The following is a 65,710-nucleotide window of genomic DNA, read 5'->3' on the forward strand; positions in this document are numbered from 1 at the left end:
TGCACTTAACAGAACTGATGACTCAGATGTCATGAGACGTCAGCACAAGCTCATAAAGAAACATGATAGGAAAACAGAATCGGTTTAGTAGCAATACACTGCTAATACCTACATAAAAATCACACCCGTGTGAAGTGAGGGGCGCTAATATATTAAAGTCTAAGGGCCGATTCATACTCCTATTTTACTGCTGTTTCGGCGCTGTAGTGCCGAAATGATTTCGGCTCGTCAGAAATTTTCAGTAGCCCCGAAGAGCCGACTTTAGGACGGTACCCGCCCAACACGAAACTCAAATGACGTCACATTGTAGGCTCTACAGAGCCGAACCGACTTTTATTCGGAGTATGAATCGGCCCTTACTCATGTTGATTAGGTGATGTAAAACAAACGGTGCCAACACAAAACATTAAATGCCATTAATTTCCTTAAAAACGTATATTTTTCATTTCCTGACAAATGAACATTTTAGAGTTATGAAGTTTCCTCCGGACAGCTAGCGTCCCTCAATGTATACATGCACAACCACATTACTTTCTTTGCACCCCCTGGTGGGCAGCATCTGGATTCCAAGCATAGTAGCTGACAGTATCAGATAATGTATGCAAACCCAAAACAGACAAGCTTATGTCTCCATTTATTTATTAATTCTTTAGAATAACTTTCCTTTTATGTACAAAAATCAAATTGTTATAAAGTTCGTTTTTGAAATCAGTGGGGGCACTTGTCAAGCAGTGTGAAGCAACTGAGCATCTTACAGTAGACTAGTTTAAAATAACGAAGCATTATTCCTTATAATTATACAGTAAACAAGAACACAACGACGCCGGCCAGTCCACGCAGTTATTTCAGTACAGCAGGGGTTTGTTTTGACCAGAGTTTTCATTCATTCGGAAAAAGAAAGAGTATAGAAGGTAAGTTCTCTGAATCATATAAGACAAACAGGTAAAACATAATTTACATGCAACTTTGAATAGCCTATGTATGTAATGTGTGTACATTCAATAATGTACGTCATCCATCCCACTGAATGGATTTATATAAAATATAATCACATTATGATGGGGTTTTTCTTCCAGAAATGTTTCAAACTACTGCACTTCACTGTCGTGATTTTGTCTGATGTAAACCTATAGTAAACAAAATGTTTGGAGGCTATACCGTCATACCGTTTCAAACTACCCTGAATGGTCCTATAGCCATGGAACAAAGCACTGGGTGGCATGATATACAACCAAAAAAAATAAGAACCTAAAAAGAACATTTTACAGCACTTGTCTAGTAGGGAAAACAATGATGCCACTGATTGAATACCATGAGGGGACAATAATAGTCATTGGCACCAGAGTGGGACGTCTGGTGGCATGATATCTAAACTCACCATAAATACAAAAATAATATACCAGCATCAACCTGACCATTTCAACTTGGAGTGCAGGGGCCGAGGCATGGCTATACGATGCAGTACTGAACATTATCCCAACCAATTTACAATGCATTCACTGTGTACTAAGTGAACAACCGACAGGTTTTACATCATACATAAAGAGGGGGGGGCTCGTCCTACGTCATACCTAATAATAAACAACACTTTCAGTAACATAGATGAGAAGATGACTGGTGGGTGTGAACAGGTGTGAACAGGCAAGGCTCTTTTCCATGTTCGCCTATGAAGGGTTGATCCAGAACATTCCATAAACTGAAACTTTGCAGAAGGCCTCAACTTCTGTGACTTTGTGTTTGTTTGTTTACGTGTCGGTTTACGTTTTCATCATTATAATCAGGACCACCCTTGAAGGGGCGGGTTTCGGCAAAGAAATACAAAATTTAAGTATTAAAAAAAGATAGCTGATCTACAATCTTGTAGATGTGTTTTTACCCGCCAAAAAAACCAAATATACGGTTCTGGATTCTGGGTCATCCCAGAACTCAGGGTTAGTACTCCACCACCTCCTGACTGAGAAAGGGCCCAAATTAGGGTCTGAGAGCCTTAATCTGAACCGAGACGTGGCCTTAAGGAAGCAAACGCAGAAGCTGTGTAATAATACATATCACGGCACGGCTCACTCAGGTCAAAACATAAAAAAGGGTAATCAGTCAAATGACAGAAGGAAAATACCTGGATGCTTTGTGGAGCGGGACAGAGAGAGAGAGACAGACATTGACTGACAGCAAGTTAGAAAAATGATAGAGATGTGTCCAGTGTAGGAGGGCCAGGTTAAGGCTGGTCAGAACAGGGGGAGGAGAGGAGATAGACGAGTCATCAGTTTGAAGGGTCGTACAGTACTACAGGCGTCCGGGGAGATTGTTGAGACGAGAGCGCAACTCCTTCCTGACCTGGGTGACCCTCGTCAGCTTGCGTTTGTATTCCTGGAACAGCAACAGAAAACAATCGTCAACACCCAAATATAAAGTGATTGATATGATTGTGTGTTCCATTTTCCCCATGCAGGGTGAATATGACATCGCTTATAGAGAGCCTATAGGTGGTTTATTGAGCCAAACCTTTTATTGTATTTCTTTCTATAAGTCTGATAGGTTTCTGTTTTAATGTGCCTTTCCTTAAAAAAAAAAAAGAAAAGAACAAAACAGTTGATTAGGCTGTCATGTTACTCTTCAACCAAAGGTTTGTCGAACATTAAGCCCTCAATGGAAATTATACTCAACACTCTCCATTAAACATAACCAGCTATATCTTTTTCACTCCCAAGATCCAAGACTTTAGTTTCATTACATTTTAGAATAAGCTTTCTTCCAGTTAAATGGGAAATGGGAAAATGTGGGATGTCAACCAGTTCACACACAGATTTGAATATTTCGAGAGAAGGGTGAGGAGTAAATGAAAGAAGCCTTGGAATGTTAAACCACTTACTCCCTAATATCACATAGCCAGACAATCAGAGATCTGTCACAATCTAAAATCATTGACTTGGTTGAGCTTGAACTCTGAACTTAACCAGCGCTAACAAGCCTGCTTTTAAAACCAACCCCGATACCATCCCACATGAAGGAACGCTCCAAAATATTTGCATCGATTGTGATTTTTATTTGTATTTATTTATTTTTCCGTCTGAATTGTTTCCACCCAGTTTTAATCAGATGTAACAGTAGGCAGGGATCTCTTGGTGTCTGTCTATGCCAAAACCCCAGTCTCTATTCGGAGGCAAACGTTCCGCAAAAATAGCAGATCGACAAGCTCACAATGCATTGCAATGCTTGTAGATCGCCAGTTTAAGCAGAGATTTAGTGTGGTGTAGAGAAAAAGGAAGCAGACCAAGTATAAATAATGTGGCAAGAGTGTATGCATGTGACTTGGATTTATCCCCCCCCCCCCCCCCCCCTCCAACAATCAGAGCGAAAGCTCAAAAGTTCCCTGGCACACAATGTGCATTATTTTCTGCCTGGCAGTGACTTTGAGACACAGCAGTCTATTGCCAATCTCAAGTGTTTTCCTTGCCCTATACATCACCATCAACGTGTATGAATGACAAATAGCTGGAATGTACCAGCTGGTACATCGTAACAATATAAACTTCCACCCAGTCCAAGGGACCTTTCATAGATAAAAGCATGAATGGAGGATGTACTGTGTGAAAGCTATAGAACTAGTCATTAGAAGTCACACCATCAACTTTAACTAAAGTCCCATAATGTAGAAGTTATAGGTTGGAACTAGCAATAAGTAGCCCTCTAGGTAAGAAATGACACACTTAGAAGTCGTGCCATGATGAGGCATGCACATGATGCAACCAATCACCGTTTTCCTCCCTTTGGCAAAACCGTCGACTAAACCTGAGCTCAGTTTAAGATTCACACGTAGTGCTGGGACTGCACCAGAGGCATGGTTTAAGTGTATGCAGCATGTTTGGAAGGCAAACTGAAATGTACAAAATGCAAGCGTCAGAAGCAGCTGACACGCTGCCGAAGCAAAATAACAGCACTCAGAAAATCTTTTTTTTTATTTTTTTTATTTCCCATTTTCTTTTATTACAAGAAACTTGATGAAGTTGATGATACAAAAGAGGCAATTCCTTTAATCCTGCTCACGGCCCTGTGGATAAAGGCTGGACAGTTACACACTCAAAGACAGGTAAACACAAACAACGCTAAATTAACTTAAGTAGTTTAAATTAAAGGCTGAGGGGAATGCACTTACCATCCTGAATGTACTGCATTCTACCGACTAATAAATATATAGAATTAGACAGAATGACCTTTAATGGAACTTGTCAGAACAAAGTGGGGGAAACCTTTAATAATAACCATTATTGTCCCCATCATGCAGGCAGAAACCTTGTATGTCCGAAATAAAAAAGAGAATGTGTGTTTCAATGGATCCAATGTAGTTATCATTTATTCATAAGTTCTTGTTAATACTTTATTGGTTTAATATGTCATTATAGGCGTCACACCTATTGCTACTTAATGCAACATTATCACATGACCATGTATTAAATAGTTTATCATTAGTCTATGAATTAAAAAAAAAAAAAACATGGAGATACAAGGTTTGTGCCCATACGGTTTATTCTTTTAATCTACAGTCTGGCTCACTGCTAACATAACCATCCTGTTGAAATGTAAAGTATCTTCAACTACATGATAAAGAAAGCTCATTCCAACAAAAGCGGAGAGAGTCACAAGCGCAAGGACAGAATAAAGCCAGAGTTACACTCCGTTGCACATCGTACAGTGCGCTGAAAACAGCCGATATACAAGATCACAGCGTAACGCAGTGCGACGCGTTGTGCACTTGTAGATCAATTGTCGGTGTGCAACACCAGTATAAATCTGGCATATGTTACCGAATGGTGCTAGAGAAGTAAAGCTGACAAACGTACATAGATAAAAAACACATTAACGGCCACTGTGTTAATGAGGTTAAAAAGCAAGAGGGTGAGATATATAGATAAAAAAGGAGAGGTGTGGTATTTACGCACTTCTAGTTTCTGCTCGTTCTGGGCCAGGCCGTCCTTCTGGCTGTGCAGGAAGAGCGTCAGCGTGCGCGTGAGCTGCCGCCGGTCGTCGATCTCGGCCGCCAGGCGGCCGCTGTAGTCGGCCAGCATCATGCAGGCCTCCTCCACCAACCGGGACAGACGCTCCCCCGACTCTTTATCTGACACACAGCACGCACGCACACACACACGCACACGCACACACACACACAATAAAGCAAAAATAAGATCTCAAGACTGAAAATGTAATGTTGTTTTAGGCATACAAGCTGAAGAAATCATGACAATTTCTGAGAGAGACCATTCAAGTTTCAAGATGCTTCCAAACTTATTATATTGCTAGTTATTTAAGATGACTAATGAACAAATATAGCCAAACTACAAACTCACAACACTACAAGCGATACACACACACACACACACACACACACACACACACACAGACACACACACCATTTGTTGTAGAAAACCAGTGGTCTACTTCAAATTGAAAGAGTATTGACACATGAGATTTTAACGACTCTCTCCATGGCCCAGCCAACAGTGGTGTCAAAATGATCCCCTTTTAAAAAAACTGTACTCGTCACGAGAGCACCGGTGTCGTAGTGTCATACCGGTGATGCGGTGCAGCAGTGAGGCGTCCTGCACCTCGGCAGGCAGTGAGGAGATGCGCTGACGCAGCGCCGAGTCTCCAGAGGCCGCGTTCTCCAGCTCCTGCAGCGCCCGGATCAACTCTCCTGTCTGGGAGAGGACGGGGAGGGAGGGAGGAGGCGGAGAAAATGAGGTGGAGGAGAGAGAGAGACAGAGAGAGAGAGAGAGTAGATGTGTGGGTTAGTTACACAGTTGGTTAGTTCCACAGTTGGTGGAACTAATCGTTTCTTTTTAAAGATATTTTTTGGGGCTTTTTGCCTTTATTGATAGCTTAACCGCAGTTGATAAGTAACAGGAAAGGGGGAGAGAGCTGGGGAGGGAAGACACGCAGCAAAGGTTGTCGGGATCAGGACTCGAACCTGCGACACACTGTCAGGCCAGCCTTGGTTCCTGGACCACTGGGCCGGCCCAGACCCGGAACGTAATCGGAAAAGGAAAAAAAACAAATAGTCTCGTGTAGCCAGACAACTATTCCACAATATCTGAATGCTATATAGTCTGGAACTACACCAATCAAGAGTAAGGAAGCGGCCATTTCCGTTCACGAAAATATCTTTAGACCTTATATTTTTTATTGCCATTTCTGATAAGCAGCAAGCTATATATGCTTAGATGATTTCTATTTATATTAGGATAATGGGGACTGGGGAGGAGGCTCCACTTTGGCTTTATATTTTACTCATGATAGAAGCACTTGAAACACAGAGAACAGAAGCATTTGAAAATTGCGAGAGGCAACAGTCTGGCAACAAGAGTTGCCAACAGCCTTCTATCAGTGGCACCATGTGTGGGTTGGCTGGTTCTGGTCATCACCTGTGGCGGCTCCGCTGGGGAGCTCTGGGTCGCAAAGTCCTCGTCGTCAACATGGATCTCTTCATAGGACCGCTTCTTCGCCTTCTTCTCTCCGCCTGCAACGTACGACAAGACCACCACAGATAAATACACTGGTTCCCAAACAAACTGGGGGTCCCCAAATTATTTTCGGTGGTCCCCAGATGATTAGATTAATGTGCATTGTGTTCTCACTCAACAGTAAACAAACCAACATACAGTATAAGTGTATACAAGGTATCTGCACATTTGTCACTTTAGATATGTGCAGATACCTTGTATACACAGGTATCTGCACATTTCTAAAGTGACAATTTAAGGACTTGTAAGACCTTTTTAATACCTCTACAAAGAAAAATAAACTAATAAGACCATTAACTAATTATCAACTATACTGTGGTCAAACATTGGCCAAATATTACTTAAAAGGCAAAGCTTCTTCACAACAGCAAATATGATTATTGTCAAACTAGGGGGTTTTCATGATTCCGAATCCATTCCAAGCATTAGTTTTACACGAAAAACACTCGCCACTTGCACAAATGTGCCCAAATGGGCTGACCTCATCACATTTGTGATGACGCCTTTTAGCCCAAGGAGTGTTTTTCGTGCAAAACCAATGCTTGGAATGGATTCAGAATCATGAAAAACCTAGTTTGACATGTAACATGCTACTTAAAGCATGATGAAATTTAGAAAATGGTGCCTTATAGGTGGTCTATGGTGTGATATATAAAACTTTTTGTCGTAATGTTTCCGGCAGAGCAGGCCTCTTATTCTGTGGGCCCTAATGACCAAAGAAAAAGTACGGCATGACATCACAGGTCCTCTCAAGTTTTGGGCCTGTGGCTCCCCGGCTAATAACCAATATAGAACTGACCAAAACATGGACCAAAAAATAGAAACAACATGGCGGAAGAAGCTGTGATTCAAAACGTGCATTGTTCTTTTGAGGCGTACCTAGGACTTGTGACAGTTGGTCCAGCAGGTTGTTCTCGTACACGGCTCTCTCCTGCCAGATTGACAGAACCCGACCCAACGACTTCTTACAGCCATCCTCGCCATCTCTACACAACACAGTAAACACACAGCTGTCAGGATGCTGATTCTACAGTCACATGGAATAAAGATTCTACAGTCACATGAAATAAAGATTCTACAGTCAGGTGGAATAAAGCTAAATAAAACCTCATGAACTGAAAGTGTGATGCATTATCATTATCATGTTGCTGCTGTTCCACACACACAAATCACACTGAGGCTTTAACCTTTGCTTTTATGACATTAATGTTCATGAAAGATGCTTCTAAACATGTATGTTCTATTGCTAGTTTGACCACTTCAAATACTCTTTGTTCATAAAACAAATAAGCCAAAAATAGCCTCACAAGACAACGCGCAGTGTTGTGAGCTTGTACATCTGCTATTTTCATTTTGCTTCCATAGAAGACTGAAGAGCACATCTTCTATGGAATCCTAATGCCTGACATCAGTCGTGGCGACTGAGAACTTTAACCCATGCAGCCAAAACACTACAACACAGTAAACAGTACTAAATGCTTTGATGAATTGAACATGGTGGACCCTCTTGTAAACAAGTGTAATGCTTAATTGGGTCGTCCACACAGTTAACAGTCTTTGTATTGAGTTTGTGCCTGAAATGTACTGTAATTCTGCAAACTGTTAATTAATATTTAAATCAATCAAACGCACAGCTGACCAGGATGATGATAGTACAGTCAAAACACTATTGGAAAAGATATTTGGTGGCTTAGTAATAACTTAACGGCACTGCTGCAAGTGATATTCTTTGGTTAAAACAAAAGGCTTTTTTTTTTATATGAAAGCTCTATTATATTGATAGTAATCATTCCTAGACTCTATAGCAATGATTACCATCAGTATATAGCTTGAAAATGTATCAAGATAGTGTTTGTTCAGTAATAGGGGTCTCCCCATCTCTCCTATATCTTTAGTAAACAGAACATTCTTTTCCATAAGCTTTGTCCAATTTTGTCTGCTCATTTAATTGTTTCATCACTTCCAAATTCACATTTCACTTTATAAGTACGTTCCATTTACTAAAGAGCTGGAGAGATACGGGGACATCCCTGTTACAAAACAAACATTCTGTAGTAATGATTGCTATCGGCATACACAGACATTTCACCCACTTACTACACCTTTAAAGGAGAATTCCATGCTAGAAGGCTTTCTTACCTTTCTTTGTAGTTGTTACGTCCCCACCAATCCAGGTGTTTTTTTGTGCAAAAGCTCCTTATTGGCTATTTTCCCTACCCTAAGCCCTAAATGAATTGCATTGAATGGGAATTGAATGGGGCTATGGGGTGTTGTGCTAATTCGCTTATTTGCATCGAAATACAAAGTACAAAAAATAAATCGATGGAAATAAGCGAATTAGCACAACACCCCATAGCCCCATTCAATTCCTATTCAATTCAATGCAATTCATTTAGGGCTTAGGGTAGGGGAAATAGCCAATAAGGAGCTTTTGCACAAAATAACACGTAACAACTAGAAATAACGTAAGAAAGCCTTCTAGTATGGAATTCTCCTTTAACTGACATAATTGTGACACCAACTGTGTCATCTGTCACCACCAATGTCCACCATCACTATTATACTGCATTACAGGTATATATTGTACATGGATGGGTTAGTCTCACGTGGATAGACAGAAATTCAGACTTCAGAAAAAAGAAAACACCAGAGCAAAAAAAGACTTGATCAAACATCTACTTTTCTTAAACTAATATGATAATATCTTTGTTCCGTCTTATTTTCGCACTGGAAAAATAACAATCTGAAATATCGTCCCATATGGGTAGAATGTGCATCAGGGACAGTGTTGTGACCTGGAGACGTGTTTGAAGGCGTCTACGATGACCGGGGCAAAGTCCTGGGTGAACTCTGGTCCTTTCCTCTTGCTGTTCTGAATGACGTCATTGGCCAAGTAGAGGAAGGTTAGCTTCCGGGACACCAGAGCTGCACAAGAGAAGAGAGAGAAAACACAATGTAATTGCTCCCTGATGGGATATAGATGTTGGCACACATGACGACTAATGGAGTAGCGACCAGGAACAATTTGTAGATACAAGCAGCAAGTGTAAACAAACAGATTTAGAGCATCACGGAGCAATAATATTAGGCCCCATTCCCATGACAACCAAGGTCCCCAGACCCCCCAGTTGTGGTGGTAATGAAACAGTAAGAGATACAGTATGTGGCTGTGCACTGAAGTAGAATACTAGTTATGTGACAGTAATAGTTTTTTCAGTAATTTTCCATGAATGCCAAATTCATCAACACATATTTTTCAATTTGCCTTTTGCAGTGGGGACAAGACATGTCATCCTGATATTTAACAGACACAACAAGATGGTGGCATTTCCTCATCAGTCTCTATGCACGTTTTTCACTGGACCAGACCAAAAAGCCAATTATCATGCAAATGTTGCCAGTTTATATCCAATTCATGCTATGCTACAGTCAGACTGGTGAATAATCAATAATGATCCATAAATTAAACTGATGTATTCACATCATTCTTTAATCAACAGGAGAAACACTAGCAGCCCAAAAACATGCTGCAAATATTGCAGATCTACAACAGGTCGCAATTGGCCATAAGAAATGTGGTGTAGACAGAATAGTACAGTTGTGAATCAGGGCTGTTTTACTAAGACTAGAGGGTTTAAGTGTGGAGTGAGCAATCAGTCACAATTATCAAGCCTCCCAGGGTTGCTGAGATACACTCTTCACCACGGTAACAAACACACTAATTACAGAAGGCCATTTGAAGACCTGCTCATCTCTACCCATTCAAGATTTAGGGGCAGATTTTCCATTCAGATTTGTGCTACTAGACTAGAATGTTGTAGCCATTCACAACAGGTTGAGCAATTAACTATACGTTTCAAGACATAATGCCTGCCATTTCAGGAGCGTTCACAGCAAACACTGAAATTAAGGAAGCAAGAATTTCCTCAAATATGCCATTACCAGGGAATCCTCTGGGGGCTGCTATAAACACCACATGCTTGTTACAGTTGACAGAAATGACTCAAAATACAGCAGCCACTTGGGGTATCATTAGTGTGCCAAGTTATAATATGGCAGCCAGAATGCCTTATCCACACACTGTCGCAGCTAATAGCTGTATCACATTTATGTTGGTTACAGCACATCTGTCAATGTAGCCCCAAGACTATTCAATTTAATGAATTTCAACTACTCTAAAATAATCTGAAGCAGTAAGCTCATGAGCTTATCCAGTCATGAACAGACACGTTTGTTTAAAAGGCTGCACGGCAGCATCTTCCATCTTCTCACTGTCTTGTAAGGAAGTCTTTGAATGGCAAATCATAAGGAAGTTAAAGGAACATGTATAAAATAGGAGTGTGGTCGGTGACTATGGTCAGTGTTAATATATTGTGCTATTAACCCATTTAGGCCTGACCTCGACATTAAAAAGAAAATCTTCTAAATCCTAAATTATAACATGTTTAAAACACCAAAAGGGGTTCCCGCCCTAAATGGGTTAAAGCAATATTGTTCATCACCTGCTTCTTCTTCTTGTGCAAGTTGCAATCATGGATTATTTAGGCAGATGCCATGTTAAGAGTTGTGTACTGCTGAGACTGTACATATATTATTCAGTTAATCACTAATACTGTTGATTTACTGTACAAATTCATTGAGATGCCGACTGTTCCAAGGTCTGCCGACAGAATGTACATATTATTCATTCTCATATTTGCTGTGACTACACATATCCATCATATACAGTATATATTGACAGTACACCTTATTCATAAACACACACACAGTAAATACTACTAGACCATGCGTATACTTACACTTGTTATAGTGTAACCTGTCCTACATGACATCATACACATACATATAAACACAGTTTACTATATTTTATTTATTTAGTATTATTATACTATATTTTATTTATTTTGTATTATAATATTCACTATCATCAATAGATGTATAATATTAGTTGTATAATCATTCATATATTCACTTTACATTAATTGATAGATTGTACAGTTATGTTCATACATTCAGAGGAGTATATTAAACTAAAAATACATCGCATGAATGCACCCGGGACGTATCCTCAGTGACGTTTCCTGATGTCAACGGGGTTTCGGGTCTCTCAACATCATACCCCTCACTCAGGCGACCCAGCCGGGGTTGATCAAATCCCGACTTAAGTCCCAGTAGCTAGTAGCTACCCTCGATCAGTCCATCAGGGAATGAGCAAGGCCACACAATCGGTTGCTCCGGAACTACTCTGCCGGAACTGGGAGAACCAAATTCTGGCACGTGGAAGGACTAGGCTCTGTGGGTTGACTCCTGGCCGGGCCCCTCCTACGTCTCACCAGGTCCACTCCTGCTCTCACCAGGCCCAGGACCTGTGCGTTGCACCAGACTCCATCCGGAGTGGTGGATTATAATGGCCCAGGCTCCTAAAGGCCTCACCGAGGGTTTGTTGGGCTTCCTCCTCGCGGAGGACACAGGCTGGGGCGCTAACCCATACTGTTCACCCGGGTGCCGTCTACATTCGGGCTGTCACCCGTCTCTCCGGTGGTCACCAAACTATACCTGGTTGTCACATATATTCCTATGAGTCACTATAAATAGTATAACTATAACAAACAAATACATCGCATGGATGCACCTGGGACGTATATATATATAATTTTCTTGGATTGGTAAGGTTCTTGACAATTACATCATACTCTCACTACTGTTGCTGCAAATTAACGACACTTGGATTTCCCTCCATGGATAAATAAAGGTTTGATTTATGTCGACTAGTGGAGTGAGTTATGTTAGCGATAGAGACATGTCTAATCAACACAAAAGGAGAAGATGACCACCAGCTTATATTACTATGAATCAAACTGAAAATTATATTGTGATCCTTTAAGTCAAGACAAATCACTATAGCATACATCAGAGGCTATACACAATTACACATACAGTACAGGACAGGTGCATCTAAAAAAAATAGAATATTGTGTGAAAGTTCATTTTCGACCATAACAGGCCTACAATTCAAGTGAAATATTTAAAACGTTTTTTTTTGTTTTTATCTTGATGAATCTGGCATACAGCTCATGAAAATCTAGAAATCCTATCTCAAAATATTATAATGTTTTATTAAACCACAAAAAAAAACATTTATAATACACAAATGTCGACAATCTGGAGTATATGTTAATTTATGCACTCTGTGGTCTGCTGGGCTACTTTTAACCTAATTATTTAATCAGTGGGGCGTGGCATGGAGGTGATAAACCTGTGGCACTGTTGGAGGTGTTATAAGCCCAGATTTGCTTTGATAGCAGCTTTAAACTCATGTGTATTGTTGAATCCCGTGTCTCACACCACCTTCAGTCTCTAGCTGTAGAAACGACTAAACCAGTACTAACATTTTCCAGGCACGAGGGTCATTTTTACATGCTTATAATGTATGATAAATACATACCGGTAATAAACACTCCCATCCCAGTTATTAAACCCAAGGGTTAAGGGGAACAAGACCTAAGGTCACCTGTGAAGTTTCCTGCTATCTTGGGTTACATTAAACCCATCTAGGCCTGGGGGACCCCTAGGAGGTCTTCAGAGATACTGTAGGGCGGGCTGCCCAATGTTGGGGGTCCTTGTCCTTGGCCCAGCAAACGTTGAAGACCCCTGATATATTCTGAAATGCTAATAAATCAATCGGGATGCCAATATGTAATATTGACAATAGTCAATGCTTTAGCCTAAAATTTGGACTCTCATAGATGTATTTATCGATTCTGACATTGTCAGAATCGCTAAATACATCTACAAGTCTCTACATTTTAGGCTAGTCAATGATTTCACATTGGCACAGTTGAGTTAAAGGACAACTTTAGTTTTTTTCAACCAAGGTTCATGTTTTAGGTTGTTATTAGAGAAAGTAAAAGATGAGTGTTCATTTTTTTTCATTTGCTGCTCTCTTTCGTTTTAGGGATTTTAGCTCTTTTTGACAGGGGGGCAGGGCATTCGAGCATGGGGCTAAATATGTATTTTTTCTTTTTACAACCCCAGGAAATTACATCTGGCCACATAAGATCACAGGATCTACTAAATATGTCAGTTTGTCACATTCAATAGATCCCGTGATCTTTTATGGTCAGATGTAATTTCTTGGGATTTATTAGGACTATAGTAAATTAAAAAAATAAATCGCCATAATATTTTGTAAAAAGAAATACATATTTAGCCCCATGCTTGAAAGCCCCCGCCCCCTGTCAAAAACTGCTAAAATCCCCAAAACAAAAGAAAGCAGCAAATGAAAGAAAATTAACACTCAACCTTTTAGTTTCTCTAATAACAACCTAAAACATGAACCTTAGTTGAAAAAAACTAAAGTTGTCCTTTAACACACCGTTGAGCATTGTGGCTTACCAAGTTACCAGACTTACCACATAGAATACCAAGTCCAGGTGTAATAGCTTACAACAGAACCTGTGTTCTGTTTATTAGCTAACTGTTAAGTTGGCACTATAGCTGCAGCTACACTAACAGACTGATGCATGCATTGCATTAGCCAACGTTAGCATGGAATAGCATGATGCAGTGGAGTGACATTGTTCCGTGTTGCTTTTCATTCAGCGTCAGTGACTAAAATATAACAATAAGTGCCAACACACTGGAAAGAGAACAACGAAACATGGTCAATATTAATAATGTTAATTATGACTGGATTGCAAACTTCACAGCAGCACTGTACTGCCTGCCTAACGTTAGCCCCTGTAGCCGTGGCAGTTTCATGTTAGCTGACAATTGACAAAGTTTTACCACATTGACACTGACTAGCAGTGCATGGTGGAAAAAAGTATTCTTTATTTGTGTCCCATTTCACAGGTTTTTGAAAATTACACATCTACAAGCTCACGAGGACTTGCAAATGGCCGAAACCTACGAATGTTTTCTAAATCTACAAAGTAATAAAGTTTTCCAATAATTGCAGTGGCGTATAAAGTACACAATATGATATCTGCCTCCGAGATGTAGTGAAGTAGAAGTATGGAAATACTCCAGTATAAAGTAAAAAAAAAAAATACTCGATTACTCCCCCACCACTGTTTGTTAGTCCTCGTTAGCTCAGCTCGGTGCTATTTAGCTCCACACTGTTGTTGATGTTGTTCCTAGCCATGGTTCACAATGTTTCCCTGTGTTGTGGATGTATATGTCATAATGTGGACTGACCACCACTAGCCTCACCTTTCTTCAGCTCGCTGAACCACACGGTGACGATGGTCTTGGAGTGTTTTCTGTGGTGGATGAGCCACAGGGACAAGGTCTGCACGCTTTGCTGCGAGTTGCTCAGCTCCTGCAGTTTCTTCTCTAGGGCAGCCTCGGAGAACGCTGACATCTCGGCCGAGGGCGAGATAACTTCGGGAGAGTCTTTGCGAAGGTCTCTCTCTCCCTCTCTTCTGTGTTCTGTATATATATATACCTATATATTTGCCACGCCAGCTAGCCAGTGACTGCACTGTAGTGTATATACACACACACACACACAAGTTAACTGAGGTAATTGCCTTAAAGGCTTTGGCTGGCTGTGTTTTGTTGTTGCTGCGTTGCTAGCCGTTTGTGTGCTAGCCAGCAACTAGCCTGCTGCCCTGCCTTCCTCGTCCTCTGCCTGCTTCAGCCTGATGATGGTGCAAAAGGTAAAAAAGAAGATGTCTGTCCCATAGCCCGGAGGGACGGTCGCTCTGTGATTGGCTATTTGGTTGTCAGGGGTGATAGTAAATGTTATAGGACGAGATTAATCAGCTGCTCTACTATTGACGAGAGAGCAATCTTTGTCACAATTTAAGGGTTTAAATTCATTTTGCTGTATGCCACTAAAATGTGGAACGCTCTACCAACAGCTATTGGTATAGAAATCTGAATCCCTAGACTCCCTCAAAACCGCTCTCACAGAGCACAAGTTGCAATTCGAAACCAGTCCCTGTAAAAAAAAAAAAAATGCAGTGAGTGGTGCAACCCCGTTTGTGTGTGTGTGTGTGTGTGTGTGTGTGTGTGGGGGGGGGGGGGGGGGGGTGTTCCAGACCCACAGGAGCACACCCAGGGTGCCGGCCCGATTCCGGCGAGCCGCCCCACGTCCGAAACGGTTGAGAAATGACAGTTACCGTGTGGGGGTCCCTCTACTGTACCCTATACTGTACTGTACTGTACAGTCACTACTGTACTGGCACACCCGAAATCACCATATATACAGATAATATATGTGTGTGTGTGTGTGTGTGTGTGTGTGTGTGTGTGTGTGTGTGTGTGTGTGTGTGTGTGTGTGTGTGTGTGTGTGTGTGTGTTAGGTTGCGCACAGGTGGTGATTAACAACCATGCTGTTTTCGTGCTCAGACGCACCCAGCCACCCACCCACACACGTAGCTCTGTAAGGGAGTGGTTGCACCACTCAAAAACAGATCCCTCATAGACTGTAAAAATTAAAGGGTCCCCGTATAACACCCCCCCCCTAGCCCCACTCCACATTTCCTTTCCAAACAATAGGTCAGGTGTGACATTACTGACATGGGCTTTTACTTTACATAATAGCTTGAAGGTTTGATTGAATCAAGACAGGCCTTCAGGTCAGACACCACCAGAGAGAACAACATGGAGCAAGCGATACACGTATAAAGATTAACAACGTTAAACATTTTTAGCATACATTTTCTGTTGATGTAAAAAAAAAAAAAAAAAAAACACACACCTGTGTGAACTGAGTGGTGCAACTTCCCTCTCTCCCCCCCCCCCCCCGCGTTCCTGCTGGGGGTCTGGATGTTCCGGGGACCGAAACCGGGCAGGCACCCTGGGTGTGTTCCTGTGGGTATGGAGTTGCACCACTGACAGGAGTGATTTTAAGTTGTTGATTCAGTACTCAGATATTTGATATTCATTAATTTATTCCTAATTCCTATGTAAACCCATTGTAACTTCAAACTCCATTTAACCACGTTAGATTAAATGAAATCACCCATCCTTGGTTCTGGTAAGTGGTAACAGATATTAGCCTTCTAATGTGTTTTCAATCATCTTAATTTATCCATTTAGTTACATTTGTACACTCTTGGAGTAAATTATAGTCTACTGTTAAATAACCATGGTGATCAGTAGTAATCATTGCTATATCATCACTAATCATTGAGAGAGAGAGAGAGAGAGAGAGAGAGAGAGCTACTGACTCACATTTCCACACATTTCTCTAGCATGCAGTGGACCGGCCCCCAACCCCCACACACTGACCCCTGCCCGTCAGTGTGTGGGGGTGGGGACCAGATGTGACGTAGGAACTAGGAATGTGAAGCCACTGAAACTGCAGCCAGTCAGTCAGTGAGTTTGTCAGACTCAGTTAGCTGTAAAATGGCGCAGCAAGAAATTCAACTTGACCAAGAAAACTTCTGCTGTTCTCTGTGTCTGGACCTACTGAAGGATCCAGTGACTGTTCCCTGTGGACACAACTTCTGCAGTAGGTGTATTGAGGAATACTGGGATCAGGATGATCAACAAGGGAGATTCAGCTGTCCAGGGTGCAGCCAGACGTTTATCCCAAGACCCGTTCTGAAGAAAAACACAATGTTGGCGCACATGATGGATATAGCAAAGAATACGGGACTCCACGCTGTTCCTCCTGATCACAGCTCTGATGGACGTGAAGATGTGGTCTGTGATTTCTGCACTCGGAGGAAACTGAAAGCCGTGAAGACTTGTCTTCAGTGTCGGGTCTCTTACTGTGACACTCACCTCCAGCCTCACTATCAGTCTCCTCTCTCCTCTCACAAGCTGGTAAAAGCCTCCAGTAAGCTTCCGGAGAACATCTGTGCTCGTCACGACAAGGTGAAGGAGCTTTTCTGTCGTACTGATCAGCAGTGTATCTGTTCTCGGTGCTCTGTGGAAGAACATAAACGTCACGATACCATCTCAGCTGCAGCGGGAAGGGCCGAGAGACAGAAAACATTTGACACGAGTCAGCAGAACATCCAGCAGAGAATCCAGGAGAGAGAGAAAGACGTTAAGGTGCTTTACCAGGAGGTGAGGTCCATCAATCACTCTGCTGATAGAGCAGTGGACGACAGTGACACCGTCTTTACTAACCTGACGGCTGCTATTAAAAGAAGACGAACTGAGGTCAGGGAGCTGATCAGAGACCAGCAGAAACATGACGTGAGTCGTGTTGAAGAACAGAAGAAGCATGTGGAGCAGGAGATTACTGAACTAAGGATGAGACATGCTGAGCTGCAGCAGATCTCAGACACAGAGGATCCCATCCATTTCCTAAACAGTTACACTTCCCTCTCAAAGATCAGTGAATCTACAGACCCAGTCAGCAGCAATGTCAGGTCATTTGAAGATGTGACTGTGGCTGTGTCAAACATGGTGTGTAAGACCAGGGACAAACTAGGGGACATTTTTAAAGAGGAAGAGACACATATCTCAGAGTCAGTGAATAGAGTGGATGTTTTACTGTCAACATCACCAGAACCCAGGGACAGTCTAGAGGACATTTCTAAAGAGGAAGGGACACATATCTCACAGTCGGTGAATAGAGTGGATGTTTCACTGTCAGCAAGAGCCGAGAACAAGAGCCGAGACCCAAGAGCCAAGAGAACAAGAGCCATGAAGCCAATACAAAAAAACAAAAAGACCAGAGCTCTCAGCTCTGGTCTTTTTGTCTTAGAAACAATCAATCTAGAGGATATTTTTAAAATTAAAAATATAAAGACGTTATTGGTAGTGATCCTTTTGTTTGTAATTATGTTGACACATCCTATTAGAAGCAGTGGGCCCAAGGGGATACCCAGTGAGCCGTTAGGGCTTCAGTGTCTTGTTCAGGGACACCAGGAAAGACGTGGTTGGCTTGGGTTCAGGTGGTCAGAACCACCAGAACCTAAGACAAGAGCTGAGTTCTTACAGTATTCATGTCCAATCACACTCGATCCAAACACAGCACACCAAAACCTGTCTCTGTCTGAAGGGAACAGAAAAGTAACAATAGCGTCGGAAAAACAATCTTATCCCTATCACAGAGAGAGATTCACCGAATGGCGTCAGGTTCTGAGTAGAGCGGGTCTGCAAGGGCGCTGTTACTGGGAGGTGGAGTGGCATGGAAAAGTTGATATAGCGGTCTCATACAAAGATATCTACAGAGCAGGATCGTTCTCATTAGAGAGAGGGTCCTGTAATAGTAGTGGATTTGGATACAGTGATAGAGCTCGGTCTTTACAGTGTGAGCCAGACACCAGTGACAACAGCAATGGCAGTAATTACCACCCGCTTTATACTTTCAAGACTTTGCAGTCTTTTACTAGAATCCCAACTCCGGCCTTGTCGGAGAGAGTAGGAGTGTACCTGGATCACAGCGCAGGTACTCTGTCCTTTTACAGTCTCTCTCCTCCAGAATGGGCCTGGACTCCCTGGAGTGGCATGCAGAGTTCCTACAACATGACTCTACTCCAGAGAGTCCAGAGCACGTTCACCCAGCCCCTGTATGCTGGATTTGGACTTTACTTTAACTCTAACTTTGATAGTTATGCTGAATTGTGTGACCTCAAGTAGATAAAACTTTGGGGTTGTAATGATGTCATCAAATATTTCATATTATGTACATATGCAAGCTGTGTTCAATACTTCTGGCTGTGAGAGAGAGGCTGTGTCATATCCATGGTGTGAACTATATTAAGAACAAGAATGCCTATCATCCACTGACCATTTTGATATGACAGTGTGCAGAGAGCACAGCTAACACCACACTGACCATTTTGATCCAATGACCATGCATGTTGTCTCAACACAAATTTGAGATGTGTATTAGCCAATCAGCTTAAAGGCCAAAGGGATAGAGAAAACTGATGTATTAGTAAGGACATGAATATTTCTGTAAACATCTGACAACTGTATATAAAGACCTTACCTCTCGAAATGAAAGGACTGTTGGGAGAGCGGAGTGAACATCACTGAGAGACAGATAAAACTGGTGGTCTGGGACACCTTTCCGGGGTCTTGGAATCTGTGCTGAATAAACGAAAGATGACCAACAACACTCACATCAGTAACAATCGTCTAATAATATAAATTTTATATTTATCTGTCTCTCTGAAGGTCAACATTCTCAGCATAAGTAAACTGTTATGTTTATGTAAATACAAGAAGGGTTCCCAGAGTTTCCAACCGGATGTCTATAGTATATATCTGTAACTCTTGAAATGAAGTTTGAGAACCACTGAAATAACCATTTATTTGTCATTAGAAACAAGTAGTTTTGTTCCTAAGCTTTGTCACTAAAATGATATGTTTATTGTGTCTACCTATGCTTTCAGAATGACTTGGTACAATGGTGTCTTGTCATTAAGTAATCAATATCAGATATTTCATTTGCCATTGCTGATATATATTTTTCCCATGTTTAAACAGTATCTGAATGAATTACAAATGACGTTGAAATTAAATGATTACCGGTGTATTCAAATAAATGTAATTAAACGGATATTTCACTTTCAAACATGTTTGGCGTAATTCTAACTTCTACTCTGGCTTTTGTGTTACACCCTATACCATTTTTTATTTGCTTGATTCAGTATTTGATTCAGACAAATCCGCAGAGGGCTGCCCTGGGCGCAATCATAATATTGCAGCATTGATTGCCTACAGCTGGCCTATTCAGGGCACGCTCCGTTTTAGCCATATGTTAGATTAATCGAAAGCACCCATCCTTGATTGGCTCTGGTGACAGATTCTAATGCATCAGGGCCCGTGTTTTAAAAAATATATTTTTAATGTATTTATTTTATAATTTGTTTGGAGAAAGAAAAAAAGTAGTAGACAGGCGTCGCCCCACCCGCATGCATTTGTGTCTATGTATCTATGACGAGTCTATTGCAGAGGTTTGCACATTACTATGATTTATGTTTTGTATAATTTTGTACAATGATGGACTAACAGTCCCACATACACTAGACTCGGTATGCGCATGCATAAAGTGAGTGGCAAAGTGAGTTTAATCAAATCCTACTTTTCTTTTTAGATGTAGACTACTGTATGGGCTCAAAATTGAGCTGTCAAGGCCAGAAAGTAGTTTTTTGCCACTCAGTAGGCTCTCCCCGAATCATAACGTCCGGGTAGCTAATGATCACACGCATACCCTCTATATAGCTACCTGTATGTCCTAATACAGAATCTAGTCCTAGAATGCTTACTATATATATAGGACCTATAGATTTAATAGATTCATAGACTTGTTTGACAGCACTACCATCAGTGTATGTTGGATTCACGTGTGTGACATTTAACCACTTAAACTGTCAACCATTTGTAAACTTGACCGGTCACTTGGTCTGCTCTTTTTTCCCTCTACACAAAACCTCTTTGCCGAAATTAGCCAATCTGATTGCTATCATAGAGATATTTAACAATGTATCAAGAAAACAAATCCCTTACAACACACATATTGTAAAGGTTTTATAAAATAGTGACATCAGTCATAATATGACCCATTTTAGTCAGGCTGGAAGCAGGCATATAACATCCCCACCAGACCTAAGAAAATTCTAATCAGAGGGGAAAATAATAATAATAATAATAAAGCCCCCACGTTCCATCACTATTATACAAAGACAAAGTATGTATATTTTATTTCCTATCATCCTGTGTGGGTTTGTGCCAGTGAGAAAGTTGTTTTGTTTGATGCAATGGCGGCCCCCAATGGGCAATACTAGATCACCACTCAGATACTACTCACTCACTCACTCACTCACTCACTCACTCTCTCACTCACTCTCTCTCTCTCTCTCTCTCTCTCTCTCTCTCTCTCTCTCTCTCTCGGAATAATGCATTGTTACTACTACTAGTCCTCACCCGTTGTGAGATATTTGCCCCCCCCCTTGTGGCCGTGAAGGGTACTGCGCCCGGGTGCGTTTGTAATTGACTAATACATTAATTAATAATCATTAATGTGTCAAATCGACGGCTTCGTTACGCCCTTCATATTCATATGGGCAATGCCTGTGTGAAAAGTGGGAGTGATTGGTGCAGGCAGTAAGGAGTTACGGCACTGTTTCTGACAGACACACACACACACACACGGACACTCAGACATTGTTAGAATTATAGTATAATGATGATGATGATGATGATGATGATGATGAGAACACAATGTTGTTTGCATGTGGTCCAGTCAAGCTGGTTTTACTGCTATTGATGATATGGACACGGCTGCCATCTTGCCAGCAAGGTGCTACCTAGGTGCAACTTCCCATAGACAGTTATGCATGGCACAAATTACCTTTGAAGACTTTCCTAACTTCCAAAAGAAAATTTAAATAAGAGGATTAACTCCCAATTAAAACGTTATAATTCAATAAAATCTCTCCTATAGTCGCAAGGGAGTGCCAACCAACCTTATGATACAGCATGCGTGATGGGTGTTCCTCGCAACAACAAAGCTGCGCTGCTCTCCCAAATCTGGCTGTGACAGGCCGTCCGTCCCACATGGAATACTATCGCCATTTTATTTTATTGTGTCAACTAAATCCTCATTAATGCAAACTAGATTCAACATACTCAAGCGTACACACATTCTAAATATGCCCCCGAAATATTTTACAGAGCAAATGGACTGTTGCCACCTTCAATAATAATGATAATAATAGTCTTTATTGTCTCCACATCATATATTTTTGTTGTCATGGACACTTACAAAACATTAATAATTCTACTCGAGTTGGAAGCATTAAGACCCATTTTAACCCTCAATGGCTTCCTTTCTGAAAAATAATGTCATTGTAAAAAGATTCACGCGTTTAGATATTCTATTTACAATGAGATGCGGACGGGAGCTGGTGCCACTTGGACCCGGACGTAACATAACACTACAAAATGACGTCTGACTTAAATACTGAATAGGACGAGATTAACCAGCTGCTCTACTTCTATTGACGAGAGAGCAATGTGTACGTTTGTCACAAGGGTTTAAATTAATTTCGCTCATATATATGCCACTAAAATGTGGAACGCTCTACCAACAGCTATTAAGAAATCTGAATCCCTAGACTCCCTCAAAACCCACCAGCTGCAATTCGAAACTGGTCCCTGTAAAAAAAAATATCACACCCGCAGGAGCACACCCAGGGTGCCGGCCCGATTCTGGCGAGCCGCCCCACGTCCGAAACGGTTGAGAAATGACAGAGTTACCGTGTGGGGGTCCCTCTGTACCCTACTGTACTGTACTGTACTGGCACACCCGAAATCACCATATATACATATATGTGTGTGTGTGTGTGTTTGTGTGTGTGTGTGTTAGGTTGCGCACAGGTGGTGATTAACAACCATGCTGTTTTCGTGCTCAGACACACCCAGCCACCCACACACATAGCTTCATAAGGGACCACTCAAAAAATGATCCCCCATAGGCGGTCCCACTCTGCATTTCCTTTCCAAACAATAGGTCAGGTGTGACATTACTGACATGGGCTTTTACTTTACATAATAGCTTGAAGGTTTGATTGAATCAAGACAGGCCTTCAGGTCAATGTGCCACCTCGGTCAGACACCACCAGAGAGAACAGCATGGAGCAAGCGATACACGTATATAGATTAACGACATTAAACATTTTTTACATTTTCTGTTGATGTAAATAAAAAATAAAAACAGTGGTTCTCAATGTGGGGTCCAGGGACCAATTTACAATTTAGGCATTTAGCAGACACTCTTAATCCAGAGCGATTTACAGTTAGCAAGACCCAAAAACATGGTAATACATCAAAACATAAAAATAGTCATCATGAATCCTACGTAAGCTTAAGAACCTAACAGTGGAATATCTATCTAAGGAAACTATACACTAGTGTGCTATGTCTTACATAAAGTGCTATTTAAGTTACATAAATTGAGCCTATGCATACGCCTGTAGGAGATCGAGGCTAGGGCAAGTGCTATGGGCTAAGATGTAGTCTGGAGTGGTGCGTTTTCAGACTGCGGCGGAAGATTGGGAGTGAATCTGCAGTTCTGATTGCAATGGGAAGTACATTCCATAGTTTTGGAGCCAGAAGGGAGAAGATGTGGAGCGTCTTTAGCGAAGCTACTTCCAGCTTCCCTGCGTCGGCTGATCTGAGTGCTCAGGGTTTGTAGCGTCCAATCAGACTTGCAAGATATGGTGGTGCCATACCTTTGGTTGTTTTGAATGCCATGCATCAGAGTTTTGTACTCTGGACCCAGGGTGCCTTGAGGATCGAGGTTCCAAATGTATGTCTATAGCCTGTATCTGTAACTTTAATTTACAGGACCTTTGAAATAAAATTATGAACTGTTATATTCAAATAAGTGTAACTAAAGGGATATATTTCACTTTCAAACATGTTTGGGGTGAATAATATATATTATAATAATATTCTACGACTGGCATTTGTGTTTCACGGTTTCACCCCAGACAGTTTTTGAGTGGTGCAACCACTCCCTTACGGAGCTATGTGTGTGGGTGGGTGGGTCTGAGTACAAAAACAGCATGGTTGTTTTTCACCACCAGTGCGCAACCTAACACACACACACACACACACACACACACACACACAAACACACACGCACATATTAAGTGTATATATGATGATTTCGGGTGTGCCAGTAGTACAGTGACAGTACAGTACAGTACAGTACAGTAGAGGGTAACTCTGTCCTTTCTCAACCGTTTCGGACGCGGGGCGGCATGCCGGAACCGGCCCGGCCCCCTGGGCGCGTTCCTGGGGGTCTGGATGTTCCGGGGACCCCCACATGGTAACTCTGTAATTTCTCTACCGTTTCGGACGCGGGATGGCTCGTCGGAACCGGGCAGGCACCATGGGTACGTTCCTGTGGGTCTGGAACTTCCGGGGGGGACCCCCCCCCCCCCACACACACACGGAGTTGCACCACTGAATTCACGTGATTTTAAGTTGTTGATTCAGAACTCAGATATTTGATATTCATTTATTTATTCCCATTGTAACTTCAAACTCAATTTAACCATGTTAGATTAAATGAAATCACCCATCCTTGGTTCTGGTAACAGATATTAGCCTTCTAATGTGTTTTCATTCTTCATCTTAATTTATCCATTTAGTTACATTTGTACACTCTTAAATTATAGTAATTGATAGTCTACTGTTAAATAACCATGGTGATCAGTAGTAATCATTGCTATATCATCACTAATCATTGAGAGAGAGAGAGAGAGAGAGAGAGAGAGAGAGAGAGAGAGAGAGAGAGAGAGAGAGAGATTTCACATTTCCACACATTTCTCTAGCATGCAGTGGACCGGCCCCCAACCCCACACACTGACCCCGCCCGTCATGTGACCAGATGTGAAGGAATGTGAAGCCACTGAAACTGCAGCCAGTCAGTCAGTGAGTTTGTCGGACAGCTGTAAAATGGCGCAACTGGTTCAACTAAGAAAGAACCAAGAAAACTTCTGCTGTTCTCTGTGTCTGGATCTGAAGGATACAGTGATCTACTGCAGGCGCTGTGGACACTACTTCTGCAGAAGGTGCATTCAGGAATACTGCCTGGATCTGTATGATCAACAACAACAAGGGAGATTCACTTTATTCAGCTGGTGTATTTTGAAATACTGGAATCAGGGGATTAAACAAGGGAGATTCATCTGTCCAGGGTGCCAGACGTTCATCCCAAGACCTGTTCTGAAGAAAAACACAATGTTGGCGGACATGATGGATATAGCAAAGAATACGGGACTCCACGCTGTTCCTCCTGATCACAGCTCTGATGGACGTGAAGATGTAGTCTGTGATTTCTGCACTCGGAGGAAACTGAAAGCTGTGAAGACTTGTCTTCAGTGTCGGGTCTCTTACTGTGACACTCACCTCCAGCCTCACTATCAGTCTCCTCTCTCCTCTCACAAGCTGGTAAAAGCCTCCAGTAAGCTTCCGGAGAACATCTGTGCTCGTCACGGCGAGGTGACGCAAGGTTTCTGTCGTACTGATCAGCAGTGTATCTGTTCTCGGTGCTATGTGGAAGGACATAAACGCCACGATACGATCTCAGCTGCAGCGGGAAGGGCAGAGAGACAGCAAATATTTGACACGAGTCAGCAGAACATCCAGCAGAGAATCCAGGAGAGAGAGAAAGACGTTAAGTTGCTTTACCAGGAGGTGAGGTCCATCAATCACTCTGCTGATAGAGCAGTGGACGACAGTGACACCGTCTTTACTAACCTGACAGCTGCTATTAAAAGAAGACGAACTGAGGTCAGGGAGCTGATCAGAGACCAGCAGAAACATGACGTGAGTCGTGTTGAAGAACAGAAGAAGCATGTGGAGCAGGAGATTACTGAACTAAGGATGAGACATGCTGAGCTGCAGCAGATCTCAGACACAGAGGATCCCATCCATTTCCTAAACAGTTACACTTCCCTCTCAAAGATCAGTGAATCTACAGACCCAGTCAGCAGCAATGTCAGGTCATTTGAAGATGTGACTGTGGCTGTGTCAAACATGATGTCAAAGACCAGGGACAAACTAGGGGACATTTTTAAAGAGGAAGAGACACATATCTCAGAGTCAGTGAATAGAGTGGATGTTTTACTGTCAGCATCACCAGAACCCAGGGACAGTCTAGAGGACATTTTTAAAGAGGAAGGGACACATCAAATCAAATCAAATCAATTCTATTTGTATAGCACATTTAAAAACGACTCTCATCGTACCAAAGTGCTTCACAGGTCAAAGAAAACAATACAATACAGTATTACAATACAGTCTGTGAAAAGAGTGGATGTTTCACTGTCAGCATCACCAGAACTCAGGTACAGTATAGATATAGAGGTCAAGAGGAAGCATATAGAGGAAAAGACACATATCTTTTTTTTTTTCTTCTTTCTATTTTTTTTCTTTTTTTTTTTATGGAGGGACATACAGTATAGGCTGACATAAATGGGGAGAGAGATGGGGGGAAGACATGCAGTAAAGGCCGTCGGGATCGGGAGTCGAACCCGCGGCACACTGCCAGACTGGATTACCAGCCAAGGTGCCTGGACCACTGAGCCATGGCCCAGGAAGGGACACACATCTCACAGTCGGTTAATAGAGTGGATGTTTCACTGTCAGCAAGAGCCGAGAACAAGAGCCGAGACCCAAGAGCCAAGAGAACAAGAGCCATGAAGCCAATACCCAAAAAAAAAAAAAAAAGACCAGAGCTGAAACAATCAATCTAGAGGATATTTTTAAAATTAAAAATATAAAGACGTTATTGGTAGTGATCCTTTTGTTTGTAATTATGTTGACACATCCTATTAGAAGCAGTGTTCAGCCCAAGGGGATACCCAGTGAGCCATTAGGGGTTCAGTGTCTTGTTCAGGGACACCAGGAAAGACGTGGTTGGCTTGGGTTCAGGTGGTCAGAACCACCAGAACCTGAGACCAGAGCTGAGTTCTTACAGTACTCATGTCCAATCACACTCGATCCAAACACAGAACACCAAAACCTGTCTCTGTCTGAAGGGAACAGAAAAGTAACAATAGCGTCGGAAAAACAATCTTATCCCCATCACAGAGAGAGATTCACCGAATGGCGTCAGGTTCTGAGTAGAGTGGGTCTGCAAGGGCGCTGTTACTGGGAGGTGGAGTGGCATGGAAAAGTTGATATAGCGGTCTCATACAAAGATATCTACAGAGCAGGATCGTTCTCATTAGAGAGAGGATCCTTTAATGGTAGTGGATTTGGATACAGTGATAGAGCTTGGTCTTTACAGTGTGAGCCAGATACCAGTGTTTTTTCTTTGAAAAGGGGAGAGGAGATAACTGGCAATGGCAGTAATTACTTTATACTTTCAACTACATGCTGTCTTTTACTAGAATCCCAACTCCGGCCTTGTCGGAGAGAGTAGGAGTGTACCTGGATCACAGCGCAGGTACTCTGTCCTTTTACAGTCTCTCTCCTCCAGAATGGTCCTGGACTCCCTGGAGTGGCATGCAGAGTTCCTACAACATGACTCTACTCCACAGAGTCCAGAGCATATTCACCCAGCCCCTGTATGCTGGATTTGGCCTTTACTTTAACTCTAACTTTGATAGTTATGCTGAATTGTGTGACCTCAAGTAGATAAAACTTTGTAATGATGCCATCAAATATTTCATATTAGGTAATAGGTACATATGCAAGCTGTGTTCAATACTTCTAGCTGTGAGAGAGAGGCTGTGTCATATCCATGCTGTGAACTATATTAAGAACAAGAATGCCTATCATCCACTGACCATTTTGATATGACAGTGTGCAGAGAGCACAGCTAACACCACACTGACCATTTTGATCCAATGACCATGCATGTTGTCTCAACACAAATTTGAGATGTGTATTAGCCAATCAGCTTAAAGGCCAAAGGGATAGAGAGAACTACATGATTTATTAGTAAGGACATGAATATTTCTGTAAACATCTGACAACTGTATATAAAGACCTTACCTCTCGAAATGAAAAGAAGGACTGTTGGGAGAGCGGAGTGAACAACACAGAGAGACAGATAAAACTGGTGGTCTGGGACACCTTTCCGGGGTCTTGGAGTCTTGCTGAATAAACGAAAGATGACCAACAACACCCACATCAGTAACAATCGTCTAATAATATACATTTTATATTTATCTGTCTCTCTGAAGGTCAACATTCTCAGCATAAGTAAACTGTTATGTTCATGTAAATACAAGAAGGGTTCCCAGAGGAGTTTCCAACTGGATGTCTATAGTATATATCTGTAACTCTTGAAATGAAGTTTGAGAACCACTGAAATAACCATTTATTTGTCATAGAAACAAGTAGTTTTGTTACTAAGCTTTGTCACTAAAATTATATGTTTATTGTGTCTATTGAAAATGTGTAATATAACCTGCTGTTCACATATAGGCCTATGCTTTCAGAATGACTTGGTACAATGGTGTCTTCTCATTAAGTAATCAATATCAGATATTTCATTTTAAATTAAACATGCCATTGATGATATATATTTTTTCCATGTTTAAACAGTATCTGAATGAATTACAAATGATGTTGAAATTAAATGATTAACGGTGTATTCAAATAAATGTAATTAAACGGATATTTCACTTTCAAACATGTTCGGCGTAATTCTACCTTCTACTCTGGCTTTTGTGTTACACCCTATACCATTTTTTATTTGCTTGATTCAGTATTTGATTCAGACAAATCTGCAGAGGGCTGCCCTGGGTGCAATCATAATATTGCAGCATTGAATGCCTACAGCTGGCCTATTCAGGGCACGCTCCGTTTTAGCCATATGTTAGATTAATCGAAAGCACCCATCCTTGATTGGTTCTGGTGACAGATTCTAAAACCGTGTTTTAAAAAATATATTTTTAGTGTATTTATTTTATCATTTGTTTGGAGAAAGAAAAAAAGTAGTAGACAGGCGTCGCCCCACCCGCATGCATTTGTGTCTGCCAGACACAAATATCTATGATATATGGGATATCTATGACGAGTCTATTGCAGAGGTTTGCACATTACTATGATTTATGTTTTGTATCATTTTGTACAATGATGGACTAACAGTCCCACATACACATACTCGGTATGCGCATGCATAAAGTGAGTGGCAAAGTGAGTTTAATCAAATCCTACTTTTCTTTTTAGATGTACTGTATGGGCTCATTGAGCTGTCAAGGCCAGAAAGTAGTTTTTTGCCACTCAGTAGGCTTTCCCCTGAATCATAACTTCCGTGTATGCTAATGATGTCACACGCACACCCTCTATATGCGTATAATGTCCTAATACAGAATCTAGTCCTAGAATGCTTACTATAGCTTTTATCCATGTTGAGTCTACTAGATAGGCAGAAAATCAAGTAGCACAGGCGTCTTCAACGTTTTTTAGCCCAAGGACCTATAGATTTAATAGATCCATAGACTTGTTTGACAGCACTACCATCAGTGTATGTTGGATTGTTGATGTCTATTTTCACTTAACCACTTAAACTGTCAATCATTTGTAAACTTGACCGGTCACTTGGTCTGCTCTTTTTTTCCCGCTACACAAAACCTCTTTGCCGAAATTAGCCAATCTGATTGCTATCATAGAGATATTTAACAATGTATCAAGAAAACATATCCCTTACAACACACATATTGTATAAGGTTTTATAAAATAGTGAAATCATCAGTCATAATATGACAATACATATTTCCAATTTTAGTCAGGCTGGAAGCAGGCATATAACATCCCCACCAGACCTAAGAAAATTCTAATAAGAGGGGAAAACACATGTCTCCCCCCTGCTCCGCTCCCTCCACTGGCTCCGCTGCCCGCACAGAATACAAAACTCTGATGCTGGCATTCAAAGCAACCAAAGGTATGGCTCCCCCATATTTTGCAAGTATGATCGAACCGACGAACCCTACAAACCCTCCCGGCACTCAGATCAGCCAACGCAGGGAAGCTGGAAGTACCCTTACTAAAAACGCCGGGACAACGCTCCACACGTCCCAAACTCTTCTCCCTTCTGGCTCCAAAACTGTGGAATGCACTTCCCATTGCAGTCAGAACTGCAGCATCACTCCCAATCTTCCACCGTAGTCTGAAAACCCACCTTTTCAGACTCCATCATGGCCCATAGCACTTACCCCACCCCCTTAGATAGCATTTCTGTAGACTTAGATAGCATTTGATACAGACTTATAGCATGTTATGTAGACAGCACTATAATTGCATAATTACAGTGTAGTCATAGCACGTCATAGTACATATGTATAGCATAGTAGTATACATGTATAGTTTATATGTATAGTTTCATTATATAGATATTCCACTGTTACTTTCTTAGCTTACACATGTTTCATGATAAATGTTTTTATGTGATGTATTCCCATGCTTTTTTGTTCTTGCTTAATGTAAGTCGCTCTGGATTAAGAGCGTCTGCTAAATGCCTAAATTGTAAATTGTAAAAAGCCCCCACGTTCCATCACTATTATACAAAGACAAAATATGTATATTTTATTTCCTATCATTTCCTATTTGGGTTTGTGCCAGTGAGAAAGTTGTTTTGTTTGATGCAATGGCGACCCCCAATGGGCAATACTAGATGACTGAAACACACACACACACACACACACACACACACACACACACACACACACACACACACACACACACACACACACACACACACACACACACACACACACACACACACACACACACACACACACACACACACACACACACACACACAAGCAAACATACCTGCCTAACAGATATCAGGAGGAATGTGTTAAGACATTGACACACAGAAAGCATGTAGCTGTCTACATTGTTACTATGAGAACACATTGCTGTCTGTGGTAGTCAAGCAGGTATCTACTGTACAGTTCATACAGTATATGGCATAAACCAGCAGGTACAGGGTAAACTGTGTACACATGGTTTTGTAAGCTATAAGGTAAACCTTATTCCTATAACCTCAGTAAAATGGTGCCAAGACCTATTCCTAAACTTAACTTATTTCTAATCTTATCCTCAGTTAAACAAAAAGAATGCAAGAACCGCCCCTAGCATGCAGTCGATGCAAACAATGTGGGCGAGCGTGTTTTGGGCTGAGCCTTCCGGTTACCATGTAGGCTACATACCTATGATTAGACTCATTCTATTCTAGGATTTAGATTCTTCTACAAATGTCTTCTAAATCCTAAAAGTTTACAGAAAAACCTACGCTTTCATGTCAAGGACCCCAAAAGATAATACGTTTTTGGCAGCCAACCACCATCTACAAACATTTTGTTCCAGGGACCCCCAGAAGCAAAGACTTGAGATAATGTAAATTTTTTAAACTATATATATTCAAGGATTTGCTAAGGATTTTTCAAAAATAGCAGATCTACAAGCTCTTAGTGGCACAAAGTGATCGCTGTCTGCTGTTTTTGAATAGCTGGAGTTTGACGTTACGATGGGTTTATATAATGGGAATTGTGGACAAATTCGTATCCAATAACAAAATATTCTACGTTTTGGGTCTGAGAGGTAACAGCTCATCAAATGGTGGTCCGTGGCTCAAATGTCAAATAAGAAAATAATGGACCTTGATATGAAAAGGGTTGAAAACCACTGACAATCAACTCTACATCACAAATCACATCACCTTCACGTACACTCTATTTTACACTATACACAGACCATAATCATCACCTGTCCCCTGTACAGACCACCTTCAGAGGTTTGATGTGGGACCTGAGGCGAGGGCGACATTTGAGGATAATACACAAAACAAGTCTCAGGCCACGTTACAGTAACAGCAATGGGGAAAAAATCAGAAGCTTAATGTACACTCATAAAATAAAAACAAAAAGCACAATATGCATGTAGTCATATGCAAACATTTATTCAAATATATAGTATTTATCACATTGGTCATGATACACTGATTACATTTTATAAAATTGATTGCATTTAAACAAACTACAGTAAATCAATATACTGTACACTTGAGGTTAGAGTGTCCGCCCTGAGATTCGGAGGTCACCGGTCGGGGTTTGATTCCCTGGCCAGGTCGTACAAAAATGATTACTTGACAATTTGTCTGGTATGAAAACAAAAACAAAAAACAAAACCATAAGGTCCTCCATCGAATCAATCATATGTGAATAGCCTACAAGACCAGATCAAAATAGCAAAACAGAATAACATAATTTTCAAATATCTTCTAAACAGACAAAATGAACATGATTTACTGTGTTTGTTTTTTCTTCTTTTCCAAGCTTAGCAACAAGACTACTGATTCCAGAGGTCAACTAAATCATTTGGTTATTTTATTTACATCAACAGAACAGTTTACGAATTACGAGAATGTTGACCTTGCGAGAAATCAACAACAAGATGATGAAGAAATTATTCTGGAGCCATGAGAGACAAACCCAAAGTTTGATTTACTCAGTGAATAAGAGCAAAGAAGGTTTATCACTTTAGTAAAAAAGTCATCTTTCCCCCAAAATATCCGAACTACAAGCTCACAACGTTTTGCTCAGCAACGCGTTATGACCTTGTAGATGAGCTATTTTCAAACAGCTTTATAGGTATAATAGAGTAGGGCTTTGTATACATAATACAAATATTCCTACCTAGTAGTAACTAACGTTTTAAAATAATTGTAGTGTAGTGAAAAGTAAATGATTTGCCTCTGGGATGTAGTGGAGAGGAAGTAAAAGTATCAAAACTTGGAAATACAAAAAGTAATTAAAAGTAAAATAAATACGTCAAATATTTACTTAAGCACTGCACTTGAGTACATGTACTTAATTAGTCCTCACTAGATTTCTTGATGTCATGGCACATCTTCATGGTGGCATGGTCACAAACCCAAAATCCGGGGAGGATGGGCTGTGTGAAAATGGTCTGGACTCTTTGGAGGAGAGTCATGGTGTCAGAGCAGACACTGTACCAGGACAGAATGCCTGCCTGGTAATCCAGGTACATTCCTATTCTGGAATTCACAGGCCTCATGTTTTCATTAGTATCGGCGCCGTGTCTGTAAAAACAACCTTCACCCCAAATCTGACAACACCAAGTGTCGTCTATCAATCCAAATCTACGCTCCATTGGAGCCTGATTCCTGGGGGTGTTTGGGTATGAGGCTGCTATGTCGACGTAGTCACCGCCCCACTCGACCTCCCAGTAATGGCGTCCAGTCAGCTCCTCTGCACCCAGACACTGCCAGCAATCGCCATATCTCTTTGGGTGAGCAGGATGTCCTTGTACTATGGTAGTATTCTGTACCTTTCGGTTGCCCTCGGACAGAGCCAAAATTTGATGGGTTGTGTCTGGATCCATTGTGACTACGAGTGCATATTTTAAGAACTCGGCTCTGGTCTTGGGCTCTGCTGTTGACAGTAAAACATCCACTCTGTTCACTGCATCCCAGACGTTTGTCCCTTCCTCTTTAAGAATGGCCTCTAGTTTGCCCCGCATCTTTGACACAGCCACAGTCACATCTTTAAAGTAGCTCAGAGGACGGACTTTGCTGATGACTGGGTGTGAAGTTTCACTGATCCTTGAGAGGGTGTTGGAACTGCGTGGGACATGGATGGGTTCCTCTGTAAGTGAGAGCTGCTCCAGCTCAGCATGTCGGCTCCTCAGTTCAGTGAGTGCCTCCTCCGCACGCTTCCTCTGTTCGTCGGCACGATTCACTTCGCGTCTCTGCTGGTCTCTGATGTGCTCCCTCACCTCAGATCGTCTTCTCTCAATGGAAGAGATGAGCTCTGCGAAGAGGCTGTCACTGTTCCTCGCTGATCTATCGGCAGAGTAATTGATGGTCTCCCTCTCCTGCTGAAGCACCTTCACTTCTTCCTCCGTCTCCTGGATTACCTGCAGGATGCCGATGTCCCCGTGAAGCTTGTCAGAGACTTTGACCAGCTTGTGATTCTTAAAGGCAGGAGAATGATAGTGAGGCTGGATGTGCTCGTCACAGTACGAGATCAGACACTGAAGACAAGTCTCCACGGCTTTCAGTTTTCTCTTACGGCAGACATCACAGCCCACATCTCCAGGTCCAGCATAGCAGTGATCAGGACGAACACCTTCGAGCTCTGTCTTCTCAATTACATCCATCACCTCAGCCAACACATTGTTTTTCTTCAGTACAGGCCTATAAAAGATCTCTTTGCACTCTGGACATCGGACTCTCCTTGTACATTTTTCATTTTTCTCCCAGTGTATCTCAATACACTTAGTGCAGAAGTTGTGTGCACAGGGAAGTGTCACTGGCTCCTTCAGTAGATCCACACAGAGAGAACAGAAGAACTTTTCCTCGTGCAACAGAACGTGCTGTGCCATGTTTCAGTTTAGTAATGATTGTGGTATACTGACTGAGTTGACTTTCAGTGTGGCTTCCCTTGCTTCCTCAGAGATCACATGACATGGGTGGGTGGTTCCTACTGGTTCTGTGTGTGCCCTAATCAAAGTCTAAATACAAAAGACATAACTCTCTCTCCCCCGCCCCTCTCTATCTACACACACACACACACACACACACACACACACACACACACACACACACACACACACACACACACACACACACACACACACACAAGCAAACATACCTGCCTAACAGATATCAGGAGGAATGTGTTAAGACATTTCATTGCAGCGGAAGGAAACACGTTTTGCTACAGTATAGTGAGGTGTGAGAGAGAAAGTCTTCTTTCTTCTTTTACATTTATAGGTTTTCTTTTCTTTAAATCTTTAAATTAGTTTTTCTCATTCTATAATATTACATTTGTGCAAATCTTTTGAAATAATGATTTCCCCGTGACCCAAAAATGGGTCCCGAGTCCGCCCAACCTAGTGTTGGGGAACCCCTGCCATAACACAAAAAACATCTAAATACCCCCCAAAAACGACAAATAATCAAGATTAAAAAAATCAAGATAAGCAAAGTACACAAGGTAATATTAATGCACCCAAAAGCAGAAGAAGCTATTTCTCAGTCTACACTGTTACTTTATAGCACCTTAAGCTGTCATATTCACGGTACATAACATTTAAAATCTTTCCCCCTAAAATACAGTATGTCATGAGGAAAAGTTGAGAGGATATCAGTTTCCTTTACGTTTAGGACATAATATGAAAATAATTGTTATAGGCCTACTTGGTGTACCACTTAAACCCCAGTATCCCTATTTTGGGATTCACCAAATATAGCCGATCTACGACGTGCAGCAAGTGAAGTGCATGTGATTACTGACAGACAGTGATACATTCCAAATATCATCAAAGTATTCTGAGGCAACCCTGGACTTGGGACAGGCTGTTATGGGGGTGGGGTCGTTGATTTTCAATGGAATCCAAGCAGCGACGCCCCGTCACACCCGATGTTTGTACCTGCTACAAAATCTCCAAAGCTACAAAACAAGTTGAGCTGGATCAACAGCTCAACTTGTTTGAAAACAAATTTTGAATAGTTCAACTAGCCAATCTACATTGACACGTTGTGAGCTTGTAGACTGGCCATTTTAACTATTCAAAGTAGTAGTAAAAAAGGCGAAGAAGTTTATGGATAAGGGGTTTAGCAGTGACGAAAATGGAGCCCAGAGTGTATCACCCCTATTAGGTGTCACCTGTCAGTCGGAGTAGGTCATAGTCAGGGTACACATCATGGTAGCATTTCACCTCACACCCAGCAGAGGTCAGGATTTCACAGGACTGAATCAAACATCTGTACTGTACCATCTGCACCTATGGCCTGAACATCCACACACACCACTGGACTCTCTGAAAACACACCAATATCAGATGTAAACGGTGACCGGTCCGTACCAAGAGTAACCCAGACTCCTGATTCCAAATTTCTAAGGCTGGTTGTCACGTTGGGGTCTTTGAAAAAAAAGAATGACACCAGAATGTATCAGTGAGTCAACACATTTCTGTCTATGGAGACAATACGCAAACTTAGATAATGAAAATAATCTAATCTATCACACATAGTTATTATGGCATTAATTATCGCCATTATTATGCCACATATGACTTACAATCTCCCACAAAACAACATGTTACTTAGTTTAGAAGATAAACAGGTGTGGTTTCCTCTGCAACAAAATGTCTTAAAACATTCCTGCTGGTATCTGTTAGGCAGGTATGTTTGCTTGTGTGTGCGTGTGTGTGTGTGTGTGTGTGTGTGTCTGTGTCTGTGTGTGTGTGTGTGTGTGTGTGTGTGTGTGTGTGTGCGTGCGTGCGTGCGTGCGTGCGTGCGTGCGTGCGTGCGTGCGTGCGTTTGTGCGTGTTTGCTGGAAGAGGAGTGAAAGAAAAGGTTTGCTCAAATCTGCACAGCGTCTCTCCAGCCATTAGTGTTCCCTTGTGTGCAAAAATAGGGTAAAATAAGAAAGTAGAGGTCCTTGGTGTGGAGAGGAGCCATGCACGTTTGCAGGCCTGTACACTGTTTACATGCGTCCCAGCTGGGTTTGTGAGTCACATGCCTAGTGATCTCCAAGCTACAACATGTCACATTTACAGTAGCTAGTAGATTTATTATTCTAGGCAATGGACACTGTTTTCCTACGGTTTTCTTTTGTAGGCTATGGTTTATTTAACTTAATTTCCTTTTATTGTACTTCCTTCCTTTCCGATACCTCTATTATTGCTTGCTGTAACAAAACAATTTGAATTTCTCCATGGGATGGGTGCAGTATAGGCTACCCTTTTCATTATGTTGAAGCTGGTTTGATCTTTAAAAGAAAGATCTTGCCTGCCAGTGTTTGATTCATGATGTTCTTTGGAACACTTTGTACAGAATTTTGTGCACCAAACAACAATAAGCCCCACTGGCCATAATAACTATAGTATACACCAAACTCAAATTTGTATGAGTTCTGAGAGTCTGGTCAAAGTTCAGTCTTTATAGTCTGGCAACCGGCAGGCTGCTTTTGTTTAAAGCGGGAAATTTGGTACATAGTCTTTTTTATTGGCCTAAAATATTGTCTATATAAATACATTCATAGGGGTTTCTTGTAACCCTACCATTAACATCCTATGGCTGGAAAAAATGTCAAATTTTCCTTTTGCTTTAAGTAGCATGTGACATGTCAAACCAGGGGGTTTCCATGATTCTGAATCCATTCCAAGCATTATTTTTGCACAAAACTGGGCTAAAAGCAACCATAGCCATAGCCAAATGTGCTGACCTCATCACATTTGTCATGATGTCTATGGCCGTTTTTAGCCCAAGGAGTGTATTTTGTGCAAAACTAATGCTAGTTACTTTGACATGTTACATGCTACTTTTTTGCCTGCCATAGGATGTTTTGTCTTTTATAGAAAAAATTAAATTCTTCCCTCCAAGGAGGGCCTGGGCCAAAAAAGTTTCAGAACCCCTGCCATAAGAGATAGAATGGAGGTTAAGCGACATGAATGTTTTGACAGTTAGAGCTTTCCTGTTCACATAATTGAGGTGTTTTGAGTCTTACATGGTGTTTTTTAATCATTATTTGATTGCTATGTGGTCATTTTGTACTGATTACTTCTCATTACAGCACTATTAGGACCTGGGTGGTACTGGTATAAGGTCAGAGGCAGGTGTGAGGATGATGTCACAGCTGTGGAACGCAGGGGGAGCTGTAATGTGAATGGTGTGATGACATTTGAATGGTGTGATGCCATTTGAATGGTATGAGGTCATTTGCTTAAGGAAGTCTATGCCAAGGAGGTGCAACTTGAAACAAAGCCGCAAGGCGCAAACCCCCTTCTCCTTTGTTGAGCGACTTGGACACTCATGCATGAAGGAAGCATGAGTTCAAGTCCGTTGCTCTCCCCAGGTTGGCGGAGGGTGTGCACTGTGCAGAGCCCAGGATCACATTAGATAATTGACACAGGGTTGAAAAAATGGGTTACAAAATCGTGGGATAAAAAATATTAAAAAAAGAAAACACAGATAAATTCATGCATAAAGGGTGGGGTGTTGGTGTGTGTGTGTGTGTGTGTGTGTGTGTGTGTGTGTGTGTGTGTGTGTGTGTGTGTGTGTGTGTGTGTGTGTGTGTGTGTGTGTGTGTGTGTGTGTGTGAGTGTGTGTGTGTGTGTGTGCGTGCATGGCTGGAAAGGTACAGGTCAAATGAAAATGTGAACACCATATATTTATATACAGTAGCTGCTAGATGAATGATCCACTTGCAAATCTAGCCAAGCCATCCAAGAGGACGTGTATCTATTCATGAAAAATATATATATTTACCATTTTACACCACAATTTAGTGCACACACTCAACAACAATGGGAAATGTCTCCGTCTTCCATGCTTAAAGCAAGGTTTGTGATGAGTGAATATTTTGGTTTTGTGTTATGTGAGAAACTTCCCCTGTGTTGCATGTACACTGAATGCCCACTAGATGGTAGTCTTCAGCAGCTTCTAAGGGAGATAGACATCCTCCATGACCTTGCCCAAAAGGTCAACAGCCAGAGAAATAATGCTTGTTGCTTCAACTAACTCACATTTTAATTAAACTCCCCAACAGTAACTTCTGTAAGTAAGTAAATAAATAGCAGTGTTTTAAGTTGACACTATTTATGACTTTACTGGATATCGGCGCTATCCGGTGGAAACCTTGTATGTACAAAACTGTAACAATATTTTGTTAATACTTTTTATTAGTTATATATTTATGAAACCCACAGACTTAACCACTATCAACTAAGTGTCCCTATTTTAGGCATGTAATGTCCAAACTCTTTCAAATATTTGTGTCTATAGACGATAGCTAAAATCTACAAGATGGAGTTACAAAGTTTGTGCCGGACAGCAACGATACAGATCTGAGGAGATTATTGTTGATTTTGTCGACTGAAACTATGACGATTTTATTTTTATTTTTATAAAAACTAAGCTATGACGACTAAAACTAGAAATATACTGACAATTTCATCAACAAATAAAAACTAGACTAAGGTGTTAGGGAGTGACTAGTGGAGAATAGATCCAGTAGAACTAAAAGAGTCTGAGAGTCATTTTATGTTTGGTTGCGCTTGGGTGTTCTGAAAATAGTTGTGAGATTGTGAGATTGGCAATTTTCAGCATGCAACCAAGTGTAAAATCAGGCATTACGACGCCATCAAGGCCCACCAAAATACATTTCCGTCGATCAAAATCATTTGTAGATTTCGTTTTTATTTATTTAGACAAAAAGACTAGACAACAACATTTAAGATAGCTAAAATATGACTAAAATCTTATTCAAAAGACTATCACTAAAAGAAAATTAAAACCCGCTGTCAAAATCAACACTGGAGGAGCCCCGGCCACCTCCATGCCCTAACAGCCTGGCTGGTCCCCATAGTGTGTTCAGATGACCCTGTAATCAGTCCCAGTTCTTTCCCTGGGATTGTGCTGCTGTCAGCAAGCTGCCCAGGGCACAACGTGTGGACCAAATCCTCTGTTTTAAAGCCCCCTGCGCCATTCCAGTCATACCGGGATGATTATTGACCAGATGGCCACAATTCACCTCACTGCTCCCCCAGGCCGGCGCGTGCACGTGCGTGCGTGCGTGCGTGCGTGCGTGCGTGCCTGCGTGCGTGCGCGAGAACAGGTATGCAGAGGGCCAGTGACATAACGCAATGACCCAGGTCAAACCGTGGCATGTATGGGAAAAAAGATGGAATGAAAGTTATAAAGACAGACAGAGTAAAGGGGGAAAAGAGAGGTGACTGTAGATAGAAAGATAGATACGATAGATGGATGGATGTGTTCCATAGCTCACATGCCTTTAAAAAGAAAAAGAAAATCCACAAATTGTGTAACACATTTTTTCACCCAGTGCCAATAAACTGTAAACCTGGGCGCTACTCTCCCTCTGCCAACCTGGGGAGAGCCCCGAACTGAGCTGGTGCTTCTTTCAATGCATGAGGTTCTGATCACCTGACAGGGGGGTAGTTTCCCAGACGAGAAACGAACCCTGGGTCTAGCTGTGAGGATACATCGCTACCGACTGCGCCACCGTACCTCCTTAGCTTACACAGGCTTAACCACTTGAAACCTAGCATCTGGGGGGAACATTAGCTGAAAATCGCCGATCTACTGCGCCACCAGCTCAGTGGCCTTCGGGTTAGAGTGTCTGCCCTGAGACTGGGAGTTCGGGGTTCAATTCCCGGCCGGGTCATACCAAAGACTCTAAAATGGGACCCAGTGCCTCCCTGCTTGATACTCAGCATCAAGGGTTGGATTGGGGGTAAGTCCCTGCGACATACTAGCGTCATGTCCAGGGAGTGTACTTGTACATCAAGCTGCCTCACGCTACAGAAACAGGAGATAGGCTCCTGCCCTATGGGCCCCATGGCTCGGCAAAGCAACTTACTGCGACACGTCAGCTGGTAAAAAAAACAAAGAGCAGACCAAGTACAGAGCCAGAGGTCAAGTTAGCTAGTAAGTATTAAGTGTTAAATTCACAGTATAAAGGTACAGTATACGTACAGTAGGCAGGAGTGTTCCGCCATACTGTAGACTGCGGCAGTTACAGTAAGTGCTATTGAATGGATGTGAGCTGTCCTATCGAAGAAGCTCTAAGATCTGAAGAAGACAACGATGGATCGTTGGACGACAACTTCAATGACATTAACTGACCTGGAGTCTGTCAATATACAGGCTGGCTTCTCCGGCCTCACATCCCGCTCATCCAATTACGGAAGCTTAACTCGGCTCCGGTTCCCAAACATAGCCTCTCTCAGATGTCCCAGGGAGGATCGATAAAGCACAATGAAAGCCCCGTCGTCGTCATCATCATCTATTTTGGTTTCGTCTCCTGTCCTCATCTTAAATTCATTGAAAACATGAAGTGAGAAACCTAAATGTACCCTTATGGGGTTATAACTCTAGAACAGGTCCATTTGGTTCCATTTGTACACTCTCAGAGTTAGTGTAAGTAAAAGAAAACATATGTCAGCCATTTTCAGCCATACCTTCATAAATAATAATTGGTCCTCACTAATGCTCATTATAAAAACAGCCTGCTGGCCAAGTGGTCCAGGCGCATGCCACATATAGCCTCTGGCCTGACAGCGTGTCGCGTGTTCGAGTCCCGTTCATGAGGAACCTTCGCTGCATGTCTCTCCCCTTCTCTCTCTCTCCCTCTTTCCTGTCTATCTGCACACAAACAGTAGCATCTCTGCTCATGTGTCTCAGAAGTGCATGGGCCGTGGACAATTCAGAAACCTGTCTACCAATGACATCACCGACAGTGTTTCCAAGTTAGTCAGAAACAATTATTCTGGAAAGTTACCACCTCAAGTAACCTTGAGGTTACTTGACCCTCAAGAGGGTCCCTGGAACTCACTTTCAAAGCCATTACAATACGCTATGCATGCAATACAGTACTTTATTATTAGTTTGTGTTTATATAGGCAACAAACTCATATGCACACCTGTATGCTCTGAGGCGGGTGCGTAGGCAGGGCTCAATGTATTCAGAGAAATGCACATAAAGTGCACAAAGACCTGCACACCGTCTGCACTTGCAATACGAACTTTATTGGCAACGTTTCGGTCAAAGGCCTTCTTCAGGCATCTGTGTTTATATAAAAAGAATAGTATAAGTATAACTATAACACTATACAGAGTATAACACTATACAGAATTTTCAAAATATATAGGAATCGGACCAGTATCAAAGAATTGTTTGAGAATTGTACTAGTGCCCTCCTAATGTCCTAATGATTGACATTAATTAATTGGGTCTTATGATCAAAACTAGAATGATGCAATCCTGCAGAATTTAAAGTGTGGTTGCCTATCTATCTCTATTCAGGAATTGTTGAGTTGGGTATGTCACCGTATACTGTCCGAATTGCTGGCCAAACGGAGGGGAGAATAGAGTGTTATTTCACGATTTAAACGTTTTTAAACGATTTTCTAGCGCCGGAGTACAATAACAATAGTATGTTATTGTTATTAGGCAACCACACTAATAAGAAGAACATTATAACCTAAAACAAAATAAACTAGAAAAAGTGCCCTTCCGGGCACAGGTCTCCACCAGGTTATCCACAGATCCGTGCAGTTAGAGGTAAAAACACTTTTCGGCCAGTTATAGCGCCACCTTGAGGCTGAGTTGAAATTGTTCATGTGGCATTTTGTCCTCGGCCTAGTGGGAATGTGGGTGCACAATTTCACGGAAATCACGCGATGTGTTCATGATTTGCAGCATTTTGTTTGAAACTGAGCACTCCTGTGAACTTTGGAAGCCAATCTTAACCAATCAGGATGGAGTCTGATAAATCTGAAAGACCCGTTTCGTTGAATGGCTCTAGAGAGACTGTGTACCAATTTGCGTGATGTTTGGACAAAATCTGTAGGTGTACTGTGCAAAAACGTGTTTTGCACAAAGCGGCCTCCTGGTGGCGCTATAACAGGCCGTTCTGGAAAGTTTGGGGCAGAGGTTCATGGTTGGCATCCAGGGAGTGTGTGTGCAAAATATGGCATTGAAAAACTTGTTTTGCACAAAGCGGCCTCCTGGTGGCGCTATAACAGGCCGTTCTGGAAAGTTTGGGGCAGAGGTTCATGGTTGGCATCCAGGGAGTGTGTGTGCAAAATATGGCATCGACCGGGTTAACGGTGGCCGAGATTAGCTGTTCACGGACACACACACGGACACACACACGGACGGACGGAGTGCAAAACATACTCTCCCCACATGCCTTCGGCCTGGTGGAGACAAAAATGTGCCTCAGACGAGGACAAGTCTTGCCACTCAGACACATGTGTCCGTGTATACGGACGTGTTGATGACCCCTGATTGCAACCTACTGTAGGCATAGTGTATTCTAATTATTCTACTTCTAGCAGACCTTAGGTGAACCTCACCTGTGTATTCCTCCTCTTCTTAGCAGTCCTTAGGTGAACCTCACCTGTGTATTCCTCCTCTTCTTAGCAGTCCTTAGGTGAACCTCTTGGCCCAGCTGTGAGATGGATCGTATTACCCATCATGCATCACATTACAATGCATTAGCGAGGAGAGAGAGCTGTGCCCGGGCCTGGAGAAGAATGGAAAAAACACGACGCTGGAATCTTTTGATGCAATGACTGCCACACAGTTACTGTCTGCAAAGTTTCCTCATGATGTCACGACAACGTGTGAAGTCAACATTGATATTTGTATTCTGTTCTGTGGCAGTGTTCACAGCAGAGCAGAGCAGAGCGGGGCAGGGCCGTGAGTCTCAAAGAGAACATTCTATTCTCCTTCAGTCGACACCTATAGCTGTAGCTCTCGCCAGGCTGTTATCGTGGAGGCACACAGCAGCGACATGCAGGACAACAGCTACTCTTTGATCCAAAAATATATTCCTTTTGAATTAAACACATCATGAAGGCTTTTAAATCCCTGTTCGGTTTGACACTGTGCATGCATGAATGCGCACGTGCATGCGCGTGTGTGTGTGTGTGTGTGTGTGTGTGTGCTAGCCATATTTTACTATTTTGAAAAGCGATCTACATCGACGCGTTGTGAGTTTGTAGACCGTGATCGGCCAATTCAACTACTTTAAAATGTTTTTCCAAAATAGTAAAACAAAGTTTAGGAATAAGGGGTAAGGCGGCATGCAAGATAAGGCCCTATAGTGTCTTATGACCCCAGAAAACATCCTTAAGGTGGTTGCACACTGGATGCGTTTTTCGGAAAACCGAAACCGAAACGCCACTAAAAATCTGAAAAAACACGCTCGGTGTGTTGGGACCTTTACTCTCCTTTTCTCCTCTGGTTTCTCAGTTTCGTTTCTCTGATACAGTGCCTGGAGCATGACCTTCCTCTCCACACTCCACCACCACTCTGTAAAGTACAGTAGATCAGACAACTGGAACCTTGTTATGTCTTCCCCCGGGACTCGCGTCCCTCTTCTTCCTTCGCTGCTTATTGTTGCTGTCATTTGTCTCTCTGCCGCTGCGATAGCGTATCTGAGCAATCCTGGGAAGCCTGGATGTTGGAAGGCCATGCGGGAACACGCCGGGGAGACACTGGAGCGGAAAAGTAACTACAGTACAGTACATGTACAGTAGTGTACAAGTACTGTGAATACTTTTACTTCTACTCCACTACATCCCCAAGGCAAATATTGCATTGCACTTATATTTGTATGCATTTTAGACATGACAACTTGTGGGGGTTAGTGGCAAGCACGCACGCATGCATGCATATTATATTTTACTCCAGTACAATTATGTGAAAACTTTACTTACTAGTTACTTTGAAGATTTCGATTATCATTACAAAACATATGCATTAACCACTTCAGCCCTTTTTGAACTTTTCAAAATATTTGTATTCATTTCAGACATAATTACAACCCTGTGGGGGGGGGGGGGGGGGGGTAGTGGCAGTAACAAATATGAGTACTTTTTCCATTCCACCACTGGCGAGAACACACAGACGATGATGAGGAACCAGATAAGGAAGGCGGGGCTGCCAAGGAAAAGAAAAGAGGAAACAAGGCACCATAGCACGCTCTCCAGTTAAAGCCGAGAGGAAGGATGGAAGCAAGGCACCACATGCACAGTCACTCTCCAGTTAAGATGCTTGTTGACTGGTTGTGTTAAGCGTGATTTATGCACTTGCACCGAAAATAGCAGATCTACTGTAGACATTTACACAAGCTCATCAGCTATTTTCGGAGCGTGACAAAGCGCCCAGCGGAGTGTAAATCAAGCTCATCTCTGTGCCTGTTGCTCTGTCAACAATGACAAAATTAACTCCAGATTTATTTTACTTGTGTTAAGAACCTTGCCAACATAACGCATCAGGGTCGGTTTTTACTGTGTTCCAGTTTTAACCTAGTATGTGTTCTCTGTCCTCATTAGATAACCCCCTTGTTACGGAACAAACACTACAGAAATGATGAGTATCGGGACGTAGGAGGGCCATTCAACACTTATTTCAACAAAAATATCACTTCCACCACCTTTAACCCAGTGCTGTCAGACACTGGGGTTAACAGTTATTGATGGCCAGCAGGAGCCGTCATTAGCGAGTCGCTTTAAGAAGGGGATCAATGCTATTGACGGGCAGCCTGCAGGGCTAAAAGGTCCAGACCATTATGTGTTATTATGCGTCTGATGGCACTGTCTATTGGCTACCGTTCACGTTCGGTCTTGCCCACGACGATGCTAAATAATTCGTGGATGTCGCGGCTTGGCTGCATGGACTCTCAAAGCGCTTGGTGTTGGCTGCATGGGCTCTCAAAGTGCTTGGCCACGGTCCCTGGAACAAAATATTTTGAGATGGGTCCTTGATATGAAAAACGTTCAGAACCACTGATATGGAAACATACGCTTAGTCAGAAAACTAATGATAGAACCGGCCTCAGGTCTTAATGGGTAAGGGGGCCTCGGAGACCCCCGGAGCAGGAACAACTAGAACTTCTAGTTCTTTTAGTCCAGGAGCAGGTGGGCGGCTCGGCTGCCTGGAACACAAAAACAAGTCCACAGGCCAGTGCTGCACTGCCTCATCACATGGCTGCTTGGCGCTTCTCTCGCCAAGTAATTACACAGGACAACCATGTGGATGGACGATGCACAAATAAGTGTATTAATTAATGAAGTTTTTTCTTACAGTTTTGTTTATTCAGGATTTCAGGGTATACATTAATTAAATCAAATAATGCCATATAATCGATCATAATAATACAAGAGAATAGGTACACACACAAAAATATGCAGATTAGTGTGCTAGTATCAAAAATAAGAAATTGTGTAATCCTACACTAGCAGGACTTTTGGGGCGTGTCATTGGACCTTTAATGAAGGTTTCTACTGAGGGAATAGGAGCCCAGAAAAGGCTCTGTAGTGCTCTGGGCTCCGAGCCTGGGAAGGGGTCGTTCTTTGTCAGCGAGGAGAGATGATTGGCTGTTACTCTTGTTATTCTAGGCCGGGGAACCAAAGGAGAAAAGGGGAAGAAAAGTGGAAGTTTTCAATTGTAAACTAAGCGGAGACATGTGCCTGTAGTGGCTTGAGTTTGCTTGAGGTTTCATGCTGAGGATTTGCATGGTAAACAGAGAGAACAGTTGAGGTACATTTGAATTAAGCCAGAGTTATACTGAGTAACCAAAATATTTTGTGTCCGACACGGTGACACCCACGCTCAACTACCGTAAGTACAGAATACCAGTGGTTTCCAAACTTTTTAGCTCAAGACCCATAAGAGAAATTTGACTTTGCTCGGGACCCAAGATTACAAAACATGTTGTGATGCAACGTGTTATGAGCTTGAACATCTGCTATTTTTTATTCCCCTCTAATTAATGGTTTTTTGGAATACTTTTGAAAAACGTTTGAACTTGTTTTTGACTCTTTTATTTTTTACCTTTTTGAAAATACTTTGCAATAATAATTGAAAAACTAAATGTAGGAAACAAAAAATGATTACTGGCGACCCATAACAATTGGTCCACGACCAACATATGGATCCCGACCCACTGTTTGGGAAAGTTTGGTATAAGCTATACTGTATACAGTAAATCAGGCTTCAGAAGTCAGTAGCTTTGAGGGCTCTCTGTATTCATTCAACAAGACATTGTGTTTGTGTGTGGACGTGTGTGTGCTCACGAGCGATTGGAAATCACTGTTAATGTTTGAGATTGAAGCCAGATGCAGTCACTGTCAGACATGATGGACGGCTGCTCAACTATGATGGAATGTTTGGTAAGGGAGCAGATCAGAGGTGACAAAAAAAACTAACACACAAACACACGCACGCACGCACACACGCACGCACGCACGCATTGTGAGTTTGTACATCGGCTGTTTTCAAATGGCCGAAATGTGGTTAGCGTATATTTTGTCATATCAAGTAACTATAGTAACTAAAGTTTTCAAATGATTGTAGTGCAGTACAATATCTACCTAGTATAAGAGGTAAAAGTACTGAAAATTGAAAAAGTAAAGATACCTCAAAATGTTAGCTACTTAAATACAGTACTTGAGTAAATGTACTTACGTTACTTTACACCACTGACCAGTACCCAACGTCTGTGTGATGGAGAACCCAACACTCCACCTGTCTGTCTGTCTGTCTGTCTGTCTGTCTGTCTGTCTGTCTGTCTGTCTGTCTGTCTGTCTGTCTGTCTGTCTGTCTGTACCTGGATCATGTCCTGAGCACCTCTACTGAGACAGCTTTGGTAGCAGGTCCTGTTTCCTGAAGCACTATCCAAAACACTATCAAACATCCTATATCCTTCAACCTGTAAATGTCCATGTCATTACAGTTCTCAGATAGCATCCATACTCACTCAGAAACCTGTTGAAATGTCTCTCACAACAATCTCTTCTCCTCCAGGTTGAAAACCCAGCTCCAAACACAGTAACCATCTTGTTTTACATGCTGATCTATCTTCACCCTGGCTCTTAATTTACCAGACTTATATTATAACCAACACTTAAACATTTTCACCTGTTCATCTCACAAGTCTATCTCTTCCTCCTTTTTTGTCCCACCCCCTTAAGTCAGAACCTGGTTGGTTGACCACAGTTGATTGACACATGGCTCCCCAATGACATTGTTTCCATGAACTTTGTATAATTAAGTTGCAATGTATAATAATAATAATAATAATAAAACTTTATTTGTATAGCACCTTTCATGACATCAAATGCAGCTCAAAGTGCTTTACAGAACAATGGAGAATAAAATAAAAGCAAAGCATAAAAGAAAAGCAAGGCAACGACATTAAAAAACTAGAACTGCACTCTGTCGAGTGCATACTTGCTTGTTGCACACTAGTAGGCCATAAATGGCCAACTAGTGCGCAAGCAGAGCGCGCATGTAATGTTTTCGCCCGCTGTAAACTGTCAAATCTCAGTATCTCTGTGAACGAACGTTTGAAATGATTAATGTTTAGATGTAATTATTTGCTACCTACTATACATGTAAACATTTAGTATTAAGTATGATTCTAGTTTCTATCTATATAAGAAATACTGTTTTATTGTTGTAGATATATTCTGGATCCCTTTTTTGTTTTTCAGAGACAAATAAATCATTTATATGTGTTGAAAAAAAAAGGTATATAAACTGAATTAAAATATGTTATACAGTATACTTTTTCTGTAAACGGTGGAATCTCAATATCTCTGTGAAGGAACATTTGAAATGTGTAATTATTAGGTGTAACTATTTACTACCTATCTAATTTATGTATGTAAACGCCTATAAAAAAAAGTATATAACTGTATAAAGTGTGTAGTTGTAAGTTGATTAGCGGTATTCTGTGGTCACTTTGGTCCAAAAACCGTGACAGCTGTTCCGCCATTTCAGGACCCCCCCAGAAAAACATCAAATCTGTGCCCGTATTGCTGGACCAATGATGACGAAATGACCAAATTTCTTACGTCATCATACTATATACATAATCAGTAAAAATAAAATACCAAATTGTGCCTGATCTGCTGGGACCAGAATACGTGGTGTGTATGTGTATGACTAGCTCTAAATGATGACGTAAGAAATATATATAGTATATAGGCATACTATATATGTATACATATATACTCCATACTCTATACTGTATAAAGTGTGTAGTTGTAAGTTGATTAGCGGTATTCTGTGGTCACTTTGGTCCAAAAACCGTGACAGCTGTTCTGCCATTTGAGGCTTACGCAGAAAAACATCAAATCTGTGCCCGTATTGCTGGATCAATGATGACGAAATGACCATATTTCTTACGTCATCATTTAGAGCTAGTCATACACGTATTTCTTACGTTATCATTTAGAGCTAGTCATACATCAAATCTGTACCCATATTGCTGGACCAATGATGACGAAATGACCATATTTCTTACATACACACCACGTACTCTAGTCCCAGCAGATCAGGCACAATTTGGTAAATTATTTTTTTATTGATTATGTATATAGTATACGTATGACTAGCTCTAAATGATGACGTAAGAAATATATATAGTATATATATAGTATACTGTATAAAGTGTGTAGTTGTAAGTTGATTAGCGGTATTCTGTGGTCACTTTGGTCCAAAAACCGTGACAGCCGTTCCGCCATTTCAGGACCCCCCCAGAAAAACATCAAATCTGTGCCCGTATTGCTGGACCAATGATGGCGAAATGACCATATTTCTTACGTCATCATTTACTGCTAATCATACACGTATTTCTTACGTCATCATTTAGAGCTAGTCATACACATACACACACATTTGAGGCTTACGCAGAAAAACATCAAATCTGTGTCCGTATTGCTGGATCAATGATGACGAAATGACCATATTTCTTACGTCATCATTTAGAGCTAGTCATACACGTATTTCTTACGTCATCATTTAGAGCTAGTCATACATCAAATCTGTGCCCGTATTGCTGGACCAATGATGACGAAATGACCATATTTCTTACATACACACCACGTACTCTGGTCCCAGCAGATCAGGCACAATTTGGTAAATTATTTTTTATTGATTATGTATATAGTATACGTATGACTAGCTCTAAATGATGACGTAAGAAATATATATAGTATATATATAGTATATAGGCATATACTATATATGTATACATATATACTCTATACTCTATACTGTATAAAGTGTGTAGTTGTAAGTTGATTAGCGGTATTCTGTGGTCACTTTGGTCCAAAAACCGTGACAGCCGTTTCGCCATTTCAGGACCCCCCCAGAAAAACATCAAATCTGTGCCCGTATTGCTGGACCAATGATGACGAAATGACCATATTTCTTACGTCATCATTTAGAGCTAGTCATACACATACGTGTATGACTAGCTCTAAATGATGACGTAAGAAATACGTGTATGACTAGCTCTAAATGATGATGTAAGAAATATGGTCATTTCGTCATCATTGGTCCAGCAATACGGGCACAGATTTGATGTTTTTCTGGGGGGGTCCTGAAATGGCGGAACGGCTGTCACGACAAATGGACCAGGCCGATCACATTACTTGCGCGCTCTGCTTGCGCAAGTAACAAGCAGTAATGCAATACAGTGAGGACATGAATAACAAGAAATATAAGATCACTTAAAGGCAATGTTGTAGAAGTGGGTCTTGAGCTGAGCTTTAAAAATGTCTACAGAGGCTGCCTGACGAAGGTACAGAGGGAGCTTGTTCCATGCCGATGAACCAGTCTGGATACAAGTGGCAAACTGGTCATATATAGTGCTGGCTGTGATGTGACCTGGGTTAAACCACATCAACATGCTTCTCTTTGTTTGATGCTACGTAGGTTAAGTTTAAACACCTCTCTTGAAAACTACATTTGGAATATAAAAAGTTAAAGTGTCAGATCAAATCTCTGCTCTTGGTGACCTTGTCTTACCACTGCATGTCATATAAAATCACTTCTCTTACATGCTCTTTGCTGAAAGAATAGAGCCGGGTACAAACTTGACAAAAAGAAGAAAGACTCATCCTTGTTTTTGAACCAAGAACCTTCTATAATTACAAAGCACTGACATATCTCACACAGCACACAGAAGCATTATTTAGCATTTAGATATAGAGTGAAAATGTTCCATAAGGTGTGTTTTAATTTAAACTCAGGACCATCTGCTTAATGTAGCCTACTGCCATTACTTACTCATTATTACAAAACATATACAGCAACTCAGCCCTATATACACTTTTACTCAAATACATTTTGAATTCCGGACTTTCACTTGTAACAGAGTATTTCTACATTACAGTATTGATACTTTTACTTACGTAAAACATTTGAGTATTTTTTCCAACCTCTGTTTTCACCCGTCCGTCCCCGTGTGTCCATAGCAACGTCTGGGTTACAGCGGCTCGCCGGGATGGAACATGACGCTGGTTGTTCCGCGGGTGTCCAGGAATGTAATCCCAGCTCTCTGCCAGGCGGCCCTATAGCTGCCTCTGGGACAATCCAGCTCCTGTGACACTGGCTGGCCGCGGAACAAGGCCTCCGCTCATGGACCTCTGGCCCTGCTCATCCCCGCGCCCACACCTCTCCTCTCCCGCCCTGGTGCTCTCCATGCAACCAAGTACTTTTTACTTAAGTAAAAGTATCAGCACTGCCGTGTAGAAATACTGTTACAAGTAAAAGTCCTGAATTCAAAAGTATTTGGTATCACAATGTACTTAAAGTACAAAAACTATAAAGTAGTTATTCTGCAAAATTTCTCAGTTCAAGTTTTCAAATGTATAAAAATATTTTAATAGCAGATCTATAAGCTGTGAGCTTGTAGGCTTTTCAAATGGCCGAAATGTACAGTATTATAGGGCTGAAGTGGTTAATATAATATGTTTTGGTCCCCAGACGACAGTAAAGTGACTTTTAAGACCAGTAATCAACAAACTATACTATAAAAACAACTGTCCGTTTAAAATGCAGCAAAGTTATAGCATCACAATAATTTTAATCACTTTATCCATATTTTATACTTTTTATAGATTTGTTTTCACGCAACAATCTCGTCCCTGGCACAAAATATTTTCAGATGAGGGTCCTCATCAATTTGAGGATCCTTGATAAAAGGTTTGAGAAAACCATGCACTGATCTAGAATAGCATGAGCAATGAAATCAAGTTATAAACAATCTCCAATATAGCATTTTTTCCTCAGTCTCATGTGTCCCTGTAGCAAATCAGTGGAACATTTCTTTGCGGTTCTGAAGCAGGATAAACAGAAATTTCCCCCTGAGTCTCGACACCGGCCCTTTAAGCAGCACTCCGTTCCAACTGAAATAAAGCCAAGACCTGTAACGCCCCCTTAACGTTTCCATTTGGAGGAAAGGGTATTTCTTTTATTTATTATGAAAGCTATCTGTGTATTCTATTAAAACATGTTGTTATGGTAGTTGCAGGCAGCAGAGATATGCCTACAAGGCTGCGTGCGTGGGACAGTGATTCAGCACAATGGGAGCTTTAGTTTAGATGTATAGGCAGCAGCAGGTTGATCATTATGCCACCTCCGAAACAATCCTATAGTATAGCCTTTTTTAGGGGCACTAGCCCCTCCTATGCCCAGCTTTCCGGTTTGCACAAACATTGGCTGGACCTGGTTGTTTTTGGCTGGTTGTGATTGGCTGATCACCCCATAGTGATGATTTGATTGGCTGAGCAAAGTCCATATTGAAGATAAAAGTGAAAACGCCAAAATGTGATGTGTATGATGATGTATGATGATAAGAGCGCCCCTCACTTCACACAGGTGTGATTTTTTTTTAAATCTGACTTGAAGGTGTGCATATTTGGCAAGCCTGAACAAGGACAACACCAAGCTTTACAAACACATGCACGTGGAAGATGAGAATGAAAAACAAATCTGGTGCATTTGACAAAATCCCATGTAAATTCTTACACTAGGGCTATTTAAGGGTCCTTGTCATGTAAACATTTGGAAAAACCTTTGCTGATGGATGGATGGATGGATGTATGGATAGATGGATGGGTGGGTGGATGTATGTATAGGTGGGTGAATGGATGGATGGATGGATGGATGCATGGACAGACGGACGGACGGACGGACGAACGGATGGACAGATAGATAGAGTGTAAAGGAGGATGACAGCTATTGAGTGATAGTGTGAAGAGTGCCAGGTCAGTCCCTTTGGGAATGGAGGGAGGGAGAGAGGGATGGAGCGATGGACGGAACAGAGACAGAGAGGGGGTTTGAACAGGGCCACCTGCGGCCCCCCCCCCCTCTCTCTCTCTCTCTCTCTCTGTTTACAAAGATGAAGGGATGAGATCATTACCTAGGGAGAGGGTGTGGAAGTGAGAGAGAGAAAGAGAGTGAGGGTGATAGTGGAAGAAGCAGTGGTGGACCGTGGAGGAAGTAAAAGTAGCAGTATACCTCAAACATAGAATTACTATTAAAATGGTCTAATAATGGATGTCACAAACGTAACATTCAGGAGTTGGGAGGAGCAGCTTTGCGCACCAAATGTGTCCCAAACACTGCTCAGGGGTCTGCCATGAGAACAGTCACACCAGGGGCCACGTGTGGTGTGGTCCCCAGACATTTGGTCATGACAGTGGACACATTCAGTCACATTCCCCCTCTAACTCTAACCAGTAAGACACAAGGCGAGGTCGCGCTGAGGGCGAGGTCGATGTCCGGGAATGCTCCATATATGGACCTTTTTTTCGGGCCGGGTAGGGCGAAAAATGTGTGCTAATTAATTAGTAAGGTTTTGCAGGTTTTCATAGTAATCTACATAGTAATCTGTAATCCCTACAGTCGCAATGAATCACCCTTCAACAACATTTACAGACACATACAGATGACTAATACAATCATGCCAATTACAAGTCAAGACAAACCATATGTCTATAATCTAAACTAAAGAAATACCAAACAAAACCCCCGCCAAACAACACTCCGGTCTCCTCCCTGGTCCCTTGGTACAGCCTGACAAGGTAATAGCCAGGCTTAACAAGCCTGATGGACATCAGCTGGCCTTCTGGTCCTGGGTGTGTGCACTCCCCCCTTCACCTCCACCAAGCTGACCTCAAAGAGAGGAGTCTTATATGACCACGCAATTACAAAATAAACACCCAGTAACCAAAATTCACTTCATGTTTTTAGCGTCGTTAATCACAACAGTCAACATGTCTGTTTTTCACCTTTAGTGGGTTTTCTTCAGCTCCCTCAAAGTTTGTAAAAAAAAGAATCTAAGTAACTTTTTTCGAATTTTCGAATAGTGGAGTAAAGTACAACATTTGCCTCCCTGAGATGCAGTGGAAATGAAATAAACAAAATGTAGGCCTATACCTCAAAAGTACAGAACTTGAATAAACGTTACTACTTAGAGAGTGGAAGACGTCCTCTTCCGTTGGCCGAGGACGACCATTCGTAGGACACAACGAGGACGGGCACATGTCTGATCTGAATGCTCCTTCCTTCCGAGTGTTTTTGCCTCGTCGCCCGTGGCAACCGTTCCTCCCTTTAGGAAGCTGATGAATCCCCCCCCTCCCCCCCTCCCCTATTCATGTGGGACCTTTCAGTTAATCTTGGCTCATTTCTGTACAAGACACAAACCACATTGTTTGTTATTGGCCTCGGTGTCGGTGTGGTGAGTCACTACAAATTCTCTGGTGGGAATTGTTGCAAAACTGTTCTGTTCTTCTGAGGCCTTGAATAGAATGCAGGCACACATACACAAACACACACTCGCACGTGCGAAACCAGCGCACAGCAAAGTGTAAAATAGGCTTTACACTACATAAAACACCTCGGTCTGTCTGTGTGTGTGTGTGTGTGTGTGTGTGTGTGTGTGTGTGTGTGTGTGTGTGAGTGTGTTGTGTAAAGAACAATGAACACATTTTATAAGGGTACAAGTCCCTGCCTGCCACACAATACATTCACTCTTTTGCTTTACAAGCACCATGACATTGTGCAAGCGGTGCAAAACATAGGAGGTCTCTCTCTCTCTTGACTAGACAAAGAATCACACACCTGAGGGGCCTGGCTCGCTTTCACAATATGTATAATCTTTGGCAATGTACTCCAGCAGTCTCATACTTTAAAGCTCTGCCTCTAGCCATGGATTCTTTGAACGGTTTCACAGTCGCAGGTTTAATGGCTTAGCACAGACACCGTTGGCTTCCCGTGGCACCGCTTGAAGATATCTGATCGAGAAGAAAGGGAGTCCGTGGGAGGGAGAGTGTTTGTCGACAGGTAGTTCAGGTCCAAATGATTGATGTCCGTCATGTTTATCTGCTGCTTTTGTTGTCTGTGATCGAGGCATAGTGGGAGAATAGAGATTTCATTCACTCGCATCACATGGCAAAAATACAGGTCTGGAATTCAAACTCTTAGTGCATGAATGATCACAAAGTAGATTCCTATCGAGACACACTTGTGTGAAGTAAGGGGCACTCACTGAGGGGCACTCACTGAGGGGCACTCACTGCCACACGATTGCAGATTCACTGCCACTATGTGCCATGAATGCAATGCCACATACTGTAGTGAATGCAATGCCACATACTTTAGTGAATGCAATGCCACATACTGTAGTGAATGCAATGCCACATACTGTAGTGAATGCAATGCCACATACTGTAGTGAATGCAATGCCACATACTGTAGTGAATGCAATGCCACATACTGTAGTGAATGCAATGCCACATACTTTAGTGAATGCAATGCCACATACTTTAGTGAATGCAATGCCACATACTGTAGTGAATGCAATGCCACATACTGTAGTGAATGCAATGCCACATACTGTAGTGAATGCAATGCCACATACTGTAGTGAATGCAATGCCACATACTTTAGTGAATGCAATGCCACATACTGTAGTGAATGCAGTGTGTTATTATTATTGTATAAAACCAAATCGGTCATAAGATGTATTTATATTGGCCACATGCCATGTCTCACGTCATCATTTTAGTGCCCTAAACTAACATGACGTAATCTTCAAAAGCCCTGCATAGAAACTATTTTGGGTAATTGGTAAATATGCCATTAACACAATATGCCTTTAACACAATAAGCATGGCTATTTTAAGTTACTGTGAGGCCAAAGGCACAGAACCTCTGCCCTGGCATCCATATATCATGTCCAGGTAGCTCTACAAAAATAGAACAATAAAGCACACACAATCGCACATGCACACACTAAAAACCAGGTGCTTGGCCGAGGTCAGAATCCATAAAGAATAGAAAGGTCTGCACACTAGATCACGCTCCAAAAGTTCTATTCGGTTCCTTTACACAGTGGTTCATTTACAGTGGTTCCCAAAATGTGTGGCCTGTGCCGTGAATTAGATGTTTGCCCCGGACCCAAACTATAGTGAAAATAGCAGATCTACAAGCTCACAACACGTCGTTTCGCACTGTGTTGTGAGCCTGTAGATTGCCTATTTTTACTACTCGTGTTTTCTAATATATGGATCCGAATTTCTTAGGTTTCTCTTTTATTTATTATTTTAATTCATATTAACTTTTTTGCTTTTTTGGAAAAATAATAATAATTCAAAACAAAATGTAGGAAACAAAAAATAAAAGAGACCCAAAAAATGTGTCCGCGACCCACAAATGTCTCCCGATCCAGTGTTTGGGAACCAGTGCTTTACACCATTGGACGTGACATTTTGAGTTCTCTAAATGGTAAATGGTGCATTTATATAGCGCCTTTATCCAAGTCGCTTTACAGAGATTGTGCATTACATTCACCCATTCATACACACATTCACACACCGATGGCAGCGGAAACCATGCAAGGCACCAAACAGCACATCGGGAGCAATTAGGGGTTCAGTGTCTTGCTCAAGGACACTTCGATACTAACTCTGGGGGAGCCCGGGTACGAACTGGCAACCTTATGGTTACCATCCAGCCACTCTACCCCTGAGCCACCGCCGCCGCCCCTTATATCATTATATGTCTCTCAGGACTGTACAAATAAAACAAAACAAGAAATGCCTCAAGAATAATCTTACAAAAACTAACTAATTTGACCACAATAAATAAGCCATGAAAGTCTCTGTAAAAGTATATTTCCTGTTTTGTGCCCCCTCCGGGAATGTGTGCATTGTTGTACGGGTTATTCTCTACACACATTCCGTACATTCTTGGACTTTACAGAACCTTCAAAAATAGATGTCTACGCAGCATCGTGGGCCCTCGTGCCCCCCCCCCCTGTGCCAGCTGGAATCAAAAGCCATGAATGATAGGAAGTGATTCAGTGAAATGTGCTGACCCATCCGTGAAACCCGATTTACCATAGTGTGAAGACACATACTGTAGCTAGTGGTTAGGGAAAGTTATAGCCCAATTTTGGACCAATCTGGAAAATAAATGCTTACCAATAGCTTTCTTCACACATGTGTTCATAAGTGTGTCTACTGTCTAGTGTCTACTATCACCTGTCAATCTTCCAAATGTGATGATGACGGCAATGGCTGTTTTTAGCCCAACTAAGTGTTTTTCGTGCAAAACAAATGCTTGCAATGGATTAAGAATCATGAAAAAACCCTAGTTTGACCCGTCACATGCTACTTAACCCATTCTGACCTGAGATCAGATTCTAAAAATGTCTTCTACATCCTGACAGTTTTCTGAAAAAGCTATGTTTCTGTGTCAGTCGTTCTTCGATTTTTCAAAAATAGCAGACCTAGTACAAGCTCGTAGCGTGCCACTCGGTGGCGCGCTATGAGCTTGTAGATCTGCTATTTTTCAATAGCTAAAGCATAACACAATGCTAACACCAAAAGGGGTTCCCGCCCAAAATGGGTGAAAGCAGAATGAAAATATGTAATTTTCCATGTATAGTAGGTTGTTAATGAATGGCGCCCCAACTTTCAGCAGCTGTCACAAAGTTTCCCAAGGGAGTTGCGACAGAAACAAATTGAGAGGTGATAATAGTAGTAGACACCTTTATGATTACTAGTCCTTACCCGTTGTGAGATATTTGCCCCCCCCCCCCCCCTTGTGGCCGAGAAGGGTACTGCGCCCGGGTGCGTTTGTAATTGACTAATAAATGAATTAATAATCATTAATGTGTCAAATCGAAAAAAGGGCTTCGTTACGCCCTCCATATGCATATGTTCAATGCCTGTGTGAAAAGTGGGAGTGTTTGGTGCAGGCAGTAAGGAGTTACGGCACTGTTTCTGACAGACACACACACACACACACAGACAGACATTCGGTTAATTATAGTATGATTATTTCGTGAAGAAAGCTATTGGTAAGCATTTATTTTCCAGACTGGTCCAAAATTCTGCTAACTTTCCCTATATCTATAGGCTTCATTTTAGTTTCCGATGACAGTGATTCAGAAGATGGTGCTGATGATCTCTTTGTCTGTCTCAGCAGTAATTCATCCATCGTCAGAGGTTTCTCAGTCCACGCGAGTCAGAGGCGTGACGCTCAGATGTGACAGACTAGAGGTTCATTATAGGAACAATGTTGCTCTTCTTGCTGAGAGTGCACTGTCGGTGATCTTGTGAGAGTGAACGTACATCAAATTAATGATCGAGCAGAATATATTTTTTAAATAGAGAGAGGTGGTGTTCTTTGAATATCATGCAAGGCCTTGATCAAATTTATGAATATACACACAGTACACACCATGTGTAGCTATAGCTACCACTTTCAGTAAACACAGCATGATCCTTTTTCTTTTTTGTGTGGGTTTATTTTGAGAAAACACACACGCACGCACGCACGCACGCACGCGCACGCACACACACACACACACACACACACACACACACACACACACACACACACACACACACACACACACACACACACACACACACACACACACACATACACACATAGATTTATGTTCTCAGAATTTAGTTTCCCATACATTTAAACTTAGGATACACATTGCAGTGCTAATCTGAGATCCCATCGGCGGTTATTTTCCCTGAAGCACAGAGGTTAACCTCATAAAGCACTCATGTACGTTCACTTCTGGAGGTCAGACCAGTGGTTACTGAGAGATAAAAGAAGAAAGGCAGAGCACTCTAAACAGAAAAGAAAACACCCTACACTGCCTCGGGGGGAATATGTTAGTCCAACGTATAGTCCGACATACGTGGCCGGTTAAGACTTCCGCGTGCGGTTAGTGGTGTAGGAGAGACTTCAGACTTGCCTCGGGGCGCCGCGCCGCACGCACACATTGTGAATGGTTTTATTGTTGTGTTTTGTTATCGGGGAATGTGTTGGAAGGATTAGAGCTGCGACACAGCACAGCAATTATAATATTCAATATCCTCTCTGTCGGATGAAACCGCATTATGTCAAAAACTGTTTCAAATTAAAAAATACTAGCAAAAGTTGTCTAGCTATGGTGTCACAAAAGCCAAGTACATGTACAGTAGCAGACTGCCAGTGATCTGGAAGAGGAAACCAATGCAGTCCTGGAGGAAAATAGCAAGATATACAGTATACGGTATACTGTATACCACCAAAGACAGCGACCTGTCCAATGGAACGATCTGTCCTGGCGCACGGAGGTTGCCAATGAATGCACCCTGGAATTGCTGGCGAGAACAGCTGTCAGGGGCAACCAGAAAGGTCCTAACTCATGCACACGTTCACTGAAAACATCCGTACGAGACGAGTGTGTAACTCTGAGTGCGTACACTACACATGGAACCAAAAAAATGGGCCCTTACCGGTTATGGTGGTCCTTGAAATTAAAAGGTCTGTACACTAAATGGAACAGAGCCTTAATTAGTATCATCTACCGATGATACTAGTTAAGGCTCTGTTCGAATCTGTTGTATTTAGTGTATAGTGGCTACAGTGGATTTAGTGTACGTACACCTGTGAAGGAAGTAGGGAAGGGGCCTGGAAGTGGAAGAGTTATTCTGTGCGCATAGAGCGTATTGGGTATAGAGACTGAGACACTTGTGTCCACATGCAGGACGACGGGCATCTGAGCTTCTTCTCTGGGCCTGTGCTGTAGAAGCACCACCTCTGCATCCTGGAACTCTTGTGTTGGGTGAGTGGGTTACTGAGGACAGTAGGACCCATCCTGGAACTCTTGTGTCGGGTGAGTGGGTTACTGAGGACAGTAGGACCCCCTCAGTCAGGTGGGGTCTGTGTAGCGTCTATGGGCTGTCAGCGGCGTGGGAGGGACTTTCCAGCATGCATGCCCCTTTGTGTATTGTTTTACTGTCGGATTACCACGTTGTTATTTGTTATGGGGAATGTGTTGGGTGATTGAATTCAGATAGATTCAGTAAGTGTATGTTGCTTTATATCATATCATTTATGTAACAGTATATATTTATGTTGTGTGTGTAATGTTTGATAATACTATTACAATTTACAATTTAGCAAACACTTAATCCAGAGCGATTTACAGTAAGCAAGAACAACACAAGGTAATAGATCAAATACATAGTAGATAGTCATCAATAATCATAAGCAAGCCGGGAAGTTCATTCCATAGTTTTGGAGCCAGAAGAGAGAAGAGTCTGGGACGCATGGAGCATTGTCCCGGCTTTTGTTAGTGAATGTTCTGCCAGCCTCCCTGTGTTGGCTGATCTGAGCACACGAGGCGGGTTGCAGGGTCCGATCAGACGATGAATATATGGGGGTGCCATACTTTTGGTTGCTTTGAAGGCCAGCATCAGAGTTTTGTAGTTTTGTGTGCGGGCAGCAAGCAACCGTGGAGCTATTGATATACTATGTGTAGCTGTTGTGAACACTCTCTCTCTTCCCACTCTCTGTTATGTTGACTGAGAGTCGGTTCAGTGCTTTGTGTGCAACGGTGTTATGAATAAAAGAGTGTCCCCTATAAAAAGCCGTCGTCATGACTACTTCCTTTTGGATCAGAAACACAGCAGCGGTCATCACGATGCGTTCTACTGCTCCTTGGCTTTTTGTAAGACCTCCTGCAGTAACACAGCTGTTTCTGTGCCAAGGAAAACAGCGCAGTGAAAACACCCCGCGTCAGCGCGTCCGTCCGTCCGTCCCCCCCCTGTCCCCCCCCCCCCCCGCCGACCTGAGATAATATGCGACCTGAGTGTGCATGCGGACGGCGTGTTTTGTCTTTGGAGGAACCGCGCGGAACGTAAACACCTGTTGATCCCTCTCTCTCTGCAAGGCTGCTGCATGGGAGCATTCTGCTACTGACGGAAAGTACACAGTAGGCCTACTGTACTTAAGTACAATGTTTAGTTATTTGTGCTTCTGTATTTACAATTTACAATACTTTTCACTTTCACTGGATTTATTTGAAACCTTTAGTTACTAGTTACTTTGTAATATGTTTTTATTATTTAGAGTAGCCAATAATTTTTTTATTATTATTACAAAACATGCATTAACCACTTCAGCCCTATATACATTTCAAGGTTGTCCCGATCGGATCGGTTGATCGAAAATCGACTCCGATCACATGATTTTCAAAAGATCGGAATCGAGGAGAAAAGAACAGAGTTTTAATTGTATAATGTAAATCTCAAAGTGATAAAACTGTGTCTGAATGAGAGCGAGTTTGAACTTGACTTCAGTTCTATAAGCTGTAGAACTGTATTCACTCTAATTAACCAATACATAATTATTATGCTATGATTCCATGCTTTCATAGAAAGAAAAAATAAACACAATGACAGTCATTCTAATAAAAGTATAGTCACATTTTGCCTGTCAATAATTGAAACGCAACACAACAGACTACTTCGGATCGGGAAAGATCGGTATCGGTATGTCTCAAAATCAAATTATCGGAATCGGATCGGGAGCAAAAACACGTGATCGGGACATCCCTATAATTTCAACAATTTGAAAATAGCAAGCCCACTACTTTTGTACTTTTACTCAAGCACATTTTGAATTCCAAAAAAATTCCAGCACTAGAAAGAGATGGTGGGTGTGTGTGGAGGAGAAAGGCATGACAAAAGCACTGGAGGTGTTTTGTGTTCCACCCCATGTGTCTAAAAAAGCCATAATCTCTTATCTCCATATTTGACTCAGGGTACAGGAAAAGGAAAACAGTTATGTAAAGAGAACTTTACGAGCCCATCAGTCTCCAGCTGCAGAGCACAAACAGCACAATAATAACACGTCTGCGCTCCTCATCATCGGCACTGACACGTGGGCGTTGTTTCCACACACACACACACACACACACACACACACACACACACACACACACACACACACACACACACACACACACACACACACACACACACACACACACCCTCACACACACACACACACACACACACACACACACACACACACACCTGCTGCCTGACGCTACCCCCTCCCCCGTAACGCCTTGCTTTCTAGAAGGATCTCCAGACATTCCGTTTCGCGTGCGCACGGCCGGCACGCCCCGCTCTTGTTTACTATCATCCTGCACTCCTCCTGGCATGGAGCAATCCACCAGAGAGGAGAGGAGAGGAGAGGAGAGGAGAGGAGAGGAGAGGAGAGGAGAGGAGAGGAGAGGAGAGGAGAGGAGAGGAGAGGAGAGGAGAGGAGAGGAGAGGAGAGGAGAGGAGAGGAGAGGAGAGGAGAGGAGAGGAGAGGAGAGGAGAGGAGAGGAGAGGAGAGGAGAGGAGAGGAGAGGAGAGGAGAGGAGAATGCTTCCAGACTGACTGCCTGACTGCATGCCTGACTGACTGACTTGAGGGTGGGGGTTACAGTGGGGGATCCCCAGGGGTCCTTGAGGATGGGGGTTCCAGTGGGTCCCAAGTTCCCAACCATAGAGTAAAATGTTTTGATTGAATTATGGTATACCATATAGAGAGTAAAGACATTGTGGACCAAATGACAGACCGTCAGACCCAATGTATAACAAATAACAATACAGTTGTTAATAGATTGCATAGCAAGGGGCTCAGCTGGCTTTGTGCCCACCTCCATCAGACTCTTGAACGCCTAGGCTGAACCACCCCCCCCCCCCACCTTGTTGGAATCTCTAACAAACAACCCCCCCCCCCCTTTCCACCTGATGGACTATAGTGAACGCATAGGTTGCATACAATACATATTAGACTATTAATTATTAGTATACTTATAGAACAGATTCTTAATATATTATGCTTTTATGTGTGTACTGTGATTTCTTGTTGTCTTTACCACTGCACAAAATAAGTTTCCGAAAGGAAAAATAAAGTTCTTTGAAGTTGAAGTAGCGAAGCGGGATTGGTGGTCCTTGAAGCGATAAAAGGTTGACCATGGCTGCTGGATGTGTGCGTGCGTGCGTGCGTGTGTGCGTGCACGCTCGCGACGTCCGTGCGTGCGTGCGACGTCCATGCGTGCGTGCAGTTATGCGATGCTCGACTGCATGTCAACTCTGGTTTCAAAGCCCAGATCCACGTCGTTGATAGCACGTCGCAGAGTGAGTGACTGGCAGGGATTTCTCCGCTCTGCGCGTTTACAGTAAGCTATGCACATGTGCGAGGTGAATGTGTGCATATCTGCAGGTTTGTGCATGCTCTGTCTGTACAAACACAAACAGCCTTTTCATGTGTCTGTGAGTGTGCAGACAGAGTGAATGTGTTTGTGTGTGAGCGCGCGTGTGTGTGTGCTGCCAGTATATAGGGAGTGTTTCAGTATGTAAAGGCCTCTCCATTGTTTCCATGTGTGTGACAGTTCCACTAGCCCACACACTGGAGGCTAATTTGGGGAAGTGACCTCATGAACAGAAGCCTTGCTATCTGATATGGGCCACTTCTCCTTTTCTCCCTCTTTTCTGCTGCCCCGTGGAATGACATGTCACTATATGAAACATCTGGAGCTCTGGTTAGTCACTGCATGCACGCACGCACGCACGCACGCACGCACGCACGCACGCACGCACGCACGCACGCACGCACGCACGCACGCACGCACGCACTCACATAAGTTATCAGGCAGGGGCACCTACAGTATACAGAAATACACATACACACAGTCACACACACATCCGCATACACTTCCTTGTTATGCAGAGACACACGTGCACGCATTAAATACAGCAAACCCACACACACACGTGCACACTTTCCAACACATGAAACATGTCTTTCAACACACACACACACACACACACACACACACACACACACACACACACACACACATAACTCACTGCGTCCTCCTACGCATAATTGGGAAACATGCCGTTCAATTGCCACACGTATTGATTCATCCTTGAATGAATCATACACACACACACACACACACACACACACACACACACACACACACACACACATGGTCCGCTGACTCGCTCCTCTGATTCAGAGGGAGAGAGAGAGAGAGGGTCAGCTGAGGCCCCTTGGGGTCAGGCCGGACCCTCATGTACACACACACACACACACACACACACACACACACACACACACACACTCCTACATGCAGATGGCTACGATCATGGCCTGATCGTAACAGATCAAACCTCCTCCTCTGCATTTACGGTCAAAGTGGCGTCACATCCGTGTTGTTCCCTCGTAGGGTGACTCACCGGCGTCCGCACGGCCCACCATTCACTAGAAACATTCTGTACATGTCATGTCATCAAGATGTACAGCTCATACTTACCCGTTAGCACATCCCTGATGATTGATCTGTTAATAGTTCCAATGATACTCTGGGAACGGGATCTCTCTTCAGGTATATAGGGTTTGGAAGTTGCGCAACAGAGAGGTGTTCAAAGTTTTAATTCGCTGCGGTTTGAATAGTTTGTGGGCGTGCGTGCGTGAGTGCATGAGTGTGTATGTGTATGTGTATGTGTATGTGTATGTGTGTGTGTGTGTGTGTATGTGTGTGTGTGTGTGTGTGTGTGTGTGTGTGTGTGTGTGTGTGTGTGTGTGTGTGTGTGTGTGTGTATGTGTATGTGTATGTGTATGTGTATGTGTATGTGTATGTGTATGTGTACTATGTAGCCTATACTGTATCAGTCTGTGTTTGAACTTCAAGACTCTTTTTTGGCGACACTCCGTCCCTTCCATGCAGCCCCCCCCCCCCCCCACACCCCCTGCTGTGTGTTGGGACATTATTGATTCAGCCTCTTAGCTTATTGATCGGCCCTCTGCAGGGGGTCCGGGGCGGGGGGGCACAGCTGCTCCTCCCAGGACCACCCGGTGGGTCAGTGTGGAGGACTGACCCTCATGCCGACAACTGGCTTATACACACCAATCATTCATCCAATCGCTGATTGTTTCACCGATGTATTTAATTTCACTCATCTTTTTTCTATAGTTGAAAATGTGGAGCAGACCACGATGAGGGTTAAGTGTATTTGCCGGAGGGTCGGGACAGGCCAGGGGGGGAGGGCGGGGGAGGTTCTTTTAGCATCGGACAATACCTCGTTGACTCCTAATTGGTCATTAGAATTCAGCTGTCAGTCAACCTTTTGCCCCTCTAGACTGTGGCTGGGCAGTGGGCAGTAAACATGTTAAAAACAGGCTTTCATATATTCCATGAAACCAGCTGAGAAGAAGTGCATCACCAACACTTCCAGTCACCATTATAATTCCAGGTTCAATTCCACTGCTACTAAAAGGAGTATATAGTTCACCCCCAAAGCGTTATTTGTCGCATTCCTAAGATAATAATGTGATGACTGGCGGTCAAGTTTAAGTCATAAAATCTCAACTTGGTGCATCGAGGTGACCTTGGCGTGCATCTGCTTTCAGATTGCAGCGCCAATTGTACGACAAAGTATATAAATCATACTTCAGTCCCAAGAGCATCACCAGCTCACAAATTGATAGGCGGCTGCTATACTGTATATCCCAACCTGAAAATGTATTTTCTGAGGGGAGACTGAACCAACACTCTATAGAAGGTACGTGCTGCACACAGACACCCTAGTCTATTCAGAACTCTCCTGAATTGAACTCCTCAGCATTTTGCGTTGAAATAATTTGTTCTCTGTGTAGAAATGCATGTCGTACGCTGCTTCTTCAGTAGCTAAAGAGTGCAGGGTCACGCAAAACATTCATGACATTGTCCTGGGCCGTGGCTCAGCGGTCCAGGCACCTCGGCCGGTAGTCCAAGTCTGGCAGTGGGCCACAGGTTCGACTCCCGATGCCGACGGCCTTTACTGCATGTCACCCCCCATCATCTCTCTCCCCATTTCCTGTCAGCCCACTGTCTGTCCCTCTATAAAAAATATAAAATAAAGGCAAAAGCCACAAAAAAACATTAAAATAATAATAATAATAATAATCATGACATTCTCTGCACATCCCCTTCCTGCTCTATGGCAATGATTACCATCAGAATATAGAGCTATATTTAAAAGAGAGAAATGTCACACATAATATAAATATCACTTACATACCCTTCAAA

At 42.4% G+C, this 65,710-nt stretch overlaps 3 protein-coding genes across 3 annotated transcripts; 2 read left to right on the plus strand and 1 right to left on the minus strand.

Annotated features, from left to right (window-relative positions):
- Positions 1-544: 544 nt before the first annotated feature.
- LOC310865406 (regulation of nuclear pre-mRNA domain-containing protein 1A-like) lies at positions 545-15,145 on the minus strand. The gene is made up of 7 exons (XM_083774505.1): positions 14,730-15,145; positions 9,311-9,440; positions 7,395-7,501; positions 6,417-6,511; positions 5,567-5,693; positions 4,938-5,113; positions 545-2,367 (listed from the first exon to the last, which is right to left on the minus strand). Exons 1-7 carry the CDS (start codon positions 14,878-14,880, stop codon positions 2,284-2,286), a joined length of 870 nt encoding a protein of 289 aa, XP_083630631.1. The 5' UTR covers positions 14,881-15,145; the 3' UTR covers positions 545-2,283.
- A 1,729-nt stretch (positions 15,146-16,874) lies between these two features.
- LOC310863550 (tripartite motif-containing protein 16-like) lies at positions 16,875-28,524 on the plus strand (the record flags this gene model as incomplete). The annotated part of the gene is made up of 2 exons (XM_083771980.1): positions 16,875-19,080; positions 27,634-28,524. One exon carries the CDS (start codon positions 16,875-16,877, stop codon positions 19,065-19,067), a length of 2,193 nt encoding a protein of 730 aa, XP_083628106.1. The 3' UTR covers positions 19,068-19,080; positions 27,634-28,524.
- On the plus strand, positions 25,191-27,598 carry LOC310858619 (tripartite motif-containing protein 16-like; the record flags this gene model as incomplete). The annotated part of the gene is made up of 3 exons (XM_083764808.1): positions 25,191-26,106; positions 26,284-26,299; positions 26,583-27,598. 3 exons carry the CDS (start codon positions 25,191-25,193, stop codon positions 27,376-27,378), a joined length of 1,728 nt encoding a protein of 575 aa, XP_083620934.1. The 3' UTR covers positions 27,379-27,598.
- Positions 28,525-65,710: the final 37,186 nt, after the last annotated feature.

The sequence above is a fragment of the Protomyctophum parallelum genome (genome assembly GCF_964188405.1).
Source record: "Protomyctophum parallelum genome assembly, chromosome: 1".
Lineage (NCBI taxonomy): Eukaryota > Metazoa > Chordata > Actinopteri > Myctophiformes > Myctophidae > Protomyctophum > Protomyctophum parallelum.

What these genes read in the sequence shown, in the direction of transcription:
- LOC310865406 (XM_083774505.1), bottom strand. Translation starts at nt 14,880, where the DNA reads ATGTCAGCGTTCTCCGAGGCTGCCCTAGAGAAGAAACTGCAGGAGCTG. An exon ending in CCAACTGTCACAAGTCCTAG is followed by an intron (nt 6,512 to 7,394) that starts GTACGCCTCAAA and finishes CGTACGTTGCAG; the next exon opens with GCGGAGAGAAGAAGGCGAAG. An exon ending in CCCCAGCGGAGCCGCCACAG is followed by an intron (nt 5,694 to 6,416) that starts GTGATGACCAGA and finishes GTCCTCTCCCAG; the next exon opens with ACAGGAGAGTTGATCCGGGC.